The 72,089-nt window shown below is 39.9% G+C and overlaps 2 protein-coding genes and 1 long non-coding RNA gene across 5 annotated transcripts; 2 read left to right on the forward strand and 1 right to left on the reverse strand.

The window, feature by feature from the left end:
• Window positions 1-11,313: 11,313 nt before the first annotated feature.
• Window positions 11,314-13,827, forward strand: si:dkey-63b1.1 (B2 bradykinin receptor). The gene is made up of 2 exons (XM_051378590.1): window positions 11,314-11,392; window positions 12,263-13,827. Exon 2 carries the CDS (start codon window positions 12,269-12,271, stop codon window positions 13,382-13,384), a length of 1,116 nt encoding a protein of 371 aa, XP_051234550.1. The 5' UTR covers window positions 11,314-11,392; window positions 12,263-12,268; the 3' UTR covers window positions 13,385-13,827.
• Window positions 13,828-16,254: 2,427 nt separating this feature from the next.
• Window positions 16,255-41,571, reverse strand: hsf2 (heat shock transcription factor 2). Of its 3 annotated transcripts, none has more exons than XM_051378571.1 (12): window positions 41,422-41,571; window positions 40,562-40,670; window positions 37,819-37,899; window positions 35,542-35,666; window positions 26,971-27,046; window positions 26,434-26,495; window positions 25,117-25,195; window positions 24,867-24,985; window positions 23,368-23,652; window positions 20,532-20,634; window positions 20,202-20,244; window positions 16,255-18,095 (listed from the first exon to the last, which is right to left on the reverse strand). In XM_051378571.1, the coding sequence occupies exons 1-12, from the start codon at window positions 41,454-41,456 to the stop codon at window positions 17,764-17,766; spliced, it is 1,449 nt and encodes a 482-aa protein (XP_051234531.1). In that variant the 5' UTR covers window positions 41,457-41,571; the 3' UTR covers window positions 16,255-17,763. The 3 variants fall into 3 exon arrangements, 2 of the variants coding, with proteins under 2 accessions (XP_051234531.1, XP_051234529.1); XM_051378569.1 differs by having other exon boundaries at window positions 37,819-37,946; window positions 41,422-41,523; XR_007880824.1 differs by lacking the exon at window positions 16,255-18,095 and having other exon boundaries at window positions 23,372-23,652; window positions 37,819-37,946; window positions 41,422-41,523.
• Window positions 41,445-43,097, forward strand: LOC127351271 (uncharacterized). Its single transcript, XR_007880827.1, has 3 exons — window positions 41,445-41,580; window positions 42,212-42,640; window positions 42,800-43,097. It is a non-coding gene; the product is annotated as an uncharacterized LOC127351271 (long non-coding RNA).
• Window positions 43,098-72,089: the final 28,992 nt, after the last annotated feature.

A 72,089-nucleotide genomic window follows, 5' to 3' on the forward strand; every position in this document is an offset into this window, starting at 1 on the left:
CATCAGTGAGTAAGAGAGGTTATTCCAGAGGAAGAGGACACATAACAAATACACCCTGAAGCCTGCTGAATTACTTAAGTGAGCGGACAGAAAGGAGCCCTGTGTTCTGGCAGCAGAGAACAAGGGTGATGGGGTTTTCTCATTTAGGATTGGTAGGAAGCATCAGAAGCATAGAGGTCTGATCTCAACACCAAGCGCTTGTCTCTGTAAACAAAAAATGTATGAGTACAGTCTAGACCTGCTGTATTTGTATTTTTGGTAATGTATTGGCGCTATATAAATAAAATTGAATTGAATTGAATTAATCAGACATGGATAGGGAGCCAGTGAACATATCAAAAATATGTGTAATATGGTCAATTTGTCAAGTTTTAGTTAAAATTCTAGCTGCAGCGGTCTGCACCATCACACAGTGGTTGAGAGTTACTGTTACTGGTTTCTACGTAAAGCCTGGTCAATGACCAGCATCTCAGTTTTATCAGAATTTAGAAGCAGGAAATTGACATCCAGTTATTCAGTGACAAGCAGGCCTGTAATTTAATAATTTGAAAATTATCATATGCCTATATGGGTACATACAGCACATACAAAGTATAAATGTCATGTCAGTTTGTCAGTTGGTGGCAGAGATTGCTTACCCCTGGGCTAACACAATTCATTGCTTATTAGTTTATTATAAGGGAGCCAGTGACTGCTGGAGGTCCCAATTGTATTTGCTATGTTTCTTATTATTATTTTTAGCCCCCTTTGACTGCATTTTTGCCCCCCTGAACACATACGAAAACTTAATTTTATTTGGCAAAGTTGTCAGACCTGGTGAAAATGGGGATATTCTATGCGTTGCTTTTGGGTTGGCCACTAGGTGGCGCTACTATCATAGAAAGTGCATTTAGGCTAATAACTTCTGCATAGTTTGTCGCACATTCAGAAACCTTATATCCATGCGTTCGGTGAACGGAGCTGAATCTCCCTATATAGGCCACGCCCACTTTCGCCAATAATTTTTTTCTTCGCTAGAGCGCGAAATGTCCATAAACTACTTTTTTGTGTTCCTCCTAAGCGCTTTGTCTGATTCACACAAAATGTTTCTCGTAGCATCTGGGGACCGTCCTTATAAAACAGTATTTTAAAGAATTTGGATATTTCAAAAAATAAGCACATTTTAAGATTAGCACTTCCTGTTGATTTTTCGTCAAAAAAGGAAGTGGACCATTTCTCCACATTGTTATGTCCTTTCAAAAAAAGCAGCCCCGGTGCCACGTTTCACCGATATAGGGAATTCATCACATCTGCTTCAAAATTTGTCAGTACGGTCAAAAAATGGTGCTGATTAAAAGTTGTGCTATTTGTGCATGTACATTAAAGGGCGTGTCCGTGCCGTGGCATCAAAGTTGGCCATTTTGAATTTTACTGTCATTTTCTTTGATTTTTCGTGTTGTATTTGAACAAACTCCTCCTAGGGAATTCATCGGATCTGCTTCAAAATTGGTCAGTACAGTTACAGTATAGTGCTGATTAAAAGTTGAGCTATTTGTACACGAATGTTGAAGGGCGTGTCCATGGAATGCCGTCAAATTTGGCCAGGTTGAACTGAATGTCAAACTGTGGTGCCATTTCTGGCACTTTGCAGACTTTCAGCGGTTTTTTTTTCCGTTGTATTTGAACAAACTGCTACTAGGGAATTTATCGGATCAACTTCAAAATTGGTCAATACAGTTAAAAAATACTGCTGATCAAAAAATTTGCTATTTGTGGCTGTATACCGAACCATGTGCCCGTGACAATGTGTTGAATTCCGCCGATTGGCCATGAAACAGTTAATTATATATATATATAATATATAATAATTATTTATTCATATTTTAAAAGTACTTTATTCTTGTGCGATTTTTGTGTGATTTGTATATTTTTGTGGGATTTGTATATTTTATGCATCGATGCACCAAGACAAATTCCTCATGTGTAGAAACCTACCTGGCAATAAACCAAATTCTGATTCAGTGTAACTTTGCCAGCATGCTTTGGAGGAGGTATGGTTTAGACTCTGCAGCTTACTGCTTTGCTGCTAACAAATGGAATTAGAATGTTAGTTTATTATCATGTTCAATGATGATGAGGCTCTTGCCCTTGGGAGCTAGAATGACCCAGTCTATCTGTTCGACCCTGAAAGGCTGCCCCACTGCTTTATAAGCATGATGAGTAAAATGTTGTGCTCATTACAGAAATGGGCTCAAATCTAGAATTTTGTTTCACCATTACGTTCTTTTAGCAGCTATTTGATGATGTTACTTCACCTAGGATTAGGTATATTAAAAGCACATACCTGTCATTGATTATGTGAAGAGAAAACCTAAAGAAGCCAAATGTGAATAACATTTTTTATATCATCTAAAACCAGTGGTTCTCAACCCTTTCAAGTCGCGACTCCGCAGAATAATCAGGTGGTGTCCCCTAACCCCATGTGTAAAATTACACCCTAACCCAACAGCTACTAAACTCACACAATGATTAGTTGGGACATAAAATGTGATGGTAAGTTAGGTAAAATAAATTATTCAAAAGCAATGCAATCATGACTCCAAACGGGAACTATTGGGAAGAGCAGTATGGACCAGGAGTACCCCTTTTCCATCAAAGTAGCTCTGCATCTTGAACCGGCTGCTTTCAGGATTCAACCACAGTCCACAATAAACAATCTTCTTGTTGGGAATAAACCTGCCTTCTGCATGGAGCTGAATAGGATCGGCAAACTGTATTGTAATAATGGTAGTACTCAGAGAGCCTAATATTTTCTGAGGAAGTACATGGTGGAAGATGTTTGAGAAATACTTTTAAACATTGTTTGTGTGCACTGGAATTTCTATGCTCATGCCAATGTTTGAAACAGGGTTTATTTATGATTTTACCATCAGGTTACAGTGGGTTAAAGGAGAGGAAAGCCCAGAATTCTGTTTTGCTCTGGTTTCTTTGCTCATCACATCCAGGATTTTCCATGTGTATTGTATGACTCCTCTGAGACTAGTTGAGTAATGCTGTTGCAGGAAATGACTGTGGAGATAGTAATCATTAACTGTCATGCTAATGTTGCTGATGTACACAGACAGACTTGTTTATTTTCAGGTTCATTTCTTACCCCGCTCTGGAAAATAAAAGCAGAATTTTATTGTTGAGAGTCCAAGAGATACAGAATGTGTTCAATTTCCTCTCGGTCAACATTTACAAAGATGAACTTCAGGGCTTGTAGTCTTCTGTAGATATGTGCTATATGCTGAGAGCAGTAATAGAGAAATTCACTTCTTATTACTACTACTACTTTTACTTGTGTAGCCTATTGTGGAAGACTTGTCTCTGTACTTGTATTATTAGATCTTAGTGCTGCATTTGACACCATTGACCATAATATTCTTTTACAGAGACTTGAGCATCAAATTGGTATTAAAGGAACCGCACTAAGCTGGTTTAAGTCATATTTATCAGATCGTTCGCAGTTTGTACATGTTAACGATGAATCTTCAATAAATACTACAGTTAGTCATGGAGTTCCACAAGGTTCTGTACTTGGACCAATATTATTTACTTTATATATGCTCCCTTTAGGCAACATTATTAGGAATCACTCCATTAACTTTCACTGTTATGCAGATGATACGCAGTTATAGCTATCAATCAAGCCCAATGAAATTAATCAATTATCTAAATTACAAACATGCCTTAAGGACATAAAATCCTGGATGACCTGCAATTTTCTGATGTTAAACTCAGAAAAAAACGAAATTCTTGTTCTTGGCCCCAAAAACCTTAGAGACTCACTGTCTAAAGATATAGTTACTCTAGATGGCATTAACCTGGCCTCTAACACCACTGTCAGGAATCTTGGAGTTATCTTTGATCAGGATTTGTCATTTAACTCCCACATAAAGCAGACCTCTAGGACTGCCTTCTTTCATTTACGTAATATTAGAAAAATTAGACACATCCTATCACAGACAGATGCAGAAAAACTAATCCATGCATTTGTTACTTCAAGGCTGGATTACTGCAACTCTTTATTATCAGGTTGCCCCAATAAGTCCATTAAAACGCTCCAATTAATTCAGAACGCTGCAGCACGAGTACTGACAGGAACTAGAAAAAGAGATCACATGTCTCCTGTACTAGCTTCTCTGCATTGGCTCCCTGTAAAATGTAGAATAGAATTTAAAATCCTCCTCCTCACCTATAAAGCTCTTCATGGTCAGGCTCCTTCATATCTTAAAGAGCTCATAGTACCCTATTACCCCTCTAGAACACTACGTTCTCTGAATGCTGGGCTACTTGTGGTTCCTATAGTCTCTAAAAGTAGAACAGGAGCCAGAGCCTTCAGTTACCAAGCTCCTCTCTTGTGGAACCAGCTTCCATTTGTGGTTCGGGAGGCAGACACCCTCTCCACATTCAAGAGTAGGCTTAAGACATTCCTCTTTGATAAAGCTTATAGTTAGGGCTGGATCAGGTGAGTCCTTAACCATCCCTTAGTTATGCTGCTATAGGCCTAGACTATCGGGGGATTTCCCATGGTGCACTGAGTTCCTCCCTTCCTCTCTCTTTCTGCACTCATTCATGTCCCATTAATGCATGTTTCTAACTTCACTTTTTCCCCGGAGTTCTTGTGCTTTCTTGTCTCGCAGGTTCTTATCGACCCTGGTGGAGCCTCCTGCCATGGTCCTGCTAGATTGCCATTGCCAATACTGTTGTTGCTGTGCACCTGTCTGTCTGTCTGTCTGTCTGTCTGTCTGTGTGTCTCTCTCTGCGTCTGTCTGTGTCTCTCTCTCTCTCTCTCTCTCTCTCTCTCTCTCTCTCTCTCTCTCTCTCTCTCTCTTTCACCCCAACTGGTCGAGGCAGACGACCACCCAACTAGAGCCGAAGGATCTGTCCTAGGTTTCTGCCTTTTAACAGGCAGTTTTTCCTTGCCCTTGTCGCCAAGTGCTTGCTCATGGTGGTACTGTTGGGTCTCTGTAAATAATGTTTTAAAGAGTTCGGTCTAGACCTGCTCTATTTGAAAAGTGTCCTGAGATAACTTCTGTTATGAATTGGCGCTATACAAATAAAATTGAATTGAATTGAATTATCTCTCTATTATTTTTCATATAGAGTCAGTCTAGACTCTTTGTAAATTTATTTAAAGACCCAACAATTACCAGATGTAAGGACAATTATTAGAACGTCCAATGAATACATGATCCTTCTTCAGCTTTATTTACTAATAATTGTATTTACCAAAAAGCCAATAACTTTGTCACTCTGATCCTCTGAACATTTATTCATGCAGCTCCATCTGGAGACATCGTCTTTCATCCAGCCAAACACATCCAGCCAAGTGCGTACTAAGGCTCTGATTTGAATCAGATTTCAATCCATCTGTGATGCTTGTTGAAAGAATTTATGGCTTTTTTGAAATCAGAGAGCTATCTGATCTGTGCAAGAAAGATTAAATAATAATAATAAGTGTAACTGGGCTTTTATTTCCCTCACACACTGTAGCTCCATATGTGCATAGTGAAACCTGAAACTCATAGTTAAACAAGGTGCCATGATTTCTAATGGAATATATATATATGTGTACTGTTTGTATTTGGATATTTATTTGTATATATAAATATATATAGTAAGAGAACTGAATTATTATGATGAAATAATAGTCAGAGAAAATAAAAGTGCAAAAAATATATATATAATACAATTTAAGAATTTAAAACATATCAATTCAGTGATAGGGAGAAGTGAAGTACATAAATATGTGTCTGAGTGATTGGTCCCACCTGCAGTACGGGATGGACAGAATGGAGCAACTGGAAACAGACCAGCTCCCACACTGCTAACCAGCTGTCCTGCTGACTGTGTCCTCCCCCACTACTCCACAACATCAACCAGCCTGCTGGTTTGACTCTATACTGAATTAGCAGTGTTTTAAAGGAGTGGTTGACAGTGGGGGAATGCAGAATCTGTGCAGGTTGTGGAGCAATAGGCTATGGCATGCAGCACAGTCTTTTCTGATCTTTGTTTTATTTACTGATTAAATAATGTATATCTAATTAGCATTTGGTGGCATGACCTTACTGAAGAAAACATGGTACTGTAAGTATCAATCTGGGACTGTTAGCTTGGAACACGGAGAGCGTTGGTGTTTACACTTCTAGCACAGGAGCTTTGGACCACTGGATGGAGGAGGTTTTTAGGCCCAGGGAGAGAAGGACCCAGTAGGGAATGCCAGCAAGAAAAAAGGCACCGAAATAGGCACCCGAACTGGAGCTAGGGGCAAGGGGCCAACAGAATCAGTCTCAGTAGCCTCCCAGTGAACACAGCCGACCAGGACAGCTTCTGAGACCTGAGCTGTACAATCAGACTATTGCCTCTTGAGGTATAAAGTGATATTAATATTATTATTATTATTAGATACGACAGGCCAAAAGCTAGCTGGTTAGCATGCTAACTTCAGTAGACATATCTGAATATCTTTTGTTGCTGTGCACCTGTCTGTCTGTCTCTCTCTCTCTCTCTCTCTCTCTCTTTCTCTCACCCCAACTGGTCGAGGCAGACGACCACCCAACTAGAGCGGAAGGGTCTGTCCTAGTTTTCTGCCTTTTAACAGGCAGTTTTTCCTTGCCCCTGTCGCCAAGTGCTTGCTCATGGTGGTACTGTTTGGATCTCTGTAAATGTTATAAGGAGTTCGGTCTAGACCTGCTCTATTTGAAAAGTGTCCTGAGGTAACTTCTGTTATGAATTGGCGCTATACAAATAAAATTGAATTGAATTGAATTGAATTGAAACATGTCTTTTGACTTAACTAAAAATATATGTTTAAAACATATATTTATTAATGAATATTTAAATAGAAAAGAGGACAACTATATCAGCTGATCACAGCTAGTCGTAAACACACATCAGCTTATGGCTCAGCTGATTCTTCCTAAGCTTCCTATTGGAAACCATACACAGTCAGCTGGTCAATTATAAAAATCTATTTAGTATCTCGGCTGTAGGTTGGGTTTGCTTCACATGATGATCCATCCAGGTCCTTGTTCATTCCCAAAGGTGTGAGTTTCTAATCGAATATGTAATCCAATATGCTTCATGTTTCGGGGGGGTTTCAGGGGATTTTGTGATCCAATTTTTTAGTGAGGATAAAGAACACACGACCAGAAAGAAACAACTTCACGAGACACATATGACCCACTCTACAGCATAAAGGTATTACAGACAGTATCGCCTCATGCTTCCAACAGCATTAACTGAAATTAACTAATTTGTTTTGCACCATGGGGCATTGATTGGCAATAGATTGTTCCATGTAAAGAATATCTAGAAAAGTAAGTAACCGCTTTTGTTTCTGCAAAGAATGCGGGGCTTGCCAACATAACATGATCAATTGTTTTTGCTGTTGTTAGGCCAGGCAGCCTAACTGCAGCCATAGAAAAATACTTTTTATTTATGCAGCATGGATAGAGCATCTATGTTCTCTCTAGACCTTGCGAATGCTCTCCCTTATATTCCTTTCAGTACATCCAACCAAAAACACATCTGGTATCCTATTAACAGTACTGCTGTAAATTGCATATGAAGATTTTAGGTCTTCAACACAAATGCTCCTTTGATCTGCCCCTGTGACTGTGACCAGATTCTTATCAGTCATCCTCCTACCATAAAATCACTACTCCCTAAACAAACTATATACATTTACTACCCTATCTAAAACATTTATCGACATCAGAGAGAATGGTATGTTCTATTTTCTCTGACAAACTTAAATATACTCAAATATAAAAACTAATGGACATTCCCATACCACATTCAAAAAAGTGCCAGAAAATCCCTCAGGGCAAAGCATGCAATTTGGGGATTGTCTAGGTTTCATCAAATGTAACTTGTGAGGTGTGCAAAATTAAAATGTCTCTGGCCCAATTAATAGATATTTTTTCCTTATATTGTCAATTGGCATTAGTTTAAGAATTTCTTCTATCAGCATGCAGTGTAATTTGGGACCTCAGGTACCCACACTTAAATATATGTGAATATGATGTGAATAACACTGATTATGTGATTATAATGGCACCTGTCAGTAGGTGGGATATAACAGGCAGCAAGTGAACATTTTATCCTCAAAGTTGATGTGTTAGAAGCAGGAAAAATGGGCAGTGTGAGGATTTGAGCGACTTTTACCAGGGCCAAATTGTGATTGGGTCAGAGCATCTCCAAAACTGCAGCTCTTGTGGGGTGTTCCCGGTCTGCAGTGGTCAGTACCTGTCAAAAGCCGTCTAGGGACAGGGTCATGGGTGCAAAGGCCGGCCCATGTGGTCTGATCCAACAGACGAGCTACTGTAGCTTAAACTGCTGAAAATGCTGGTTGTTATAGAAAGGTGTCAGAACATAGAGTGGTCATAAAATGAGATAGCCCATCCTAACAGTAATAAGTCATAATTATGGAATAATGTAAAGTGCTGATAAAGTTTTGGATTGATCTTGGTCATCTGGAAATTTGAACTTCTTCGTCTCAGAAACATTATCCTAGGAGGTTCTTTGTACAGTCCACCTACTTGTGGGTGACTAGTTAGCATATGCCAATTTCTTTTGAGTGCGTGTTTAATTTGCTGTGCCCTCTTTGAGTATCCAAGGACACATACTGTGGAAAACTTAAAGGCTTTTCCCACCAAAAACGACATTATTGTTCATCAGTGTGGATGCTCACATCATTATCCTTATAGTTATTGTTATACATTTTGTTCTTGGTATGGACAGACTTTTATAGGAGTCTTTTTCCACTTTTGAATCTCCAAATATTTAATTCAGTCCTGTGTTTAGCATTCTTAATATTTTGTGGATGGTAACTGTCCTGAGAGGATTATTACAAGGTGTAGGTTATTTATCACAAGGTGAAGGTTGTTGTGTTTATTTGTTTATTTGTTTTTGTTTTTTGAACTAATTGACTTGTTTGATCAAACGCAAATCCAAGGAGGTTACCTTTTGAGAGTCGAACTCCAGCTTAAACTTAATTGATTAACTTCTGTCACTCAGGCATATGATGAAATCAAATACTGAACTGCTTTTTAGAATTGGATCTTTGGGGGATTTGATTTGCTGCACCCTGAAACCAAGCAAGTGGTGTGTGTTGCCTTCTGCTCATCTTCGTACAGACCTTAAAACAACAAGGAAAAGATCCGAAATAAACTGGGAAGAGAAACAAATGTCCATGTACACTGGCTTCATCTATACTATAAAGTTTTTCACACTGACACACTCAAACATCTGGCTTTTTTGTGTGAAGTCACACTCCCTTGTTTATTGGTCTGTTGGATCTCAGTTTCAGTAAATGTTATTATTATAAAGTACTATTCTGTGAGCATATTTTGCAAGAGTTTATTTTAGACTGTGGAAATGCTGACACATTCTGATCTGGAGAGGTTCTATCAGCCAAACTGAGTCCTTCTATGGTCTGTTACTCTTGTCCTGTGCCCACTACTGTCTGAAATTAGATAGTGAGCTAGCTTACTGTGTTTTTTTTAATTTTTCTTACATGTCTCCAATGTCTCTACAAGCAGTTATGAAACCTCTGTAAAGGTTCATGAAATATGAGAGCAGTTGGCATGATAATGAGACATTGCATATACATGCAGCAGGCAACCATATACACCGATCAGCCATAACATTATGACGACTGACATGTAAATAACACTGATTACCTGGTTATCATGGCTCCTGTCAGTAGGTGGGATATATTAGGCAGCAAGTGAACATTTTGTCCTCAAAGTTGATATGTTAGAAGCAGGAAAAATGGGCAGTGTGAGGATTTGAGCGACTTTGACAAGGGCTAAATTATGATGGCTAGACAACTGGGTCAGAGTATCTCCAAAACTGCAGCTCTTGTGGGATGTTCCTGGTCCACAGTACCTATCAAAAGTGCTCCAAGGAAGGAAAAGTGGTGAACCGGAGACAGGGTCATGGGTTGCCAAGGCTCAATGATGCACGTGGGGAGTGAAGGCTACCCCGTGTGGTCCCATCCAACAGACGAGCTACTGTAGCTCAAATGCTGAAAAAGTTAATTCTAAAAGGTGTCAGAACACACAGTGCATCAGAGTTTGTTGCATATTGGGCTGCAGGTCATCATAATGTTATGGCTGATCGGTGTATACCTATAACAGAATCAAAAATGTGAGTAATTGTTTATTTATATACGTAATGCCTTTCTAATGGCAGCTCCACCAAGGAACATTATATGGCCAAACGTATATGGACAATGTAACAAAATATGCACACAAGCAAACCATTCAGACCAGAACCAGACCCATGGGCATTGATCAACTGCTGTCTCCACTCTTCTGGTCTCAAGCTTCTCATCAAATTTTTAATTCTGGCTGCAAGGATGTTTTCCTATTGGGCCAAAAGAGCTTTAGGTCTGAGGTTGGGCAATTCACATCAAGGGACTGGTTTTGAAAAATGACCCTTGGCCATATAGCCTACACATGTACAGTACATCGGACACTGCTTCTTCAACATCGATTCCCTAATCAGAAGGTTGTGGGTTCAATCCCCGACTCCTGGTGCCACATTTCGAAGTATCCTTGAGCAAGATACTGAACCCCAAATTGCTCCTGATGCCGTGCATTGGTGTGTGAATGTGTATGAATGTTAGTTTCTTTTCCATGGACTTTGCCATCAGTGAGTGAATGTGTGTGAAAGGGTGAATGTGGCACGTAGTGTAAAAGCGCTTTGAGTGGTCGGAAGACTAGAAAGGCGCTATACAAGTACAGGTCCATTTACCATTACTTTATCTCCATTAGGAATTATTAGGCAACTTAATAGTTCCCAAGTTCCCACAGAAGAACTACTTATCAAGTTATCCCTGATTTGTTTATCACTGGTTTCTTAATAACTAATCATTAATAACTTTTGTGTCCCTTATTGTCAAGTGTTACTGCTGAAATTGAAAGCCATCTTTTCCTGCCCATTATTGTCCTTTCTGATTGTTTTTTTCTGAACAACTTGCTTCCCATTGATCACACTGAAGACAGAGACATACACTTCCAGAAGTACATTTGTGGCTGATGTTTCCAATACAGAAAGAACCGTAAATACAGTTATGTGTAACTCTCACCAGTCACTGAGTCAGGGGTTTAAGTGAAATCATAATGCTGCTGGACAGTGAATACCAATTTGATGAGCCAGAACACGGCAGGGGAGCTGTGGGGGAAAAACAGATGGAAGTTGTGAGTGACGACACAATGATGATCTCTGGGTCTGCACATATAAGAGTGATCTGTCTCCCAGCACTTACTCCAGTGGAAGCTAGATCACCATGACGATTATCTGCTGCGAATGAACATGGGGCACATCTGGATGCAAAACATAGAGACACGGAGATAAGGTGAGTGTCTAAAAAGCTTTCCACAAGGCACATAGAAAGGAATGTGTATTTCTTGGCAGTTTTGCCCTTTCATTTCTAGTGCCTGGATCGGGAGGTTGCACATATTTTTACTTACAGCTGCACTGGACAAATATAGATTTTATTCAATTGCAATAACTGCAGTTGAATAAAACTGAGAAGGAACACACTGTGTACACAGTGTATAGTTGACCATTTCTGGTGTTGGAGCCAAGGACAGAAACAATGCACTAGCTTTCGCGATAAATAAAGCTGTCTGATGGTATCTGTTTCTCATAAGTGACGAAACATTTCTAATTTCCACATGAATCTCTAAGGGAGGGAGAAGGATTTATCATGATATTTAATGCTGAGGCTCTTTGGTAACACTTGATGAAGACCTACAAGGCCAACATCATTATGAGCGAAGAAGAACTTGAATAGGAAAAACGTGTCAACCTAGTTGTAGTGACATAAAATATGTAATTTGGTTTTGTCCTCATCAATTCTACGCTACTAAATGCCGATTAATAGTGTAGATTACCCTGTTAATCTCTGTGATATACTTGGAAAAGAGGAGGGACTGATTCAATGCAATATCGTATTTTTGTTAGGGGAAACCACTTATCACAAGTCACCCAAAACCATTACTTTACCTAGTCATTTAAATTAAAAGTAGCCAAATTTTGGCACAACCACTCTGACAGCAGGGGTTATAAACTTTATCTTTGTTATATATATTTTAGGTTATGTCTCCTTTTGTTATTTATGTGAAATGTATACACAAAACTTCTCTTTAGAAGTGCTTCACATGAAGTTAACTTGGTTGCTTATGATGACACTGCTTTGACTTCAAATCACTGGTATTCACAGTTGCCAATGCATGTGAATACATCAGACTGGTTGGTCCTGACTGTGGACCCAGAGCTGGACCACTGCAGTAACTACACTGAAGCCTGGCTATGGCTGTCCTCCCTGCAGCCAGCCTACCTGGGTTTGATCAGCCTTGTGGGGTTGGTGGGAAATGGCCTGGTTCTCTCTGTGTTCTGCCTGCAGAGGAAGCCCTGCACGGTGGCTGATGTCTACCTCGGGAACTTGGCTGCTGCTGACCTAATCATGATGTCCTGCCTTCCCTTCTGGGCTGTCACAATTGCCCAAGGCTACCAGTGGGACTTCGGAGAGGTCCTCTGTAAGCTTGTTAATGTGACTATCTCTATGAACTACATCTGCAGTATTCTGTTCCTAATGCTGGTCAGTGTGGACCGCTACCGGGCTCTGGTGAAGCCCATGAGTCCCAGTCGTCTGAGGAGAGCCTCCTGGGCTAAACGTTTCTGCCTGGGGATCTGGAGCCTGGGCTTCCTGTTCACTCTGCCCACTCTGCTCTTCCGCACAGTGTCACACATAGAGGATCCCGGTGTGGATGCCTGCATTCTGGCCTACCCCCACCCTGTCTGGAGGTTGCACCACAACATCACCAGTAGCATATTGGGCTTCCTAATTCCTGTCCTGGTGGTGGCTTACTGTACTTGTCATATTGTGGCTGCACTGAACAATCGAGGAACCGGAGGACTCCCTGGGGCGAGGGCAGAGAGGAAGACAACCCACTTGGTCCTCGCTGTTCTGGCTGTCTTCCTCTTCTGCTGGACACCACACCAAGTTATGCGCTTTCTTGACACTATGGATTACTTCCAGGTCACACCTGGATGCCTATGGGGTCATGTCCTGGACATCGGCATACAGCTGTCCACATATCTGGCATACAGCAACAGCGCGGTTAATCCCTTCCTGTTAGTCATTGTGGGCAAGCATTTCAGGAAAAGGGCAAAAGAGGTGTTTGGAAAAACTTTGAATCCCTGGCCAAAATACATGACCTACCTGAGTGTGAGCTTCATCTCAGTGAACAGACTCAGTGAAACTGCTGAAACACAGAATAGCTCTGCTATTTGGCTGACAGCTTTTGTTGATTCAATCCCCGAACCTGGAACAGTGCAGTAGAGCTCTTTGCTTGATGCAGTTGGACAGAACTGCTAAAACAATATGGAAAGCCTAGTTACAGTTACAATAACAGTCTTGTAAGGAAAATGTGCATAGCTTGGTTCTCATTATAAGAGAAAATGATTCAACACAAGTATTTATCCTCAGCAGGAATATAAAAATAATGTGGAATATTCCACTCACTTCATAATTATAACCACCAGTTGCTAAATTATAAATGTATGCTTGGGTTTTATTTATCTCCAAGAAAACCTTGCGAACTTAAACTGCCAAGCACTGTATGTTTATTATGTTACACAATAAGATTGGAACACAAACAAAAACATACAATGGATGTAACTATACCCTGCCTTCATAACATTATTTTATTAAATAATGATGATGATCACTCTGTCTATCATGACAAGAATGTATTGTTCTGTGGAATAACTGTTGAAATGGTAGTAATAAGATGGCAATATCTGCATAATTTAAATATACACCATTGGTTTTAATAATTTAGTTAGAAATAAAAAAATAATATTTAGAAATAAATTAAAATAAATTTTAGGCTCTTTCTTTAGAATTATCAATAGGTTGAATACGAGGTATGAAGGATGAGAAAACAGAGGCTCTTGCTTTAGTAATGGACAAAGTGAACTTACAATTACAAATATGCATGTATATATACAGGTTTATTTGTATATATGCAAGAATATCTAGATATAGTTATTTATTTATTTTTCTGTATGTCCTGTACTGATAATTAAGGGAAGAAAAGGTCAAAAGGACAGATGGGATGGGAGGAAGGGGGTAAAGAGTGGTTTAAGTTATATTTAAAAAACCCATATATATATTATTAGGATCATAGGAGGTTCAAATGGATGTTTGAATTTCATTTGAAAGTTTTTGACTTGACATAACACATCAATGTGTTTATCTTGGGTTCTCCTGTATGTGTTATTTCCTCTTTTCTTTTCTGACACTTGCACTATTTATTATAATATTTAATTGTATGTGAATGTAAATTCAAGTACATATATAATGCATGTAGGATTACCATAGTGAATAGATATATAGAGGTCATCACAATATTTCAATTAATTGATTTTGATATGCAATGTACCCTCCATAATGAATGCAAATGATAAAAAAAGGTAAACCAATAAAACATTTGGTTAAAACACACTGTGTTATGGTGCACCTTTAACTAAAGCTTCTTGTGACCCAACAAGGTATGCATTGATCTGGAATGTTCCAGATGATTCCTGTTGAGTTGTAATTACCGGAGGCCATATTCCCCAGTGATGCCAACGGACTTATTAGCGCAAATAGTCTCCTTGGCTCTGTGTCTGCCCCCCACCTCCCCATTCCCTTGTTTTATTGCCTTTGTCATTATTTTGTTGAAGTGCTGAGCAGTATTATCATCTTTAACAGACTAATTTCCAGTGCAAAAAAATATTTATAATAAATTTAATGTATGCTAAATAACTCTTATCAAATACTGAAGCTGAGTCCCAGTGTGATCTATTAAGACTTTAATTGTATCTGAGCTTCTTGTGCATCATTATGAAGGCTAACTATTATTCTTTGCATTGAAGGAAATTTACTGCAATTTGATTAAACTGAGGAAGGTCATATTGGTCTTAAAAGGGACCTTAATTATACTGGCCCTTTATGCAGCGTCTCAGTTCAGTATCTCTGAAAGAAAGAAGGGCCTTCTATACAATGTTACGTCTTGGGCAACATTTCATAAAAAAAATGTAATATATTTGTAAACTTTGGAATATCCTTAAAGTCTAAAATTAAGTTATCTGGGTTTGAATTAGTTTGAACGACATGAGTACTGAGTCAGTTGGGTTAAAGAAGATATCGAGCATTAAGTAATCTAATCTTTATCGACCTCTACAGGTGTTCAGTTGGAACTACAGCATCAATATTTCTTCTTCTAGAAAGTATCTGTCCAAAGAAATTTTATTTTGCATGACCTATTTTATTCTCTTTATTAGGAGTTGTGTGCTTTTCAGTCCCAGTGTTTAGTTCCTCTGAGCAGAAGAGTGGTTGTTCTAAGTTATTGACAGCTGACAAAAGGAAAAACAAACTACAACACAACAATTTTTTAAGAAATCCTGATTAGACTGGTTTTTGCCAGGTGTACCTAACAAACTGGACTCTGAGTGTTTATTAGGCTTTGAATACACACACACAGTCCTTGTTAGGATCAGTTGGTTTGGCTCTGCACATGGGAAATATACAGAAATAGCTCCAGTCTCCTGAGTGTTGTAAGAAGAAATTAAACTTCAAATGGATACTGTAGCATTTACTAACACAAGAAAAGGAGAAAGCGTGCAGGGACTTCTATACCTAGGACAGGAGAGGAGTTTCCTTTTATCAATCATGAACACACTGAGGCTGCACAACACCACAAGCTCTACATCAGGGAACTGACTGAGATCAGCTCACACAGAACATTTAACTTCTTGATTCTGTTGTTTCTAGACAGTGAACAGTTATTGACTTGTATTGAACAGACAGCTTGGAGGAGATTTGCAATATAATCAGGGAGAGTGTGTTGATATCTTAAGCTACTTCTTTTTCATTCTTGACAACTGGGACAACCGGTCATCTTACTGTTTAAGTATGTTGATAAAGGTGACTGAAACTGAGAATGTATAAAAGAGACCACAACATCAATGCATGTCCAGATACTGACACTGCTTAATAACTGCTGTACAACCAACATGGTGTGTTACATTTACACGTTTATGTACAGTCGTGGTCAAAAGTTTTGAAAATTAAAGTATTGGTTTCCACAAAGTTTGCTGCTTCAGTGTTTTTTTAGATCTTTTTGTCAGATGTTACCATGGTATACTAAAGTATAATTACAAGCATTTCATAAGTGGCAAAGGCTTTTATTGACAAACACATTAAGTTTATGCAAAGAGTCAATATTTGCAGTGTTGACCCTTCTTTTTCAAGACCTCTGCAATTCGAGCTGGCATGCTGTCAACTAACTCTGGGCCACATCCTGACTGATAGAATCCCATTCTTGGATAATCAATGCTTGGAGTTTATCAGTTGTCATTTGTGGGTTTTTGTTAGTCCACCCACCTCTTGAGGAGTGACAACAAATTCTCAATGGTATTAAAGTGTGGAGAGTTTCCTGGCCACGGCCCCAAAACTTAGATTTTTGTTCCCCGAGCCACTTAGTTATCGCTTTTGCCTTATGGCAAAGTGCTCCATCATGCTGAAAAAGGCATTGTTCGTCACCAAACTGTTCTTGGCGATTGGCGACTTGCCGATAACTGCCATTCAAGATAATAGGGGCTATGCTGTAGGGTGTTGCTACCTTTGACAAGTCATTCTCAGTGAGTCTGTCCAGTGCATTGCCTGTTTCTCGCCTAAACAAACATATTTTAGTCTATTGTTTAGCTGTAATAAAGGTTTTGGGAAGGTGGTGAAAAAGTTCTCTTATGAAAAGAATGCGTATGCATGTTTCTGTTTTTGTGTGTACATAGTTTTAGTCGTATGCCTCTGGCCCAAGGTGTCCTGTGCTTTCACAAGCCACAGTTTGTGCATCACATATTTTTTTACATTTCAGACAATTACATTAAAAGAAAAGATTCAAGTCATAGAAAGCTTTTTGTCAAAAAGAGACAGCTCTTGATTTTAGACACATGGCAGTAAAGTCTGTTTTCTACACACACCTCAATGTATGCGTATATATGACTGGCTTGGGGAGTGTGGTCCAGGGATATGTTCATGGGACATTTTGAGCCTTAGTAATGCCAAAAAAGAGAATACATAGAACAAAAAAAAACAACTATTGTTATAGTTTTTTACACTGCTTGTTTTTCTTTTATTTCTATATGGGATAATAATGTTTTGGTACTACAGTTCCCATCATGCTTTGGGTTATGTAAACAGGAACTAAAATGCTGCCAGAAAGTCCAGATGTAACCATGGGATGTACAGACAACTGTCTGCTGGATTACTGTTGACGTAGAAGAGAAAGATTTGAAGACATGATCAGCCTCTATTTAGGATTTCTGAGAGCTTTATCGATGTTTACCAATAATGGAAAGATACAGACATACGGTGTGTATAGTATGTGTAGGATGTGTGTGAATTCTAAACTATCATTATTACTACATTTGACAAGGATGTGGCTTATTTCTGTAACTCCAATATTATCTTCAATGTAGTCTTACATATAAAAATGTGTACGTGGTAAAACACCAGCCTGGAACTTTCTTCTCAACAAACAAACACATCAGGCCAGAGAGGTGAGGGAATATTAACACACAAGGTCAGTACAGTCTGGAGGATGGAGGGACGTAGTCTGTGGTGAACCAACACCAGTGTGAGTGGCATCACTGTCACACCAGTTCTATTCCTGCTCATATTCCATCCAGCTGGGTGGAGTCGGCCTCCGGTCCAGCGGGACTCAGTTCACACAGGTAGAATAGTGTCTCTTCGCTGGCCTCCGCCTCTGTCAGAGGTTCCAGGCGAATCAGGGAGCTGCGAGCTGCCTGCTTTGATTCCAGGTCGGTGTCCAGCAGCTCTGAGGCTGGCTCAGCCTCCAAAGAGGCACCAGAGCTGGAAGTAGGCTGGAGGTGGGTGTTGGAGGAGCTGGGGCTGCTGTCGGTGACCAAATCCACCTCTGGAGTAGGGGTGCAGCCATCGAGGAAGGCCAGCAAGGGACATGTTGTGTACTGGATCAACTGCTTATCTGAACACGACACAGGGGAATCCAGAAAAAACTAAACAAATCAAAAACTAGCTGTATAATGTCCAATCCAACACAGAAAATAACCTCAATAATCTTTTCTCAGACTGACAGACAGAGACAGAGAGAATCAGAAGGCCAGAGACAAAGGTGCACAGCAACAACAGTAGCAACAACTACACTAATAGTAGTGACTGATGATGAACATGAAGAAGATGTTCTTGTGGAACTCCATGACTAACTTTAGTATGTATGTATGGAGGATTCATCATTAACATGCACAAACTGAGAATGATCTGATTAGTATGACTTAAACCAGCTTAGTGCGGTTCCTTTAATGCCAATTTGATGCTCAAGTCTCTCTAATAGAATATTATGACCAATGGTGTCAAATGCAGCACTAAGATCTAATAATAAAGTACAGAGACAATGTCCATTGTCGGAAGCAATCAAAAGGTCATTATTAACTTTAACCAGAGCTGTCTCTGTGCTGTGATGAACTCTAAATCCTGACTGAAAATCCTCAAATAAACTATTGTTATGTAGAAAGTCACACAACTGTTTGGCGACTACTTTCTCCAGAATCTTAGAGAGGAAGGGGAGGTTAGAGATTGGTCTATAGTTGGCTAAAACCCCTGGGTCAAGAGTGGGCTTTTTAAGAAGGGGTTTAATTACAGCTACTTTAAAGGACTGTGGTACATATCCTGATAATAAAGAAAGATGAATCACATCTAGTCAAGAAGTGCCAATTAAGGGTGCGACTTATTTAAGCAGCCTAGTTGGGATGGGGTCTAACAGACAGGCTTCGATGTAGAAATTATTCAAGTTAACTGATGAAGATCGATAGCAGAAAAACAGTCTAAATATATATCTGATTTTACATTGGTTAAAGTTCCTGAACTGGGAGAGTCAGTGATACCTGTTGAGGGCCTTTGGTGATTAATTTGTCTTTAATAGTAATCATTTTATCATAAAAGAAGCTCATAAAGTCGTTGCTACATAAGGTTATGGGGATATGTGGCTAAATAGAGCTGTGACTCTGTCAGCCTGGCTACAGTGCTGAAGAGGAACCTGGGGTTGTTCTTATTTTCTTCTATTGGTGCTGAATAATAGGCTCCTCTGGCATTACGAAGGGCCTTTCTATAGGTTTTAAGATTATCTTGCCAAATTGAGCGATATTCTAATAATTTGGAAGAGCGCCATTTCCTTTCAGATTTCCGCGCTTTTTGCTTTAATTGGCGGGTTTGGTGGTTGTACCACGGTGCTAGCCTCCTATGTTTTAATATTTTCCTCTTTATAGGGGCAATAGAATCTAATGTTGATCGTAGTGAGCCTGCTGCAGTATTAACAAAATGATCAATTTCGGAAGGACTAAAGTTATTAAAGGTTATATTTAGACATGGCATTGAAATAAACACTGAAGGAATCTCCTCCTTAAATTTAGCTACAGCACTGTCAGACATCTGCTGTAGGAAGTTTTGCCTAATGGCTTATAATCTAATAGTATGAATTCAAAAGTTATTAAATAATGGTCAGATAGGAAAGGATTTTGTGGGAAGACTATTAAATGTTCAATATCAATGCCATATGATAGAACGAGATCAAGACTGTGATTAAAACAATGAGTGGGTTTATTTACACTCCGACAGAAGTCATCACGATTTGGCCCTTGTCAAAGTTGCTCAAATCCTCACACTGCCCATATTTCCTGCTTCCAACACATCAACTTGAGGACAAAATGTTCACTTGCTGCCTGATATATCCCAACCACTGACAGGTGCCATGATAATGAGATAATCAGTGTTCACCTGTCTGTGCTCATAATGTTATGTCTAATTGGTGTATATCAGCAGAACACCCACGTTTACTTTCTCAGACTGTGGAAATATGTTTTAACATATAATAGATTACGATGAAAGACATTAATGCTAGAGAAAGTAAAAGTGTGTGTTGTGCTCGCATCATCAATACAAAAATTAACAAAGCATATCACTGCAGGTGGCAAACATTACCTCTGTACAGTAAAATGTACAGTAGTAATGGTAATACTCTAATTTGAGGCAGTACTGCAAGTATCCTTCACTCACCTGTGTTGTTTTCCTGTCTTACCTTTATTTAGATGTGCAGAGTTCTCTTTGGAGGATACACTCTCCTAAAACACGAGGCTCCATGTCAGTCAAGTGGGTATTTTCCCAAATTATTGTCTTTTTACTATAAAATCACCTTTTTACTATGATTACAGTATATACCTATACACAGTATGACTCTTAGGTTTCTGTTTATATTGCCCAACCCCTAACTATGTGAAACTGTCACATTGTCAGCAGTATGTTTTTCTGCTTATGCACAGTGCTGAAATAAAACTGATTAGACAGGAGGAGGTATTGATCAGGTGAATGTTTTTTGGTTCATTGTATTATTTGTGTTTGAGTATTTTACCTCTAGGGTATCAAAATCAATACCGAACTGTTTTCCATAAAGCATGGCCTGGAAGTCCTCGAGACTGCAGTCAATACTGTCCAGATAGTCCATCAACTCCCCCCTGACAAGACAGACACAGACACACACAAAAACACAGCAAGCGCCATCAACATAAACAAATCTTCTGGTTATTATAAACACTTATAATACAGTATTTTAGCATCACCCCATGGAAGGCCAGACTGATATACCAGAGGACATTACTATAGAATTACGTCTATATAGAGTTACATTGGTTGTATTGGTTGTTTCCAATGCTCCACAATAACGGTGCAGGGAAGTGCACAAATAATTTAAGATTAATCGTGATCACAATTTTGGTTTCCCACGATAAAATGTATGATACAGACATTTACAATGTGTGCTGGGCTCACAGAAAACTGATCCATATCACATTAAACCTTCATTTTTGGGGAGCTGTCCTGTTGCTGCACGCACACACTGCAGCTCTGCAGCCTGGATACTATGCTGTACTATGTTACTGCTAATGAAAACTGAACATTTCCTACTGCTGCAGCTTCACCTTAAAAGCATGCAACTGGCAAAACACAAGGTGACTTTTATTTTGAAGTCTGCTAGTCAAAGGAAGTGCGAAGAGTCAACAACAAGATAACGTTTTCTGAATTTTTTGTCAGCGGATCAGTTTGTAGTATGTCGGAAAAATAGAACAAGGAGCAGCCACAGTGAGCTGGACTAAATGCGTCGCTAAGGTTAGCGTAGCACAAATCTAAGATGTTTCCCCTAACTCTGGCTAACGCGAGACAAGGAACGAGAACCGGTTCGAATCCCACACACCACAATATGGAGTGTGGACTGGTAGCCGGAGAGGTGCCAGTTTCACCGCCGAGGTGCACTTGAGCAAGGCTAACTAGGGATGTGCATTTCAGGCAAAAGTACTATTCGATAATCGTGGGGTACTAATCGATTAATATTCGAATATTAATCTTATAATATCCCCCCTTTGCTCAGAAAGAGATCCGCTGCGATTTTTGAGAACTCTGTCTTTTTATTTTGACAGTGATGCAATTCACAGCACAACATTATAGAACTGTTATACTGAACACATAGTGCGGTGACTTCAAGCAATAATAATATTTTACTGAACAACTGAACATACCTGAGAGACAGCATCGCTGACGTGAAAATTTTTAACATGCCTGCCCGTCTTCATAATCCGAGCAATAGTTTACGACTGCAGCCTACTACATGTTTTTATTTAGAAAGATGAGCATGTCCACATGCTCGGGATGAAGACGGGAGCGAAGTCTATTTACAATAAGTCCTGCCGTGGAAAACACCCTCTCTGACGGCACAGATGTGGCGAGCAACACACAAGGATGCACTCGCTAATTTTGCCAGTTGGGCATATTTGTTTTCGTTAGTTTTCCACCAGTACGAAAAGCTATAAAAGCTATACGAAAGCTTTTCCTCGCAGAGTTTACATTGTACCTCTGTGTCACTTGTTTTTTAATAATAGCTCCACATGGAACTTTTTGACGGTTGCTTCAGTAATCTCTCCATCATATCTTCTTCTCTGTTTGTTTCCTTCTACAGCTTGGCATCTAGCCTGCCACACTGTGTATCATCAAATGCTACGCTGCCCCCGTGCGGAAGGCGCCAGTAATACAACATATATTTTTTCCAGATACGATGAACTATTCGATTTTTTATGATTTAATGACTATTCGAATATTCAAAAATCGATGCCCATCCCTACTGCAAACGTGGCAAGCCCATCTCTCTCCCTGTTGTACGTCCACAATTGCATGAAGTGTGTATTTCAGCCTGTGTGTGTGTATCAAAAAATTAAATAAAGAAGAGTGAAAAAATGTTCCCAATAGGGGATTATTAAAGTACATATCTTATCTCTATCTTATATCACAGTATTGTTGTCAATAAACAGTCCTACTCGAGGGAGTAGTTCTTTAGTTTGCTATTTTGTGTTCCAAAATGTGTTTGTAATGTGTCTGAACAGACACATTAGCTAGGCATGGGACAATATAAATAATTTGTCACAATTATCTTGGCCAAAATAATTATGAAACATTATATTATCACAATAATCTGAATAAAATGAACATATACTTTCCTTTACAATGTGTTAAGAAACAAATTTCTTGCATTGCACATAGGACTCCCGGTTTAACTTTTTTTGCGCGGACACAACGGGCAATCCGTACCTTCAACGAAGCTGACAAGATTATGATTTTAGAATGACTGGAAAGATGCAGGCTCCCCTTTGTCCCCTTCTTTAAAGCACATCAGGAAATCAATATAGAACTGTACGCTGGCAAGTCAAGCCATGTACTGATATTCCTGATGATTTGTTTTCAGCTCTGGAAAAAATGTTGCCGAAAAGATCACTGCAAATGAGATCCACTTTACATCTGGTAAACTTGTTGTGACGTGTCACACAGTTTATCCCACCAACAAAGTCAGGTTTCAAACTAAATACGCACTTAGGTTTAAGTAGGCAATCTGAGTAAGGGGATAAAATAAAAAAATTTACAGGACAACATTTTAATCAATTTCCACATTGCCATAACTGGAAATTTACATTCATTTCCAGCTTTTCTAGGAAACATCGGAACACGAAGAAAAGCCTGAAACTTCTTCAGGCCCACAGTGCAGTTCATGCTAATTTTCAACTCAATTCAGTAAAATGAGAGAGTTGGAAAATATAGCTAAAGATCATGTTGATACTGTAAGCCTTTATAAAACCAGCCTCTGAAAAGTAGCCTAACCCTAAACCTTATTTTAAGTAAAATGAATTATAATTAAGTTTGGCACTTACTTGCCTAGTAGGTTGATGTTCTGTGATATTGCTCCGTTTTCATTTAGTATGGAGTCCATCATCTTGACAGGGTCCTCCAAACTCAGGCCTGAGGGCTTATTGAGCTGTAGGGCGCTGCTGGTTGGTCCACTGCTGTCTAAAGTTCTGCTCCTCTGGCTGTCATCTGCTGCTGCTGACACACCGACCTCTGTCTGCTTGACGTCAGTTGTGCAGGTGGTGCTGACCTCCGTCTCAGCTGGGAGCACTGTGCAGCTGTCCAGCTCTACTTCCACAATTTCTACATCACTGGGGGACATTTTCAAACAGCATGTTAGTAAGAAAGATAATGTACTATACTAGCACTTGCTAATGTCAGCTTATTCAAAGTTTTGTTGTAAAGCAGATTCCGTCACACTGCTCTTGCATTTTAGACGCCAATCCAAACCTTCCCAACAGAAGTCCTTCTACTTCTTTTTCCAAGAACTCATACTCTATTGGTGGCCAAAATGTCAGTTTGATGTATGGATTCAATAAATGACTTGGATGTACAGACAAGAGAATAAAAACTCAACTGAATGAACTCTATTCTGCAAACTCAGGCAAAGGCTGCAACACTGCAGGACACTTTTAAAAGGAGAGAGAAATTTCCTGGAGACAGCAAACAAGACCACAAAAGATTACAAAGATGGTTTTTTATTTAGTTAAGTATACAAAAAGCAATAGGGAACAGCTTGGATTCTGGCAACTGTTTTCTAAATGTAATGCAGAGCTATTCACCTTGATTATCCAGGAAGTATTGGATCAGGACTCAGTATCAGCAGATGCTTAATATCAAACAGGGATTGGAGGCAACGCCCTCTTTTTTGGAGATTGCAGACAAATGCCCCCAGATCAAAGGCCAATCTCAGAGGGCTCGCCGAGAGCTAAACAATCTCTCACAGGTGCCTAAAAAATATCTAGTAGGCTAAATATCTGGTTGTGTTGGCTGCAGCCAGGGAAAGCAGACCCAGGTTCTCTCCAGCACCAGACCAGGAGCAGCAAACCTATTAGTTACTTTGATAACAGCCAAATAAATTACCATCACACACACAATAGAGAGTGAATTAACAGTGTCAGTGTTCAATTGGGCGTGTATCTGATCCACCAAACAGCACTTAATTTAATGAGGAATCTTAATTATTAAAACATCTCTCATTCCTACGGTCTTCTCCCACTGAAAGAGCGCGACTGAGCGAGTTGAGGAGACATGTTAATTTTGTACAGAATACCCTAATGAAAACACACCTATCAATACAATCCAAAAAGATAATTACCTGAATATAGAAATCATTATGTTCTCTTTAGCATAGAAAGAGCCTTTTATATCTACAAACACTGCAGGTCACCTTCCATGGAGTCTGCCGTGTTTCTACAGTAGGCCAGAACAGATTAACCAAACACTGGCCCTACAGCTGTTACCAGTTTAGCCTTGTGTATAAAATGAGTTTGAAAGCAGTAGAACAGTGTCAGAGTCAACCTACCCCTGTGACTCCTGTGTGATCTCAGGTGCCACTTCTGTGTCATTCTCAGTCAGATCACAGATGATAACATCATCTGATACCTCAGAGCCCTTCACACCATTCAGACTGTTGACAGTAGACTAAATAGGATACACATGGTCAAAACATGGTTAGAACTAATCTCATATAATCTATTTAAAAGTAAAAACTAACCTTTTAGGCTTAAAAAGTAACTGATCATCACAACAATATACCGACGAGTGTTACTGACCTGTTCCACACACACCTTCTCATCATAGATCTGATGAATGTATTTGGGCTTCTTTCCATTGCTGTTCATAAGAACTGGCCTGTCAAGACAGTGACACATCAACATTTAAAGTTCATACAGACTAGAGTTTACACTATCAGTGCTGAAACAGTAAGTTGATTTACTGATTGATTTTATTTAAAAATATGACAATGACAATTTAAATAATATACCGATTAGCCATAACATTGTGACCGCCTAGGCACCCTGGTGGTCATAATGTTATGCAGCCCAATATGCAACAAACTGTGATACACTGTGTGTTCTGACATCTTAGCTATCAGAACCAGCATTAACGTTTTTAGCTATATGAGCTACAGTGGCACACTCTGCTCTGACCCAGTTGTACTATCTATCACAATTAGGACCTTGTCAAAGTCACTTAAATCTCTGCGCTGCCCATTTCTCCTGCTTTAACACATCAACTTCAAGGACAAAATGTTCACTGACTGCCAAATATATCCCACCCAGTGGTCATAATGTTATTGCTGATTTATGTAGAAGTCAGTTTTTTCCTGAGGTAGTGAATCAGCTCCTGTATATAACATCAGATTGCAACTTGATTTTGTACATTAACAGGTGATATTATATATTCTATAAAAAAGATATACCATTTGAAGAGTCAAAACTGTTGTTGTTTTCTCAACAATAGATGTCAGTTATATTTGGTTATAACAGAGCTATTAATTATTAAATCATCTTTTCTTACCCTTAGGTGTGTATAAACGTCAGGATATGAACTTCTTTTTAAAATACAAAAATGTGAAATGATCTTATTGGTATCACCCATGAGAAGCAGGTAATTATAGGTTATTGCATGAAAAAAATTCCATATTGTGATCCCTAAAATAGATGAGACTAATGGAAGACTAGAAAGGCGCTATACAAGTACAAGTCCATTTACCATCCATTTACCATTACACTGACAGACAAAATTCTGAGTAGGGTACAGCTCTAGAGTGTCAATTTGCATACATAGCAGGGAAGTGAGATCACAAGTGGTCACCCAAGACACATGTGGAGACATTCTAAAGCCAGGTGAACTGAAATACTAGTGATAGTGATGCGAGTGATTGGATCACCCAACACGCATGTTAATAATAGGTCTTAACAGGGCCCTTGTGATCATATGGGCTAAAAATTTTGTGTACGTTGTGTAGTTACATTTTGTAGCTCTTTGAATTTCATGAGGCAACTAATTTGATAGGATACCTACTAATTATTATTTGACCACTTCATCCATGGCTCTCACAGGTGCACAATACAGTGTGAACTCACCTTTTGCGTTTTAAATTCAGGATGCGGTTGTTCTGTACCAATGTGACGATAAAATGTATCAGCTGAAAAAAGAATAGTCTCTCAGATTCAACAGCATGTTGGTTATCTCCAGCTTATACTGAAACATCTGATTCAAAACATACTAGTGGTGGAGATACTGAATGAAAAGCTCTTCTTTGTGTGTCCCCCTAAAAATAATATCACATATTCAAAGATGGCTCTCCTGGGAAGGATATGCCAATTAAAAAAAGTGGTTGAAAATGCTATTAATGAATTAAGACTGCAAGCATTTACATAGTATAAATATAATACACAAATATAAAAAGTAACTGAATATAAAGACTGAGACTTTGTAAATTCATTCCTTCTGTTGAATGGACTATACAATATTTTACCAATCACTATGAACTGCAATGAAATCGCTTTCAGAAAAAAAAAGCAGAAATGCAGCTTACTCGTCTGGAGGTCTTTACAGAAGACATGTATGTGAATACACTTCCAGATGGTGTAAACTAATGGGTCCAGTGTAGTGCTTACCTTCTTGATGAGCTGTTGTTGGTGGGCATGTTTCTGTCTCAGATCTGAGATCTCCCTCCACAGTGCTTCATTCTCCCTGAAACAACAAAACAAGTGACATTTAAAGCTGAGAGAATGGACTGCTGAACCAACTCAGTCTCCTATGAGTTTCTGCAGCTTTATTCTGAATTACAACATTTAGTGTGTGGGGAACGTGGGACGTTGTTTCTCACGAGATGTTTAAAAAAAAATTCAACTGGGAATCAAAAAGGACTTCTTGGTTTCTGGATGCCATGATTTACTTGAAAGCCAATGCCTTAAGCATCACATTTCAAAGGTCTGATTTGGTGCAAATACTAGAACTTCAGTTTTGTTGTTGCAGTCAATTTTGTAAAATTGGCATATTTGAAACTTCACCAGGTTTCACAAATAGGTACAGCATACAAATGATAAAGAGACATAGCCAGACTGATGGATTATGTGCCCTAAAGGGAAGCATGTACAAGGAGAATAAAACATGTCCCAGAATTGACCCTTGAGGAACTCCACAGCTCACAGTAGCACAATGAATGGAATGAATACAAAACAGCCGTCTCTGCGGTGCCTCCCACACTTTGTCAAACAAATTGTTTGCATATAACTTTTACAAGATTTTAAAAATAAAGGGCAACTTTGAGATGAGATGGGTCTGTAGGACAGGTTGAGTAAGGCATCTAATAATATGGCCAGTGTGACGAGCAGGTCAACCGGTATGGCCTCAGTTATGAGTAGGAGCATTTACATATTGAATACAGTTAAAGGCTTTAATTGCATTTAAAGCTGCAGTAGATCATTTTTATAAAAATGACGTTTTGTTATATTTGCTTAAACATGTAAATGAGACAGATAATCTATAAATCCTCCTAGTGCTTCTAATGGCCTTTGCAAGAATCCACCAGCCTGAGCAAAAACAACCAGTCAGAGCCAAGAAAGATGGAAAGGCACTTTGGGCTTGAATATAGCCGATTGTTGGCTCTTTTCATTCAGGCCGGTGAATTTTTGCAAATGCCATTAAGGCCAGGACACACCAACCCAACGGCCGACCGTCGGCAGAAAAGCAGTCAAACTGATCAGTCGGCTCCCGTCTCCCCGAGACGGTCAAAAAAGTGCCTCCGAACACACCAAACCGACGCCGACTGGAGCGTATGTTCTGCGTGTGCGCGAGGCGTAATACGTCCCTATAACAGCAGGCGGCGCTAATCTGTGTTGTCGCCCAAAAAAAATTAAAACCGTAAATTACGGATCACTCTAGACCTAGTAAACACAGAGCACGCTGTCGTCAGTCATTGTTTTCATCAGAGAGTGTTGATAGTAGTCAAGAAGGATTGTTATAGTCATTGCTTGCTGAATAGAAAATACGATGGCTAATAATAACAAGATACTGGCGTTGTTAGCTCTCGGGCTTCTTCTTGTGGAAAATAAGGAGAAACCGCACTAAGTGGGTGAAGTCCTGGATCTCACAGCGAGAGGCTCAGGGAGCTTTCCCGAATTTGTGTCGGGAGATGGACGAACCAGATGATTTCAAAAATGTTGCTTGGCTCTTTCCTGCCCAGTTCCACATGTTGGAGGACCTTGTCAGACCGAATATCCAGCGGTGCAACACCAATTAGCGTGATTGTGTATCTGTCGGTGAACGTCTGATGGTCACACTGCGCTTCCTCGCAACAGGTAGGCTAAGCTCTTTATTCTTTCAGTTTTTTGGTTCCTTTTTTGGAACATGTAGAGCTCTTATGTATAATTAACAAAGTCATGTTTTCGTTTATAATCGCCGGGGGAAAGCTTCAAGAGTCTTGGGTTTCTGTTTCGACTGGGTGTCTCCACAATTCGGCAAATCATTCCTGAAACCTGTAACGCCATCTACCAGGTCTTAAGAGAGAAATATCTGAAGGTATGTGTGATCTTGTGTCAACATCAGTCATTGAGCTGTACAATACGATCTGCATGCTGCTGGTATCCTACTTTTGTTGCAAACATGCATGTTGTTTTTTCTGACGCTACTGTTTTTCTAACCAGATAAACAGATCAGCATTTGGAATTCACTTTTGTTATTTTTCTTGTTTTCAGTGCCCAGACACAGCGCATGAGTGGCAGCAGGTATCCAGTGGATTCATGTCTCAGTGGAACTTCCCAAATTGCCTGGGTGCTCTGGATGGGAAACACATAAACAGTCGCCCCCCACCAGGGACTGGATCAACATACTACAACTACAAACACAACTTTTCCATTGTCTTGATAGCACTGGTCGACAGCTCGTACAGGTTTCTGTATGTGAATGTCGGTTGTAATGGAAGAATTTCTGATGGTGTGAGTGTTTCGTGGATGCACGTTAGCAGAAAACAGAACCACCAACATCCCTGCCCCTGCACCACTTCCCAGTTCTGACCAGCTGTCTCCATACTGCGTTGTGGCAGATGAGGTGTTTCCGTTGACAGACTACCTGTTGAAGCCAAACCGCAGACTCACTGTAGAACAGCGCATCTTCAACTACAGGCTGTCGCGAGCTCAGAGGGTTGTGGAAAATGCTTTTGGGATCATGGCCAACCGCTTCCGTGTCTTGCTAACCACCATCGACATCCGAGACACTGTCACAGTGGAGTACATTGTCCTGGCTTGTTGTGCTCTGCATAACTTTCTACGGAGTGAGGGCAGCGACGCATACATGGCAGACATTGTGGACCAGGAAGGACCAGAGATTATTGAAGGAAGATGGAGGCAAGACCCTGCCCTACAACAAGCCCCCCTGCCACAAACCACCAATGCAGCAGCAAGGGCCAAACAGATCAGGGATGAACTATGTCGTTATTTCATGTCTGATACTGGTGCAGTGCCTTTTCAATGAGACAAGATATAGGACAGATTGTCCGTGTGTAAAGGAGGATAACTTGTTGTGTATGAGAAGGATCAATAAAAATCATATCAATCATAATGGCCTACTGTATCATTATTACCACAAAGTCTACACACTAGTCATAGATGTTGGAAACATAATGCATAGTTTTTGGACAGGGGATAATGGAATGTGCAAAGTTTAATTATAATGTTCTTATAAATCTGCATTTATCAGTATCAGTAATCAGTATCAGTGGAATGGAACACTGACTGGCCTTCATTCAGATGCAATTTGAGCAGTTCATGGCCTGTTATAGAAGACAATAATAGTGTGAAGTACCTTGGCATAGCTGTATGCATGTGTAGACTATGTTGAAATGGGGTGAAGGTGACTCACATTACATTCTCCGCAGAACTCATTAAAAAAATAATGAAAAACGTGCCATGAATCAGTAAAATAATCAGTTTTTATAATCTTTAAATATGTGATATGCCTCCGAATCGTGTGATGCGTCCGAACAGCGGCATCTGGTGGTTGTCATCTTTCATCGTTCAACAAACATTCTACAACATTCTTTATCCGGGTAAAAAGAAAACATTTTTGGGTGAAGACGTTCATCTGGCATTTGGATATCCTGTCGCATCGAGGTAAGATAATTATTTTAAATTATCTAAATTCTATAAATACTTTAATAACCTGTAAACTGTTCGCTCAAAGTATCTGAAATTATTAGGATAGGCGTAATGTTTTCTTATCAAGGCTAGCTGCGTTTACACGTGGTTGTCTTACAGCTATACGTTTGATGATTGCACGGGATTTTCTTTCGCATTGTACACAGCCAAATGGACAGAAAAACGCAACCAAAAACAACATTCAAACTCCGGGGGTGTACATTTGGAAGCAACTTCAAGTTTCTGTTCAAAATGCCTTTCTTAAAAACCAGTATGAATTCTTTGGATTTTGGGATGTATTTACTGCATGAACAGACTTTGCTTCCATTGATATGCACCATTTTTCTCAATTTACCTTTAGGTATACACCGTCTTAAAGCACCATGTGTAACACCCACAATAAAGCATGGAGGTGGTAGTGCCATGGTATGGGGATGTTTTGCAGGTGATAGAGTAGGAGATTTGTTTAAAGTAAAGGAAATCATGAAGAAGGAACAGTACCACTCCATTCTCCAGCATCATTCAATGCAATTCAATTTTATTTGTATAGCCCCAATTCATAACAGAAGTTATCTCAGGACACTTTTCAAATAGAGCAGGTCTAGACCGAACTCTTTATAACATTATCATGCAGTTCCATCTGGACTAAGACTTGTGGGTCAAAAGTTTATTTTGCAGCAAGATAGTGACCCTAAGCACTCTTCCAAGCTCTGTCAGGGTTACATAGACAAAAAAGAAGAGGAAGGTTCTTTGAAAGATGGTTTGTAGGCCTATAGCGACGCGTCTACGTCAACGTCATATTTTTGCGTCAACGCTTCGCCACAGCTCGCCACACACACGTGGGAGACCAAAACATTGTAGAATGGAGGACGAAACAGCAACCTTCTCACAGAATTTCCAACAAAGCCCTGCAAAAAGCCCCAATAAAAGAAAAAGTCCTAAAAAAACAGCTCGCCCTAAATCATCAAAGGTATGGGATTACTTCAAATTTAGTCCCAAACGTAAAGGTGTCGTTATTTGCGCTCTTTGCCAAATGGAGTTGGCATACCACACCAGCACAACAGCAATGTGGGAGCATCTGAAACGGAGGCACCCCATTGTCACTCGTGAAGGAGACTATAACAATTAAGTACTAACGTTGGCTAAATTAATTTCATGTTTGTATAGTGGGTTGTGTAGCTTGAGCTCTGTGCACTTCCGTGGTGCTAGCTAACTATCTTAGCTCTCCGTGCAGTTTGTTCGTGCTAGGTTAGTAGCTAACGTTAACGTTAGCTAGCTACTGGCACCTAGACAGCTGTGTTTAGCTAACATTAGTTATCATCTAGAAAAATGTTGGCCTGAATGGTAGCTAGTTTACGGCTGCAGAACACAGCTATCTATAGTAGCTAACGTTAGCTAACGTGAACTTTAGCTACTAACCTAGCACGAACAAACTGCACAGAGAGCGAAGATGCGTTGGTTAGCCTAGCACCACCAAAGTGCACAGCAGCTAGATCTAGCTAATGGTAGCAAGCAGATTGCAGTAGCTTTTAACGTTATGTCTAACAGAAAAAATTAGATTAATCGTCCAATTAGTTGTTAGATTAGTTGACTAATTGATAAAATAATCACCCGATAAATTGTTTAATAAATTAGCGATTAACCCCAGCCCTAATGGTTTGGCCCCCTCAGTCTCCAGACCTTTCTCCAATTGAGCTTGTGTGGAACGAATTGGATCGATCAGTCAGAAAAGTGCATCCCACAAATCAGCAGTCTCTCACTGATGAACGAAAGAAAGCTTGGAAATGCAATTCCTGGCACATACCTTAAAACCCTTGTGGAACGAATGTCTCTTATATGCCATGCTGTTGTCAAGCCAGAGAAGGTTACTTTGAAGAAAGCAAAGTCTAAGCAAGAAAAACCCAAATACCGGATAATTATAGTAACATGTATTCCGAAAAGTGAGTCTTTATATAATAATCATGTTTAATTTGTTGCAAAGTATACCAATGAAACTATGATTTTTTTTGTACAAATTTTAGCTTACTTCCAAACTTTTGTATGTTCTCTGGGGACAGATTCATTCTACATAATGAATATAGTTAAATAACTTTGTTTCAGTAACTGGCAACCCCTACATGACACAGGACTGTTATCAGGGACTTTGTCAGCTGGTGTGAGCTCAACCAGCTTCAGCTAAACACTAGCAAGACGAAGGACATGATCGTTAACTTCAGGAGGAAAACATCCCACTTCACCCCGGTGAACATCCAGGGATTGGACATTAAGGTGGTAGATAATTATAAATTCCTGGGTCTTCACCCCAATAAAAAACTGGATTGGACTGGACTGACAACACCCATGCTCTCTACAAGAAGGGCCAGATTCGCCTCCACCTGCTGAGGAGACTGAGGTCCTTCGGAGTAAGCAGGGCTCTCCTTAAGACTTTTTATGATTCTGTAGTTGCTTCAGCCATCTTCTATGCTGTGGTCTGCTGGAGAGGGGGCAGTACAGACAGGGACAGGAAGAGACTGATCAGGAGAGCGAGCTCTGTCCTCAACAGTCCTCTGGACTCCATTGAGGAAGTGGGTGAAAGGAGGATGTTAGTGAAGCTGACATCCATCATGGACAACACCTCTCACCCCCTATATGACACTGTGGGGTCGATGAGTAGCTCCTTCAGCAGCAGACTGTTACACCCACGGTGTAAGAAGGAGAGGTTCCGAAGGTCTTTCATCCCTGCCGCTGTCAGACTCTAGAATACCTGATCAATGTTGTAGTTTGTTTTTCAAATTACCACCATACCATAGTTTAGTTTTTATCATAGTTTTTTATATCTGTATTTATTTATTTATTTATTTCAAGTAATTGCTGCTGTGACAAGGGAATTTCCCCATTGTGGGATTAATAACAGTTTGATAAAATAATACATCATTGTTAACTGCAGTCAAACTGCAAATATGTTTCTGATTAGTATACGGCAATGGAAATAATTAATAATACCAAACTATTATTGGGACATCATATATTTGAAGTAAAGAAAAAAAAAATCTACATAAAGGCTGAGAGAAGATCAAATGAACTACGAGAATACACTACAGTCGTGGCCAAAAGTTTTGAGAATGACACAAATATTACATTTTCACAGGGTCTGCTGCTTCAGGGTTTTTAGGTGTTTTTGTCAGATGTTTCTATGGTATACTCAAATATAATTACAAGCATTCATAAGTATCAAAAGCTTTTGACAATTACACTGAGTTCATGCAACAAGTCAATATGTGCAGTGTTGACCCTTCTTTTTCAAGACCTCTGCAATTCTCCCTGGCATGCTGTCAATCAACTTCTGGACCAAATCCTGACTGATGGCAGTCCATTCTTGCATAATCAATGCTTTGAGTTTGTCAGAATCTTTGGGTTTTTGTTTGTCCACCCGGCTCTTGAGGATTGACCACAAGTTCTCAATGGGATTAAGATCTGGGGAGTTTCCTGGCCATGGACCCAAAATCTTGTTTTGTTCCCCCGAGCCATTTAGTTATTACTTTTGCTTTATGGTAAGGTGCTCCATCATGCTGGAAAAGGCATTGTTCATCACCGAACTGCTCTTGGATGGTTGGGAGAAGTTGCTCTCGGAGGACGTTCTGGTACCATTCTTTATTCATGGCTGTGTTTTTAGGCAAGATTGTGAGAGAGCCCACTCCCTTGACTGAGAAACAACCCCACACATGAATGGTCTCAGGATGCTTTACTGTTGGCATGAGACAGGACTGATGGTAGCACTCACCTCATCATCTCCAAACAAGCTTTTTTCCAGATGCCCCAAACAATCGGAAAGGGGATTCATCAGAGAAAATTACTTTACCCCAGTCCTCAGCAGTCCAATCCCTGTACCTTTTGCAGAATATCAGTCTGTCCCTGATGTTTTTTCTGGAGAGAAGTGGCTTCTTTGTTGCCCTTCTTGACACCGGGGCTTCCTCCAAAAGTCTTCGCCTCACTGTGCGTGCAGATGCACTCACACCTGCCTGCTGCCATTCCTGAGCAAGCTCTGCACTGGTGGTGGCCCAATCCCGCAGCTGAAACAACTTTAGGAGACGGTCCTGGTGCTTGCTGGACTTTCTTGGGCGCCCTGGAGCCTGTTTGGCAACAATTGAACCTCTCTCCTTGAAGTTCTTGATAATCCGATAGATGGTTGACTGAGGTGCAATCTTACTAGCTGCTATAAACTCCCCTTTTAGGCCCTTTTTGTGGAATGCAATGATGACTGCACGTGTTTCCTTGCAGGTAACCATGGTTAACAGAAGAGGAACAATGATGTCAAGCACCATCCTCCTTTTAAAGTGTCCAGTCTGTTATTCTAACTCAATCATGACAGATTGATCTCCAGCCTTGTCCTCATCAACACCCACACCTGTGTTAACGGAGGAATCATTGAAATTATGTTAGCTGGTCCTTTTGTGGCAGGGCTGAAATGCAGTGGAAATGTTTTTTTGGGGATAAAGTTCATTTTCAAGGCAAAGAGGGATTTGCAATTAATTGCAGTTGAGCTGATCACTCCTCATAACATTCTGGAGTATATACAAATTGCCATTATAAAAACTGAAGCAGCAGACTTTGTGAAAATTAGTATTTGTGTCATTCTCAAAACGTCTGGCCACGAATGTACACGCCACACTTACGTGCCTACTAACTGCCTGCACATGGCACAAGAGGAGAGGGAGAGACCACTCTATCATTGATGGTAATGGTGATTAAGAAACTGTATAGTGCCTTTCTAGTCGTCTGACCACTTTTACATGCCACATTCGCCCATTCACACACATTTATACAGTGACGGCCATCACAAACAGAAACCAACTTATTCACTCACATTCATACACCGCAGCATGGGGAGCAATTTGTGATTCAGTAGCATAGAGCTCATGCCAGTGCCACCACACATTTTTCAAATTTAAACACTTCCATTCCATGACGCATAAATTAAATAACTTCAGTGGTAGTTATACATTTAGCCCAGAGGCTATTTTTATTGTCTCCGGGACAATAGGACATCCCTGTTTCAAGCACTGTTACACTAACCTCTTGAGTGTTGCTAGCCTGGCATCAATGTTCTCCTGCTTGCTGTGAACACTCTGAACACTTGCCAAGATCTTGCTCAGGTCTTCCTGACGAATCTTGTTGTCCTCCGGCCGAGTGTTAGAAACCTGAAAGGCAAAAACTACAATCAAATGTTGAGCACTTCTTTACTGGATATGATTAATCTTCCTTTATTATCAGGATATGTACCACAGTCCTTTAAAGTAGCTGAAATTAAACCCCTTCTTAAAAAGCCCACTCTTGAGTCACGGGTTTTAGCCAACCCTAGACCGATTTCTAACCTCCCCTTCCTCTCTAAGATTCTGGAGAAAGTAGTCGCCAAACAGTTGTGTGACTTTCTACAAAACAATAGTTTATTTGAGGATTTTCAGTCAGGATTTAGAGTTCATCACAGCACAGATACAGCTCTGGTTAAAGTTAATAATGACCTTTTGATTGCTTCTGACAATGGACTTGTCTCTGTACTTGTATTATTAGATCTTAATGCTGCATTTAACACCATTGACCATAATTTTCTTTTACAGAGACTTTAGCATCAAATTGGCATTAAAGGAACCGGATACCGGACTCCAACGTCACCATTCCTGGCTACCAGACGGTTCGAGCCGACAGGGACATCACTGCGACCAGCAAGAAGAAAGGAGACTGGCCGTGCTCATAAACAACGGGTGGTGCAACCCCGGGCACGTCTGTGTGAAAGAGCGTGTCTGCAGCCCGGACATCGAGCTTGTCGCCATCGGACTTCGTCCATATTATCTGCCAAGGGAACTTTCCAGTGTTATCATCATCACTGTTTATATTCCTCCATCTGGGAAAGCAGAAGCAGCGTGTGACGTCATCCACACTGTGACTGCAGGACAACAAACGAAACACCCGGAGGCCTTCATCATAATCACAGGGGACTTCAACCACGTTTCTCTCTCGTCCACACTCCCAACCTTCTACCAGTTTGACAATAAGACCATGGACCTGCTGTATGCAAATGTTCCTGTTTTTTATATCTGTCGCCTATTTATTTCACTCAAATGTTGCTGTGACAAGTGAATTTCCCCATTGTGGGATTAATAAAGTTATCTATCTATTTATCACAGACAGATGCAGAAAAACTAATCCATGCATTTGTTACTTCAAGGCTGGATTACTGCAACTCTTTATTATCAGGTTGCCCCAATAAGTCCATTAAAACGCTCCAATTAATTCAAAACGCTGCAGCACGAGTACTGACAGGAACTCGGAAAAGAGATCACATCTCTCCTGTACTAGCTTCTCTGCACTGGCTCCCTGTAAAATTTAGAAAAGAATTTAAAATCCTCCTCCTCACCTATAAAGCTCTTCATGGTCAGGCCCCTTCATATCTTAAAGAGCTCATAGTACCCTATTACCCCACTAGAACACTGCGTTCTCTGAATGCTGGGCTACTTGTGGTTCCTATAGTCTCTGAAAGTAGAACAGGAGCCAGAGCCTTCAGTTACCAAGCTCCTCTCCTGTGGAACCAGCTTCCAGTTGTGGTTCGGGAGGCAGACACCCTCTCCACATTTAAGAGTAGGCTTAAGACGTTCCTCTTTGATAAGGCTTATAGTTAGGGCTGGATCAGGTGAGTCCTGAACCATCCCTTAGTTATGCTGCTATAGGCCTAGACTTTCTCGCAGGTTCTCATGGATCCTGGTGGTGCCTCCTGCCATGGTCCTGCTTGACTGCCATTGCTAATATCACTGATATTATTGTAATTATTATTATTATTACCACAGTTAGTATTATTACTATTGTCACTGCTCATTGTCCCCCATAGTTGCTGTTGTCGTTGTCATCATCTTCTTCATGTTCATCATCATCAAGATTCAAGAATCCCGAATCTCGATGATGATGAACATCTTCTTCATGTTCATCATCATCAGTCACTACTATTAGTGCAGTTGTTGCTACTGTTGTTGCTGTGCAACTGTCTGTCTGTCTGTCTCTCTCTCTCTCTCTCTCTCCTACCCCAACTGGTCAACACAGATGACCTCCCACCTAGAGCCGAAGGGTCTGTCCTAGGTTTCTGCCTCTTAACAGGCAGTTTTTCCTTGCCCCCGTCGCCAACTGCCTGCTCATGGTGGTACTGTTGGGTCTTTGAAATGTTATAAGGAGTTCAGTCTAGACCTGCTCCATTTGAAAAGTCTCCTGAGATAACTTCTGTTCTAAAATTGAATTGAATTGAAATTTTTTAAAATATGAGTTGACAACTGAGCAGAGAGACAAGTAACAGAGAGATGACTCCACCTTCCTCTTGATGTTCTCCAGCAGGTCATCCTGTCCGTGTTTGAAGTAGGGGTGCTGAAACTCCACTGGACCATCCCTTTCCTGTTTGACAATTCTTGGGTCAATGTGCATCACTTTACGAAATCCATCTGAACACGTGCACACGCACACGCAAACACACACACACACACACACACACACACACACACACACACACACACACACACACACGTAAACATTAGAAAAACTGCAACAAACACTTGATACCTCTTTCAATAAAAGTTCATGGCACACAAAATATGATAACGTTTTTAACAAATGTACAGTCTTGTATAATTTTAAAAATGTGTTATTGAAAAGGTATTGAAGTATGCAGTGGGATTAGAGTTGAGGCAGACAGCGGCCTGCCTAGGGCCTGGGTCTGCTCAATGTTTCTGCCTCTTAAAAAGGAAGTTTTTCCTTGCCACTGTTGCCAAGTCCTTGCTCATGGTTGGGTCTCTAAATAAAATTATAAAAGGAGTAAGGTCTAGACCTGCTCTGTTTGAAAAGTGTCCTAAGATAACTTCTGTTTGATTTTGCGCTATACAAATAAAATTGAACTGAAGAATTTTATAAAATAGAATTTAATCAAAGCTGGGCAATATGATCATATATACCAATACACTGTACATCAGTAACTCGTCAGTGATTTTGACCGAATGTTTATACCATGGTTACCATCATTTGTGTTGCTGCTTGTATTAAGCTATTTTGGGAAGTGATTGATGTCAGTATTGGATATTATCTTTGCATCAGTGTGATTAGGAACTTTTTTTTTTTTGTTGATTAACGATGAACAACAACAGTAAAGAGAATAGAAGAAGATTTTACCCATATTGCCCACTCCTAAGTAGAATTACATGTTTGATTCCATGTGATTCAGAAACAGTTGAACATTTGCAATGTCAAGAAATATCATAAATATTCAGTGCTCTTGTATGTTTCCACACATTGAATTGAATACTTTTTTGGTCTTTAACAGACCGTCATGAGTCAAATCTAAGCCGTATTTTATGCCTATACAGCCAAGCACGAAGATTATTAAGGAAAATTGGTATTGGTTGCATGTTGGTTCTATTTTTCAGTTTTTACAGCATGATCAATCCAAATATTTCAGAAAAACACATTTAAAAAGAGACACAGAAAAATGCAACTTTAAACAATTAATGTTAATTTTTATCCAATCCAGTTTTAAGACCTGTCAAAAACATCTTTAAGACATATTAAGGCCTAAACTATTGGACTATTGGATTTTAAACTTTTTCAGATGTTTCCAAGCAAAGCTGATATTGGAAAGTGTTTCCACTATTCAGTCATTGTTAACTAAAGAAATGACTAAATAAATAAAATTTGCAAGTCCTCCTTTGAAAAAAAAAAAAAAAAATCATTAATCCACATATTAACAGTAAACCAGCACTAAACTGAGTGTGTCTCCTGCAGCGGAATACAGAGTAACTCTGGCCAACATCTGATGAAATGTTTGCACTGCGCCTTGTGGTCTGTTACTCTGGTAACCATTAGCAGCAGCCTCTGCATCTATGAATAAGCACTGGTTAAAGAGCTGTACCTATTAGTCAATAAATCACAACAAAGGCAACTATTTTTATAATCAATTAACTGTTGTAGCCCCTTTCAAATAAAAATTCCAAAACTGTATTAGCATCAGCTTGTAAAATGTCAGGATGATGTTCGTCTTTGGCCTATATGTAAGTAAACTGAATATATTTTGGTTTTTGGACAAATAAAACAAGCTATATGGAAATTATAACATAGCATTCCTGAAATATTATAGACAATACTAATGATGAATTAATCAAAAAAATAATCAACTGATAGCAAAAATTAATTGTTGGTTGAAACTCTTCCTGGTTCTGTTTTTGTCTAGATGGAGAGGTGGGTCAGTACTAGGACAATCACCTACTCGTAATCCTTGCTTGGACAATAATTGTAACAGTATATGTTTACTGGGTTGTGTCACAACTTCACTTCTCTTCTTTTATATTTTTTAAATGTATACAGTAGGCCTTTATCTCAGCATTTCTTTTATTTCAGAAAACTAAATGAAATTGTAATTTTTAACGTTTAGATTATTATCTAAGATATAAACAGGATATGGGAACAGTGAGGACTTGAACACAAGCTATGTTCACAGAGCCCTCACTCTCTGGTAAACAGCCTCAGCCTGCATTAGAAAACCTAAACAACCAAAGAGCTCATGGAATAATGAGAAGAAAACACTGAATCTCTCCAAAAGAGCATATTATGTATGCATGATTAACAAATTCAAAAGATACATAATACAAAGAAATGTATAAAAGTTCCTAAAATTTTAAGGAAAACTAATTTGTGATGCTTAAAGGAAATATTATGCTCAAAATTCATCCAAATATACACAAACGGCTGTTATTATGTACACTATTTCTTCAAATGTCTTGTTTTGTCTGTAACCCAAAGATATTCAGTTAACGGTCATAGAGGATGAAAGAAATCAGAAAATATTCACATTTGGAAAGCTAAAATCAGAAAATCTTTTTCTTAAAAAATTACTTAAGTGATTGTCAAAATATATGGCGATCAATTTGATAGTGGACAACTGATTAGCTGACTACGGTGCCAGTTTCACCCCCATACTGTGGGGACTTGAACTGGTGACCATCCGACCAAACCAGACATGTAGCGAGAGTAGCCGGGGATCGAACCGCCAAAGTAACGAATGTTGTCTTACACATATTGAGCTGCCTGATGAAACTGGCCATGTTGTTGTGCTTGAAGAACTTGGGGAGGATCTCCTTGGCAAAGCGCTGCTCGTCCAACACGAGGAAGCTGTTGCCCTCCTGGAAACAATGAACAACACCATGACTGCCAGTATAGATCAGCAAACTATAGTTTGTGAAGTGTTTTAATGAGCCTGGTGTGTAAAAACTACAGGTTAAGAACTTCTTTTTAAAATACAAAAATGTGAAATTATCGGTTATCTTATCAGCATTGGCCATGAGAAGCAGGTAATTATCAGCTATTATACCGGCTGAGGAAAATATCCATATGGTACATCCCTAATGCTTATTGTGGTGTGTCCTTTATGATATGACCATTAAATTAAACAAAAAAACAAACCTTCTTTGAATTAGTAATTCATGCGGTGCATCATTTTCATGCAAAAATGCCATTTTAAGGTTTTGACTGGAATGTTTAATTTTAACATAGAAGTGACACACACACAAACACACAGAAAGAGAGAGAGAGAGAGAGAGAGAGAGAGAGAGAGAGAGAGAGGAGCTTTAATAGTGACCCAGCGCCCAAAAGTCAAAGATAAACTGATGATGCTAGCATGAAGCAGGACCCGGAATTAGCTTTGCAAACTACCAGGTACAGGAGAATGAATGGCTAACTAACAGTTGACATTTAGCTTCAGCTAGCTTAAGTACTCGCTCTCTGTACTGAAACCAGTACTTATGCTGAGCCCCGGCTGCTCATTAACGTTTGTGTGCTGTGGCGTGATGCTACGCTTGCTGCGTTAACTTAAGCTAACCGTTGACTGCTTTGCATTAGCTTCTACATGCTAACAGTAGACAGTTTTAGCATTACCTGACTCCAGCAAATAAACTCATTGGTGTCTGCATCCTCGACCAGAGTCCACAGCTTAGTCAGGAAAGCCGGGACGTTCGAGTTGTGTTTCATCTCACACATTCAACGACGGATACACTTTGACTGAAAAGGCGCAGCGTTAGCTCTGTTTTGTAGCAGGTAAGAAAAGCTTGTCAACCGCTTTGAGGAAAATTCCAATGGCTTACAACTTCCGGTTCTAGTGAACGGAAGCGGATTGGTAGAAAAGGGTTTTACGTAAGACTCCTCACGTGGAGTGTCATGCACATGCAAGAGAGAGTTGGCAATCTCTACTAGAGTACAACAGTACTCTGAAAAATAACCAATATGAAGAAAAAAAACAACATAATACGTCCACAGAGGAAGTAGACAACAAGAAATTCAGTTACAGTGAAGCAATACGGATGATATTTTTTTATGCTACATGTAGAGAGTGACATCATAGAAATCATACTGAATATGTTTAGATTTTGTGCATATTAGAATTACAATCTCCTGTCCTTTAAAGATTCAGTTAACCCAAATGACAAAAAACATATTTGTCCACCTGTCCCTTGTGTATAGTATGGAAGCCCATTTCTGCCTATGTGACAAAAAAAGAGATTCTGTAAGTAATTATAATGAGAAACTTTCTCTAAATATTGACTTAGTATCTGTGATTGTTTGAAGAGCAAAAGCAGGTTCTTGAGCATTTTAGAACATCATCATAAGGTATTTTCAGTAACTGACCATGATTTTGGCAAAACTGACTCTATATTTCATCACATCCCAGCAGGTAACACCTCACCTAGCCGTGAGAGACACCAGCTGATTCCCCCTAACATTTATCAAGAGGTCCGTGCCCAAAAAAAAACAAAAAACCAAAACCAAAAACTGTGGTGGCCTGACTACCTACAAGAACTTGTGTTTATGTATAACAACACAGTTCCACAGGACAAGCCCCCTCATACCTCCTGTTTGAGTGGCACCCTCGCCTTCCCATGGATGTGACACTTGGCACACAAAAGTGAAACAGCAGAACTTCAAACCGACTGGGTCAAACTACACCACAAGAGACTTAAACTGGCCTACCAGCAGGCAGCTGAATGACTGGAGAACACCTGTCAACAACAGAAAAAAAGCCATGACAGACATCCAGTGAGTACGTCACGGCTTCCTGGAGAAAGGGTCCTTATGTGGCAACGAGGGGCAAAGAGTTGAGGTAAGCTGTCAGATGTTTGGGAGAGCCATATGTCATTTTAAAGCAACATAACCCAGATTTGCTGGTCTTTGTAGTTAAACCAGAAATAGTACAGGGATCAGAGAAGGTTCTGCATCAGAATTGAATGTGCCCTTGTCCACTATAACTCTACCCCTATAGGTCAGCAAACCTCTGGGTCTGACAGATGGGTTGCAGATCCAATTTAAGGTGGAAACCACATCAGGGAACCACTTCCACAACCTATCCAGCCCACCGAGGGAGATGCATCACAAGCCCCTTCAGAAGTAGAGCGGTTTGGACAGGAAGACAGGAGCTAAACACACATGGTCAGAAACGAGGGATAAGAAGGATGAGCACACCCTACACCAATCTCAAATGACCACTCAAGGCCAACAACCAGCTAGGCATCAAAATTGTGTATTGTAATTAGTTACCATGAGGACATGGCTATGAAAAAGGGGGGAGATATGTAAAGAGTACAGCAGGATAATGTACCATTTTGGTACCTGTTCAGTTTGTACTAATCACTTACACTCTCTCTCCTTCTGCCTCCTGGGTGTGCTGGTGAGCTGTGGGACGCGGACACCACATTGTGGTGAATTGGTATAATTAGCGGACCAGTCAGTGTCTCAACAAAAACACTCCAGAGCCTGTGAGGCAGGGGCTACATGTCTCTGTGTTGTAATCTTGACTGAAATTCCAATTTGAATGTGGGACATTTCTTATCTGATAAGGGGTTGTTTTTTAGCAGAGTTTCTCCTGCATTGTGAAAACATTTCTGCTGCTGAGTCTCCTAAGCCGTGATGCTCTGGGACGTGTGCACGCAATTGCATGTGTGTTTGATAGCTTAGTTTACTTTTGCTGTTGGGTACTGTAGTTTGAAATAGTTATTTTATCCCCATATTGACAGTTATTTCTGAAGGAATATTTCATAATTCATGCTACTGTTTATTATTGTATGGTGAACTCCTAAAATACTGAGTTTATGGTCGCTTTTTATTGCATGTTTTATTTGGAGTTGAATTGTAGTTAATTTTAATTGCATGTTTACCTAACTGTTAAACTGTTAAATTGAACGCTGCAGCACAAGTACTGAGAGGAACGAGGAAAAGAGATCACATCTCTCCTGTACTAGCTTCTCTGCACTGGTTCCCTGTAAAATTCAGAATAAAATTTAAAATCCTCCTCCCCACCTACAAAGCTTTTGATGGTCAAGCCTCTTCATAGCTTAAAGAGCTCATAGCACCCTATTACCCCACTAGAACACTGCATTCTTTGAATGCAGGGCTACTTGTGGTTCCTATAGTCTCTAAAAGTCGAACAGGAGCCAGAGCCTTCAGTTACCAAGCTCCTCTCCTGTGTAACCAGCTTCCAATTTTGGTTCTGGAGGCAGACACCCTCTCCACATTCAAGAGTAGGCTTAAGATGTTCCTCTTTGATAAAGCTTATAGTTAGGGCTGGCTCAGGTGAGTCCTGAACCATCCCTTAGTTATGCTGCTATAGGCCTAGACTATCGGGGGATCTCCCATGATGCACTGAGCTCCTCTCTTCCTCTCTCTCACTTTCTGCACCCATTCATGTCCCATTAATGCATGTTACTAACTTTACTTCTTCCCTGGAGTTCTTGTGCTTTCTCGTCTTGCAGGTTCTCATGGATCCTGGTGGTGCCTCCTGCCATGGTCCTGCTAGATTGCCATTGCTAATATCACTGATATTATTGTTATTATCATTATTAATATTATTATTACTACAGTTACTATTATTACTATTGTCACTGTTCATTGTCCCCCATCGTTGCTGTTGTTGTTGTGAAGACGATGTCTTCTTCATGTTCATCATCATCAGTCACTACTATTGGTGTAGTTGTTGCTACTATTGTTGCTGTGCCACTCTCTGTCTCTGTCTCTCTCTCTCTGTCTCTCTCTCTCTCTCTCTCTCTCTCTCTCTCTCTCTCTCTCTCTCTCTCTCTCACCCCAACTGGTCGAGGCAGACGGCCACCCACCTACTGTAGAGCCGAAGGATCTGTCCTAGGTTTCTGCCTCTTAACAAGGAGTTTTTCCTTGCCCCCGTCGCCAAGTGCTTGCTCATGGTGATACTGTTGGATCTCTGTAAATGTTATAAGGAGTTCGGTCTAGACCTGCTCCATTTGAAAAGTGTCCTGAGATGACTTCTGTTATGAATTGGCCCTATACAAATAAAATTGAATTGAAAATTGAAAGTGTGAAGTTGTATGTGTGTAAAACACTGTATGTTTTAAAAATAAAGCTTACTTGAATTACATTTATCAAGGTGAGTTGTATCAAATGCATGAATAATGGTTTTATACAGTGAAGGGGCAGAGATGTTCTTCAGGTGGGTGGAAGCAGACTTTGTGACAGATTTTATGTACAGGTCCAATGACAGGTTGGAATCAAAGATGATGCCCAGATTGCATCCAGGACCAACTCACCAACACAGTCTTGGATGAAAGGAAACCTTGAGCTTGGTTTGTTGGTGCTAAGTTTGTGCATGTTAGAGGTCATCTACTTTTTTGTCATGACTGTATTTGATAAGCGATGGGGAGGGGGCTGTTTGGAAAGTTTCTGCTAACTCTGCTGTCTACTGTCAGTACAACAGTAAACATACCAGCCCTCCTGTCTGTTGTCTGCACTGCTGAATTTCAAGGTGATATAAGTTGTGTGTATCAGGGTTATTTTCCCTAATGATTATTATGTTTAAGAGGTTTTTAATAGTCTGAAATCACTTGGCCACTAGATGGAGTCCTTGATTTATTACAAAACCTGACTGGTTTCAACTGAAGCAGTGTGCTGCCAGTTTCTTCTTTCTATTTAGTGCAACCAAGCTTGTCTGCCTTTAGTTCTGCAATTTACATTTGCTCTTGGTACTACTAAACCTGTCACAAACTTCATGATGATAACAAATTTACAAATTAAACATTATAGGGGGCAAGACTATGTTGCTCATATGTGACTCAAATCTTATTTGAGTGTGAACAGCACAAATCAGATAGTGGTCTGATATTTTTGATATGTCTTATCAGAACACATGTGACTTTTATGTCACTCTAGATAAACATTTGTCATACGTATCACTTCGGGACTGTGACCTGTTACAAAAAATCATAACAGTAAATCAGAATTGAGTACGAATGCTTGCCGATTGAACATAGTAGTAAGCAGTAAGCCAGCAGCGTTGGTAGTGAAAGCAAATTAATCTGTCCATGCACTATTAAATTCTCTGTTTTCCTCTTAGACTTTTATTTCTTTGGACTTCAATAGCTAGCCTTGTTAGGGAGACCCACCACCACTATTGAGGTTCTGCAAAATATAGAGGAAAAGGCACTAGGTCAGGATGTAATGCATGATGCACATCTTAGTTGATTAAATGTTGGAACACTTCCTTTTATTTGGTGTATAATGGCCACACATTTTCACAATTGTAGAATCAAAGAGTCACTTTAGGCCTACAACAATGATAAATCAAAATGTTGAAAAATAACAGTTACTCAGTTTTGTCAAAGCCACAGGGAGCCACAGTATATGTGGATCCAGGAACTACTGGTTGCCTACCCTTGGCTAGTGCTTGATAAATCCCACAGAATAATTAAGCTCACCTGGTAGAGCAGGCGCCCCAAGTACTCCTGTTTCTCTGCACTCTCCTGTCTCTCTTTAACTGCTCTTTTCTAATAAACGTGATAGAAAAATAATAATTATAATAATTCATTCAATCTTCATTTAAAAAAAGACAACCTCATTCTCACTTAAATAAAACATAAGCAGATAGAGACTGGGTACTCAGCAGAGGCATACCGTAGTGAATCTGAAGGAAGCAATAAGTGGCCAGGCCTAACTTTCAGGCTAGTAGCAGTACTGTTGAGTGAGGTTGACAAGTGTTGGGCTAATTGGATTGGAGGGTAATATTACATCAAAAGACGTCACCCACTTTTTTTAAATGGCTGTAATTAGGACATTCTTTAACTCGGACACAGGGGAGATTATGGAGGAGCAGGAATCAGAGCACATTACAACCACCCAGGTGACATATGGTGATTCAAGTTTAACAGAATTTAAACAAAAAAATGTTCATGAAAAGTTTGTTTGAAAATAGAATTCATGTATATGCAGAAACTGCAGTTAACAATTCTTCAAATTAAAAATAGCCTATATTTATTCATTCTTTTTAAAATGTGCATCTTTTTTGTTTTTTTGCAGGTTTAGTCATCCTTCTGATTGGTTATATAAATAATCGACTATTAATTGCATGCATATTACACTGTTAATTGCACAATTCATATTATGGCATTTGCATTCAACCGTGGTAATAACATTTTGTGGCAAATTTAAGACTAACCAGAAGACTGTTCAATAGTAGAAAGTAATCATGTGGTTGGGGTTGTGAATGGGTGTTTTCCTTTAATCCTCTTGCAGTCTAGATACATTTTTTTCACATAAACATTTGAAATAGTTATTATTTAAAGTCACTATGTTTAGAATTCAGACATTTCTGTCTTTGGTGCAAAGATGATGTCAATAGCACTGTGTGTGTGTTTATTAGAATCCCCATTATCACCAGCACAAGCTATTCTTCCTGTGGGCCATCGCACACACAATCATACACACTTATACAGACTGTAACCACATAAACAACGCACAGAAAAGCTAATCTCATTAAATTAACAAATACAATTGGAAGAAAAACAAAAACACTTTTTTCAACAGAGTCACACACAAAAAGAAATTATAAATGAATTACACTACAAGACTTCATAATAAACTTGAGTTTTCTTCATGAATACAAATAAGAAATGCTTCTTAATAACCATAAACCATTGTCTGACATAAATCACAGTCATAATGCTTCTGTACTTCACATATACAATTCTAATAACAAAGGGTATTCAAATACCTTTCACATTCTTTGCTACCGTATGTCTCATCTCATCTTTCCTTTCCTTGCCCTTGTCGCAAAGTGTTTGCTCATGGTGGTACTGTTGGGTCTCTGTAATTAATGTTTTAAAGAGTTCGGTCTAGACCTGCTCTATTTGAAAAGTTTCCTGAGATAACTTCTGTTATGAATTGACACTATACAAATAAAATTGAATTAAATTGAATCTCATCTCATCTTTATCCGCTTATCCGGGATCGGGTCGCGGGGGTAGCAAGTCCAGCAGAGGACCCCAAACTTCCCTTCCCTGGCCACATCAGCCAACTCTGACTGGGGGATTCCGAGGCGTTCCCAGGCCAGTGTTGAGATATAATCTATCCACCTGGTCCTCAGTCTGCCCCGTGGCCTCCTCCCAGCTGGACGTGCCAGGAACACCTCCCTTGGGAGGCACCCTGGATGCATCCTCACCAGATGCCGAAACCATCTCAGTTGGCTCCTTTCTACGCAAAGGAGAAGCAGCTCTACTCCGAGTCCCTGGCGGATGACTTCTCACCCTATCCCTAAGGGAGACGCCGGCCACCCTCCTAAGGAAACCCATTTCGGCCACTTGTACCCGCGATCTCGTTCTTTCAGTCATGACTCATCTCTCATGACCATAGGTGAGGGTAGGAACAAAGATCGACTGGTAAATCGAGAGCTTTGCCTTTCGGCTCAACTCACTTTTCATGACAACAGTGCGATAAAGGGACCGCAATACCTCCCCTGCTGCCCCGATTCTCCGGCCAATCTCCTGCTCCATTCTACCCTCACTCATGAACAAAACCCAGAGGTACTCGGACTCCTTCACTTGGGGTAAGGACTCATTCCCTAGACAATCACTGGTTTCCTGCTGAGAACCATGGCCTCCGATTTAGAGGTGCTGATCCTCATCCCAGCTGCGAACCGATCCAGTGAGTGCTGAAGGTCACAGGCCGATGATGCCATCAGGACCTCATCATCCGCAAAAAGCAACGATTCAATCCTCAGCCCACCAAACTGCAACCCCTCCCCCCCACAACTACGCTTCGATATCCTGTCCATGAAAGTCACAAACAGGATTGGTGACAAAGCGCAGCCCTGGCGGAGGCCAATACCCACTGGAAACAAGTCTGACTTATGACCTAGAATCCGGACACAACTCTCACTTTGGAAATACAGGGATTGGATGGCCCTGAGAAGTGACCCCCTCACCCCATACTCCCGCAGCACTTTCCACAGGATATCCTGGGGAACCCGGTCATATGCCTTCTACAAATCCACAAAGCACATGTAGACCGGATGGGCATATTCCCAGGCCCCTTCCAGGACATCTGTGAGAGTGAAGAGTTTGTCTGTTGTTCCACGACCAGGACAGAACCTGCACTGTTCCTCTTCGATCAAAGGTTTGACAATCAACCGGACCCTCCCTTCCAGCACCTTAGAGTAAACTTTCCCAGGGAAGCTGAGTAGTGTGATGCCTCTGTAGTTTGCACACACCCTCTGGTCCGTCTTTTCCACCAGCTCGACTCCTTCGTAAATGGTAAATGGACCTGTGCTAGTATAGCGCCTTTCTAGTCTTCCGACCACTCAAAGCGCTTTCACACTACATGGCACATTCGCCCTTTCACACACATTCACTCAGTGATGGCAAAGTCCATCGAACTGAAACTAACTCATTCATACACATTCACACACCGATGCACGGCATCAGGAGCAATTCAGGGTTCAGTATCTTACTCAAGGATACTTCGTAATGTGGCACCAGGAGCCGGGGATCGAACCAACAACCTTAGGGGACGACCCGCTCTGCCTCTGCACCACAGCCACCTACACCCTACAACTGCCTCGGGAGTCCCCTAGGATAATATATCCCGGAAGGCCTCCTTCTTCAGTTGGACGGCTTCCCTGACCACCCGTGTCCACCACCGTCTTTGAGGGTTACCGCCCCTTGAGGTGCCCAAGACCTTAAGACCACAGCTCACAGCCACAGCTTCAGCAATAGAAGCTTTGAACACCAACCACTCTGGTTCGATGTCCCCCCTATCCAGGAGTAAGGATCCAGAGTCTCGACTGTACGGAGAAGTAAGCCCCACCAGATCTAATTGATAGCGCTCCACCTCTCGCACCAGTTCCGGCTTCTTCCCCCCCAGCGAAGTAACATTCCACGTCCCCAAAGCCAGCTTTTTCTTCCCGGGTCTGGTCTGTCTAGGCCCCCTGCCTCTTCTGCCACCCATTTGCCATTGCACCCAAACCCAGTGGTTTCTCCCATGAGTGGTGGGCCTGTGGGATGAAGATGTGGCCACGCTACTGTATATACTGTATGTTATACAGTATTGTTGTCCTGTGAAAACTTTAGACCTCCAATTTAGATGATTTTCTATTGACAGAACTGTATCACGCCATGTTCTTATCTTTCAAAACCCAGAATTTAGTTGTGGCACTGCAGTTAAAGCAAACTAAGCAGCTGCTTAAAAGTATACCTATGAATATTATATTCCATTATTGTCCACAGACTGGACCCCTTACCCATACTTGTGTAATCTGTACAGGGCTGCTGCACAGCTCACTTTGGGCAAGAGTTCGGGTGCAGACAGGTCTCCTTTTAATCTCCAGTTTACTCTACTGTCTCTAACCCTGACTCTTTTTTTTTAAAACCCTAACCATCTCACTCTCATGCGTACCTGGGTGGCTGTGGCTCAGAGGTAGAGTGGGTTGCCAACTAATCGGAAGGTTGGCAGTTTGATCAGCCCAAACTTTCATGGATTGACCACCAGTATAAGACTTTAACATACATTTCTACCACCTAACCATTGCACCAAATGCATAACTGCAATGCCTTGTGGGTGACATACACCTCTGGAGGGACCATCATTGGTGTCGATTTCACCAAGTTGAATGCCTACTGAATTTTTTTGTTTCCTGGGCTCCTGCATCGTCATTCCCAACCTGTTCACCAGATGGCCTCAGAACCCACTGTCAGTATCCTGAGCCTGTGCCTCCATTAACACCTGTCCTTCGTTCCCTCCTTAAGCTCCAGTATGGTTGCCAGTTTATATACTAGTCACAGCGGAAGAGGTCCAGACCAACTACAGCCATTAACTGTAATACAACACTGACTTTGGAAATTCATTCTTGACCTCTGAAAATCTTCTTCAGCAGATGGTGTTTGCGCAGTTGCCATGGAGATGGCTCAGCTATAATCATGTGACTCAAGTATGTGACCACCACAAGCCTCTCAGTGAGGTGATGGCTGAACTGTCAGAACATGTTTCTTTTGTTGGGATTTCATGGCAGCTTTTCTAAAACATTGTGAAGCATGTTATGATGTATTTAACCATTTTTTTGCAATTCAATTCATTCCTATATTTAAATAACAATGGAAGGCAACTTATATCAGTGAGAATAAAATCGCTTTTCGTTTGGGTAAATGTGAGATGTTCATGCTACACATCTGCATGGTCTGCATCTTCACAACTGGAAACAAGGAAGTGAGTTTGGTGTGACTCACAGTTTTGCTCAGGAAATTACAATGATTTGTCATATTTGCTGACAAGTTGCAGTGATTGGACAAAATTGCAAGGTTGCACATGAATTCACAGCGATTGGTTGAATTTGCATTAACTGTTGTGATCACAACATCGCATCTTCTTGGAGGGATTTTTTTATTGATCAGGCTGTTTATCAGAGAGTGAAAGCTCTGTGAATATAGCTTGTTATCATGTTTTCTAAGTTTAACTTTAAAAATAACTAAATAAATAAATACATTTCCTCTAGTTCCCTTCACAGAAATGAATGAAATGCTGAAATACTATAGGTCTACTCTGTAAACATGGACTGGGATCTAAGTAAGAATGATTTCTTAGAAAAGACTGTAACTGGTAACACTCACCAGAGTTGATCTATGTTTTAAATATGTTAGATACAACCAAAGCCTTCCTGAATAACACCCAAACCTGGCCTGTGTATGTATGTGTATGTGTATGTGTATGTGTATGCGTATGTATGTATGTATGTATGTGTGTGTGTGTGTGTGTGTGTGTGTGTGTGTGTGTGTGTGTGTGTGTGTGTGTGTGTGTGTGGTTTCAGAGCAGGTTAGAGGCTGAATACTGAGCTGTGGGTGTTTGGAAAGAACAGACATTTTCCATTGGATGGAGAACTTGGACACTGGTTTTATAGTTGTTGTTCTCTCTCATTACTTGATTAATATTGAAGTCTAGCAGGAGAAACAAGACCCTGAAGAAAAAAAAACAGCATTACAGCTGACCTCAGCAGATTTATTTTTTTAGCCTAATGAATAAATATGTTTTGGAGAAGGCCAAGCAGGTATTAAGCATCCTAGACTGCCAAAGCATGAATTTTACTGCACTTTCAAACAATGTTTGATTAAGTGTAACTCAATAGGTATGCCTCTTTATATTAACTGGTGCTGTATTTTTATGCAGCTCACCGATCTGATGATCTCACCAAAAAAGTCATTTCTCTTCTCCCTTTCAGGAAGTTATTTTCAAAACATTATAAAACCTTTTTCTCTTCATCTTTGTTTCTCTCTACTCACAGGAAGTTGTTTTTTCTAAATATTTCTTTGGAGGTTTGGAAATGATTTAAAACTACCTGCAAGCCAGAAAGAATGAACACACACCTGGTCCTGGCTAGACGCTCAATAGATACCAGAAGCCACAGAGAGCAATGTGAGACTTGCTAGAAGATATAACTGACCATTACAACCAGGAGAGACTTAATTCTAAGTGAATAAATATATATTCATTGATGTCCATAATAAAGATTAGAAATGTGAAAAGTCTTTAGAGGTTAGACCCTATCATGATGTCATTGATTCACACTGAAATGACAGCTGACAGCATTTAACATTTACCGTTGGACATCAACAACATGACTGGCTGATGGAGATCCTGCTAATGTCTGGTTGGTTAGTAAATGCCATAGTCAGCTGATGAAGAAGAAACAGTGTGAGACAGAGAGGCATAAAGATACTCTTCTAGTCTTGTACTTTTTTATATCTTGTTCTGACTGAAGTCAAGTTTCCCATCTGGGATAATAAAATAACTGAACTGAACTGAACTTACACTGTGCTTAATATCAGGGGTGGACCTAGAGAAATATTCATGGGGTGGCTAGAAATGTAGACTTTAAGGGGTGGCAGATATTAATCAATATTTGTTTGGAAAAGCCCCCATGTAGCAGAACCATATGAAATCACCCAAACTGACCATTCTCTCATCTGCCAATTGAAAGTAAGCTCAATCAGGTGGGGAACTAAAAAGACAGGATATCATTAGTAAAGGCTGAAGTCACAGCTATGGTATCAACACTGCATGAAATGAGGTCAGTCCTGGAAGCAGATGGTGGGAGAAGAGCTAATAATTAGATACAATAAAAATAACCATCAAAGAATGGTTCTTGCAATCTGTCCAACCCACTCGCTAGAATGAACTTTAGTACTGGACCATTCTGTAAACCTCAGATTATATTCAGTGACGACATTTGAACACCACTGCCAATGTTTTTTTTATAATTTATTCTTACAATATCTGTGCAAGGTACAATTCAGCATTTTGGGACACCAAAATCAAACCTTATTCTGATTGTTAGACAGCGATGAAAATAAATAAAAACTAACTCTCAGAAGATTTTCAAATAACTTCTTCTGTTGATAAATTCTTTAATTGACTGACTCATACCCAATAACAAAGATCTACTCAGATGGGAGGCTCTATATTCTTATATCAATGTAGTTCTCTATCTAGCATCAATAGATGCTCAAATGGGCCTACAAGTATGTCCACAAGTGTGAGACCAAATATACACATTTTAGGGAGTCCCCTAAAGTGTTAACTTTGACTGTACTTATATAGCGCCTTTCTAGTCTTTTCAACCACTCAAAGTGGTGTACACTACATGCCACACTCACCCATCCGCATACATTCATACACTGATGGCAGTCGCTGCCTTGCAAGGTGCCAAGTGCTCATCAAACGGAAACTAAGCATTCATACACATTCGATGTGCAGCATCTGGATTCATTTTGGGTTGCTCAAGGATACTTCGACATGCAGTGAGAGGAGCCGGGGATCGAATCACCAACCTTCTGAATCATCTCATATTAGCAAATTCTATCCACTGCTAATGAGAGCCGAGATGTGGTTTAAAACTCAGAAAAAAGCTATACATTTCTGTTATATTAAAATAATAAGACACTCAACATTGTCAAAAACAAATAGTAGCGATATCATTGTATAAGATCCAACAGATCCAACTGACTAGAAAGTAATTGATATAATTTGCACAAACAGCTTGATTGTCTCTACATTTTCTCACAATCCTCTGTGCAAGTTAACAAAGTACCAATTAAGGCAGAGAGCAACCTACTCCCCCTCCGACACACACACAAAAACACACAACCACACAGACACACACAGCAGTGAACAGACCCTCCCTTAACAACTCTGTAAATGTTAGTTCAGAGACAATCTGAATATTTATAGCCTCAATAACTCAATCTGCTTCATTAGAAGTCACAATCTACTGAAGAGGCCTTTCACAGGGCCACAGAAGAAGAGTCCATTGTTGAATTCTTCTTGATCTGAGGCACTGCAGCAGCTTCCACTATTCCATCATGCTCCAGCCATGTTAGTCTGGCTGTAAAAGTCAATCGCAGTGAAATGCAGTGATTAACTCACAAAGGTTATCGTCTCCTGGGTTTAGAGTGTGTTTGTGTGTGTGTGTATGTGTGTGTATTATGAGAGGTTGTGTAGTTTGGAGGATGTATCCAGAATGTCTAAGTAACTTCACAATAGGGGGTTGCCCCGTGAAAAGGCCAGAGCAGAGCCAAGACAAAGAGGGAACCTGGCCTCCTGAAGTGGACCCACGGGTGGGGGTTGGAGTGGAGGGAAGCTGCTGATAGCAATGTTTAATAAAACAACTAAAGGTAAACCTATTCTAGTGAAGTGAGGGCAAAATGCGCTGAAATGCTGACTCAAAAATAAGAAATTTAAATAATGAATCTAAAAGACTGCACTGGATTTATGAATGTGTAACTTTCTTTTTTCCTCACTTTGATGGTACATTTAATCAATCTGTGTAGTGAATCCACAAACAGAGGCATGTTCCATCTGTTTGAGGGGCAGGGAGCGACAAAAAAAGAGGGTCAAGGCATTTGCACATCAAGTCACATTTTTTGTGTCATCCGATTAAAATCTTTGCACATAGAAATCTTGGACAAATTTCGTACCAAAAATGGTTAGGCCGCCAGTGTGCAGAAAGTTGTGAGGTAACAGGTTAGTCAGGATTAGGATTAGCACCATAGAAGGCACTTCAATTTCTATTGAAAGGGCATACTAACAAGAACAAAAAACAAGTGTAATTGTATTGCACCTTTCTCGTCTTCCTACCATTCAAAGCGCTTTTACACTACATACCACATTCATCCATTTACACAATAATGGCAAGACCATCACAAACAGAAACAAACAAATTTATCCATATTCATACACCAGTGCACAGCATCAGGAGCAATTTGGGGTTCAGTATCTTACTCAAGGACAACATACAACTGGAGGAGCGGAATGGATCAAACAACCAACATTCTGATTAGTGGACAACCTGCTCTACCTCCTGCCACAAAAGTAAATCCTCTCAGTTATTACTTATGACCCACTAAGTGTGTCACTAAGTGTCTGTATCTGCAGAGACCCAAGTCGAATCCCCAAGTTCCTACAGCAGCCCAGAAGGGACAAACCAAACACTGACCTTAGATAGGGCCTTTCGTGCTTTTTGCCAGTTTTGCAGCCACCGTAATTAGTTTCTCAGTCACACAAGCCCATTCTCATTCCTAGGTCATGAAAAACAGACGCAAGCAGTGTTCAGTTGGTTGCAGTCTGCAACTTGACTGCTAGATGCCATTAAATTCTACACACTCGTCCTTAATATGTCAAACATTTAAACTCTGCTGCATTAACTCACCTAAACCAAAAAGGTAACTGTCAAAGCACCCAATTTGGGTAGTTCTGTATCTGCATCATTCACTACAACCAGCAAAAAACAAAAAACAGGTTGCAGACGTCATTTGCAACAAGCTGACAAGGTAACCCTAATAAGCAGTTTATTATAGCACTGAATGGTGTCCATAAAAACATGAATCATTGCCCCCCAGCAAAGCAGGTGGCTGTGTGAACCAGTTACCTTAACAGGTTAGAGAGAGAGAAATTTGACCTATATATGCTATTTCAAGTGTGTTGTAATTCTTCAAGCTAGTAATATAATTAAAATAACCTGTTGCATGCTGACTGATTGATGCATGTATGATTCTTTAATCCTGATGGGTCACATCCAAAATTACTGATCAGCCATAACATTTTGAGCACTGACAAATAAAGTGAATAACACTGATAATCTCATTATCATGGCTCCTGTCAGTGGGTGAGATATATTAGGCAGCAAGTGAACTTTTTGTCCTCAAGTTTATTTGTAAAAAATAGTAAATATGGTCAGCATGAGGATTTGAGCGACTTTGACGGCTTTGGCCAAATTGTAATTGCTAAACGACTGGGTCAGAGGATCTCCAAAACTGCAGCTCTTGTGGGGTGTTCCGAGTCTGCAGTGGTCAGTACCTATCAAAAGTGGTCCAAGGAAGGATGAGCCAAGGCTCACTGATGCACGTAGGGAGTGAAGGCTGGCCTGTGTGTTCCGATCCAACAGATGAGCTACTATAGCTCAAATTGCTGAAAAAGTTAATGCTGGTTCTGATAGAAAGGTGTCAGAACACACAATGTTTTGTATGGGGCTGCATATGGCTTATTGGTGTATGTTTACAGACTAGACGAATAACCAGTAATGCTGGACGCAAACATAACAAAGCACATTTAAAACTGTGCCCCTCGAAGCTGGTTCAGGTCAGTCGGGGCCTCAGAGTGAGCAAACATGAGATATGATTATTATGAACAGATCCCAGTTCCTGCTGACGACAGAAACACGTAGTTGAAGGTTGAGTTATGCTCTATCTCTGTTGCATACACTGTGTGAGGTTGTGTGTTTTGGTAAATGGAGCTGTACTTGTATACCGCCTTACTAGTCTCCCGACTCATCTGTGGAAACATAGCAGTTCAACATGGAGGCTTCAACAGAAAGCAACCCGCATCTATTGATAAAAATTACTCATTCTAATAAAAACATAACAATTCCTGAGGCAGAGGGAGTGTAACACCATGACTCCACAATATCTTTACATAGCAATAGTTGTTTGTTGCTATTTTAATGTTCTAAATCTCATATATATAACTCATATACCGTAAAACTTCTGGTAATAGCCCAGGCTTTTATTTGCTTAAATCACTGAACTCCCCCTGCCTTTACTTGGGACAGGCATCTATTTGGGACAGGCATTTAATTCCTTTAGCACAAAACTAAGCTAAACTCTAACTGCTGCTTCTCTTGAGATCAACTAACATGATGATTATGAACGCTCCAGAGGTTTTTTTTCTTCTCTATTGTTTACCACGTATGTCAGAATGAAATAATGTTTGCTGTTGATCTTTTAACTGATCTAATGATGTGCATGATAAGCATGTACATATTGACAGAAGTTTAAACATTTATATTTGTGTAGAAGATTGAAAGGACTTCAAACTTGCTCATGCGGGGAACCACTACTACAGAACTACTACAGTCTACTTTGTTATTTGTTCCGCCATAATATCAGCATTATTAAACCAGCTTTTAGTCATGCTATTGGCATGGCTCTATTTATGACAATGATTTTTTTGGTCCATAAATATCTACTATATTTGTGCAAAATGTTGTACAGATATTCATTGTTCCCAGACAATACATGCTATTGAGTAGATTCAGCATGAACATTTTGCAAATACATTAATTCAAATCTTTTTCATAATTAAAACCTAGCATCCTGGCATTTGCATTTCCAATTTTGACACTCCCTGAATCACCAGCAATAGGAGAAACTTTTCATTTGTATACAACATATAACAAGTCTTGACCTAAGGTTATCTTGCTCACTGTGTCAAACTAAATTACACTAAACTGAAACATATAACAAAATGTGTCTAACACAGTTATTCTCTCTAAAATATACAGTATCTGCCCATGCAGGAGATTCCATGAGCTCTTTTTTGGTGTAACCCTTGAAGTGCGTTCAGACTGGATGTGAGCAAATTATTTTGCTTCTTTTGCTTTTGCACAAATTTGACTGGCATCCATCTTGTGTCTTTGCATTGACTTCATATGTAATTGACCAGCCACTTTGTATTTAGTCTGAACGCACCTTCACAATAAAATATCCACTTTGTATGCACTTCTTCCTCAATTATGCCAAACAAACTATAAACATAATTTCCTGAGTACCAGAGAGAAAAATATAATCATAATAATCAGTGATAACGTCAAACTAACATTTATTCATGTGAAAACTGTGAGGCAATACTTAAACATCTTAGTACAGCAGTCCATTTATTGCTGTTGCACAAATGTTCCATTCTCTGCAGCAATGATTAGAAGACTGAGGCAAATAAATTGGGATTTACAGGTTTGGCAGTAAGATCCCAAACTTGAAATACACGTGTAATGTGGCTAAATCTGCAACAATAAATGAAGCAAGAATTTCATGGGGACTAGTTAAAGGAATCACAGTTTTGTTTGACACCATTAATGATTCTATTTTTAAGTGAAATTAAGTGAATTGCCCCCAATTTAGCTCCCTGTTAATTGGCAGCATATGTGTTGAGGTGTTAATCCAATTACAGCAGCAAATACCACTAAGAATGTCACATTGGGATCTAGTTTGGGGCTCAGCACTAATAGTATAAAGTGATTGCATATTATTGCTTATCTGGATTGGCAAGTAGCTGGTTTCAGCTGCGTGTCAGTAATCTTGACATTATCCCTCTGCTTCCTCTCTTCTTGTTAGTACTACATGAACTTCATTTATGGGATATTCTGTTTGTCTGTTATCTGGTGTCAGATGTTGTCCATGCCAATGGAGGGCAGTAGCACAGTGTTTGCTAGCTTCTCATCATTTTGCTTGTTCTGAGTGTGATGTTGCCTTGGCATACCCTGGTCTGGACCTGGAGTATTTGGGGTGTGCATGGCAAATTTGCACATTAACCAAAAAGGTGGAAAGCCAGCACATGACATGAATGGTGAAGAGTGAAGAAAGCTTTAACATTGTTTTCACACCTGATGCAAACTATATGTGCCCAGCTAGAGTACACAGTGTTCAGACTAATCAAACAAACCCTGATGTGAAAGCTGCCAGTCACTGAATATGAGTTAATTATGTATTTGTCTGACAAAATCAAATGTAATTTAAACTGTTAAACAGGACATTTATGACTGGCACCTGGGACCTGCAGCAATTGTTTGCTTACATTGTCAGGTCACATCAACACAGTCCTGAATTAGCTTTTTGACTGTGATTTGTAATGATATCTAATGATGTTTTTCTTCTGAACTTCACCTTGAATTTTTCTTTATTTAAATATTTTTGGGTTTGATATGGAGATAAACTTTTTTTTAAAGATCTGTAACTGTCAAATTATGTACATCATATACACTGGCATCAACATATTCAAGCAAGGCGGTCCACAATTGTTAGTGTTTGTTTTTGAAACTATCAGAAAAAGTCAGGAAGTCCAATAAATCATGTTCCATTAGCATCTTATACCATCCAAAGATCATGGGAGCCTTATTAGAATGTTAAGATAAACAATATCATTATAGCACTATGAGCTGCAAAAAGATGCCTGATAAAAATAAGCCTTATGGTAAATGGACTGTATTTATATAGTGCCTTTCTAGTCTTTCGACCATTCAATGCGCTATACACTACATGCCCACTCACCCCATTCGCACACAATCATACAGTGATGGCAGTGACTACCAGAGCGTAAACAAAGCATTCACACATACACTGATGCGCAGCAACCGGAGCAATTTGGGGTTCAATATCTTGCTCAAGGACACTTCGACATGCAGCCAGAGGAGCCAGGGACTGAACCGCCAACGTTCCGATTAGTGGACGACCCACTCTACCTCTGAGCCACAGCACGTAACTTGAATGGAAAATTAATTTTTTGTGCTTTAAGTCCACTGTGTTCCCCCCTAAACTTACTTAAGTTCACATGGCGATGGTCTCTGTCCGACGCAATCTTAACAACTTTGTACCTGCTTTCACTTTTCATTCTCCGCACGAATGGGAAGTGATGCTACCTATACACTCTGCTCCAAAGAAGCGAGAAGGGATGTCCAATTATCAATTCTCAACTTGTTGAACCTTTTTTACACAGTGAACCAACAAGCCCTCTTGTCAACCCTATATAAGCTTGGCTTTTCTGGTTTAAGTACTAACTCAATTCAATTCAATTCAATTTAATTTTATTTGTATAGCGCCAATTCATAACAGACGTTATCTCAGGACACTTTTCAAATAGAGTAGGTCTAGACCGAACTCTTTAAAACATTATTTACAGAGACCCAACAGTACCACCATGAGCAAGCACTTGGTGACAAGGGCAAGGAAAAACTGCCTGTTAAAAGGCAGAAACCTAGGACAGATCCTTCGTCTCTAGGTGGGTGGTCGTCTGCCTCGACCAGTGGGGGTGAGAGAGAGAGAGAGACAGACAGAGAGAGAGAGAGAGAGAGAGAGAGAGACAAACAGGTGCACAGCAACAACAGTATTGGCAATGGCAATCTAGCAGGACCATGGCAGGAGGCTCCACCAGGATCGATAAGAACCTGCGAGACGAGAAAGCACAAGAACTCCGGGGAAGAAGTGAAGTTAGTAACATGCATTAATGGAACATGAATGAGTGCAGAAAGAGAGAGGAAGAGAGGAGCTCAGTGCACCATGGGAAATCCCCCGATAGTCTAGGCCTATAGCAGCATAACTAAGGGATGGTTCAGGACTCAACTGATCCAGCCCTAACTATAAGCTTTATCAAAGAGGAATGTCTTAAGCCTACTCTTGAATGTGGAGAGGGTGTCTGCCTCTCGAACCACAACTGGAAGCTGGTTCCACAAGAGAGGAGCTTGGTAACTGAAGGCTCTGGCTCCTGTTCTTCTTTTAGAGACTATAGGAACCACAAGTAGCCCAGCATTCAGAGAACGTAGTGTTCTAGTGGGGTAATAGGGTACTATGAGCTCTTTAAGATATGAAGGGGCCTAACCATGAAGAGCTTTATAGGTGAGGAGGAGGATTTTAAATTCTATTCTAAATTTTACAGGGAGCCAGTGCAGAGAAGCTAGTACAGGAGAGATGTGATCTCTTTTTGTAGTTCCTGTCAGTACTCGTGCTGCAGCGTTCTGAATTAATTGGAGCGTTTTAATGGACTTATTGGGGCAACCTGATAATAAAGAGTTGCAGTAATCCAGCCTTAAAGTAACGAATGCATGGATTAGTTTTTCTGCATCTGTCTGTGATAGTATGTGTCTAATTTTTTTAATATTACGTAAATGAAAGAAGGCAGTCCTAGAGGTCTGCTTCATGTGGGAGTTAAATGACAAATCCTGATCAAAGATAACTCCAAGATTCCTGACAGTGGTGCTAGAGGCCAAGGTAATGCCATCTAGAGTAACTATATCTTTAGACAGTGAGTCTCTAAGGTTTTTGGGGCCAAGAACAAGAATTTCGTTTTTTTCTGAGTTTAACATCAGAAAATTGCAGCTCATCCAGGATTTTATGTCCTTAAGACATGTTTGTAATTTAGATAATTGATTAATTTCATCGGGCTTGATCGATAGATATAACTGCGTATCATCTGCATAACAGTGAAAGTTAATGGAGTGATTCCTAATAATGTTGCCTAAAGGGAGCATATATAAAGTAAATAGTATTGGTCCAAGTACAGAACCTTGTGGAACTCCATGAGTAACTGTAGTATTTACTGAAGAGTCATCGCTAACATGTACAAACTGCGAACAATCTGATAAATATGACTTAAACCAGCTTAGTGCGGTTCCTTTAATGCCAATTTGATGCTCAAGTCTCTGTAAAAGAATATCATGGTCAATGGTGTCAAATGCAGCACTAATATCTAATAATACAAGTACAGAGACAAGTCCATTGTCAGAAGCAATCAGAAGGTCATTATTAACTTTAACGAGAGCTGTCTCTGTGCTATGATGAACTCTAAATCCTGACTGAAAATCCTCAAATAAACTATTGTTATGTAGAATATCACACAACTCTTTGGCAACTACTTTCTCCAGAATCTTAGAGAGGTAGGGGAGGTTAGAGATTGGTCTATAGTTGGCTAAAACCCCTGGGTCAAGAGTGGGCTTTTAAAGAAGGGGTTTAATTACAGCTACTTTAAAGGACTGTGGTACATATCCTGATAATAAAGAAAGATTAATCATATCCAGTAAAGAAGTGCCAATTAAGGGAAAAACTTCTTTAAGCAGCCTAGTTGGGATCGGGTCTAATAGACAGGTTGATGGCTTCAATGAAGAAATGATTGAAGTTAACTGATGAAGATCGATAGCAGAAAAACAGTCTAAATATATATCTAAGTTTACATTAGCAAAAGTCCCTGAACTTGGAGACCACAATGGCCTGGAGATGGAAAGAGTGGACAGCCTTAAGTTGCTAGGAACAACAATCTCCTCCACTCTGAAATGGGATGACAACTTGACCTGTATCATCAGAAAAACCCAGCAAAGACACTTTTTCCTGCACCAGCTCAAAAAGTTTGGAATGTCCAGAGAGGGAATGCTGCATTTCTACAGTGCTGCGATAGAAAACCTTTTCACCTTTTAGATGTCTCTATGGTACGGCAACTCCACAGCTCAGCTTTTTTCAAAATTGTATATGATTGATATCATACATCCACAGATGTATATAATGTAGTATTTGAGGATTACTGTGCTGTGTGTTATGTGTTCATGCTGCACTGTCGTTGTCCTGTCATGAACACACAGAGATGATGAGAGAAACACGAGACAAATTTCTAACAACTAAATTGTAATAAGGAGTATTGAGGTACCATGGCAAGGAGAAGAGACCAAGCGTCACTTTCTTCCACTGTGGTACTGCAAGGATCTGTGCTTGATCCCCTTCTTAATATACACTACGTTCCTCCAATTATCTACTTACATGATTTTTCTTACTACTGCTATGCTCATGATAACATTCAATGTTTTCTCAAAATGGATGATGGAACACAATCTTTAACTCAGTAAACAAAAAAAAATCACTTGAAGACTTAAATCTTCTCGTTATACTAATATGCTCTGCTCTTAACCTATTGATACTTCCCTATCTCTTTAAAAATAATAATAAGTAATTTGCTAGGCGCTTACATGTCTCTTCATGCACCTGCAACCCTTGTGGCGCTTGTGTCAGGTGGAACGTTGAACTGAGTGTTGAGGCACTTGTTCTCCTGTTCTATCTGTTGGTGGGATATGACCTCATTTGTACATTGCTTCGGAAAAAGCATCGACCAAATGAATACATGCAAATTGAAGTCTGATCAAACATATTAAGAACTGCCTCTGACCATGTGTATTCACAAATGATGAAAGCCTAGCTGTGTTAGAAAATGTAAACACACACCTTTTAACTAAATGATAAGATATCAAAACTAATAAACAATATTTAAAACTGTTAATTTACTAATGCATTGAATTTGAATGTATTAATTAACCATGAAATGTATGCCTTTTGATCCACATACATTTTTGTTATTAGAAAAAGCATTCCAGTCCCAGCTTCCAATATGTGAGAATGTCCATATTGAAACCTGACAATTTTGATTTTCATTGTTTTTATTTACTTATTATAATACTAATGATCAGTTGTTGTTTTTTTACAGTCTAGGTCTTGTCCATGGCTTGGATTGATTGATTGATTGATACACACCTCCAGGCAAATGTATTTCCATATATAGTGAAATGGGGGTGATGTGGCATGCTAACATAGTAGGCATGCCCCTATCCATTTAGAATAATTCCAATAAACTAACATATGCATGGTGGTAAGAGAAAATTGGCCAGAGTGCAAGTTTCATGAATTTGACTGTGATTGTGCATGAAAAGTATTGTAAGACCATTTCTACACACATATTAGTGAATGAGGCCCAATGTGTGAGATGTAATCCTAGGCCTGCTTTCAGTGTGTGTTGCTGTTCCTGTCTGAGTTCTGGCAGCCCCTGTGGACAAAAGCAGTAATGTTTCCATCACCTTTTTCATTGGTTTTATGAGTAAACCAACCCGGTGGCAGGCATTAAGAAGAACTATATAGATATAGCCAGTCTTCTTGCTGATGTTCTTGTTTGTTTATGTAGGTCATATATTAGTGTTAAACTGAGACTGTTTCATAACCAGTTAAAAACTACTTGTAGTAGGTTTAACTAAGTTGTAAGCAGATCCTAAACAGTAACCAGAGTCAGGAATGTTAATGTCCCTATGTATATGCTCCCTCATGGCGTCTCCTCTGCCACATGTGAAACAATCTGTGGTCATACAGAAGAACTTTCAGGAAGAGAAAAAAAGCCAGACTGTGTAAAAAAGGAAGTAGGAGCATCTGAGAACGAGGTGTAATTACATGTTTGCTTGGCAGCAGCAGAGCTACATGCTTGTTAAGTGGTGGGAGGGTTTTGAATGTGTGTGTGTGTATAGTATGTGCCCTGTGAGTGTCTCACAGGGTTGTGTATGTGTGTGGGCAGGGAAGCAGTTGGTTTGTTTTATATTAAACCAGCGGATATGCACAATGACCCTGTAACATGCATGCATTTATCAAACTGTAAACCTTGGCAAGGAACGGTTGTATATCCTCAGCAGTGTGGGAAACAGTGCAGTGCAGTGTGCTTGAATAGGTTCTGTATATTTACATGGGCTTTAGAGGCTAAACAGCTCAATACTCCATCCCACATCTCACAGCTGGACTGAGCACATTGTCACCAGCTGCAGTGCACTGAACCACAACACCAAACAGGGTCACTTTCTCTTTTTCTGCTTTTGCTCAGATAATTTTAGGTTTAGTGGATATTATACAGAAGAGTACTTAACTTAAAGGATTTTAAAGTAACCATATTTCTTAGGAGCAAGGACCCATTCCCTGATGATTCCTTTCCTTTAAAGAGAGGATTTGTTCCTTCTGTGACACAGTAGAGTAATGAGTACCTCCCACAGAAAACCACTGTGTTGAATAATTGACTGTAAACACTTAGGGAATGTTAATTAAGCCTCTCACACAACCAAACAGATTCAGTGGGTAATTTTGTGCTCTGGGGACAGGGAAACCTTATGCGGCTCAGTATGTGTAAAGCTGCAACTTCCACTTAAATTTGTTGAAAACAAACCAGGTTTTTATGTTTCCTTCAGTGTGGACTGCTTAACAGGCCGAATAATGGCAGCAGCATTTTAGCAAACAGTGATATATTTAGTTGAGAATAAACCTAGGACAGCAGCCAATGTCAGTAACACAAAAAAAGATGACTTTTTTCTGTCCAGCTCCAAAATGGAGAGGATGGGGGGAGGGAGGAAGTAGAGGGGGGTGGAGGTGGGGGAGGGCCCACCCCATGTAGCCGAGGTGTGAATGGGGGTACCTGAGGAGGTGGAGGGGGTCCTGTAATACTCCATCAAGGCTTCCTCTACCTCAACTGACCACTGCTGCACAGTCCTGGTAGTGATGGACTGTCTCCTCCTAACAGCATTTCATTGTAATGAAGAAAAAAACAAAAAGAACAAATAGCCCCCCATATGGCCAAAAAATAAGTTGATAAAAAAAGACTTCTAATTCAATTCAATTTTTTTCAATGTTGTAATTTATAGAGTTAATATTTGTATTTCCCAGAAAAGCTGATTTCATGTACATGATATCTCAGAAGGAGACACTTATTCCATGTCGTCTCGCTCTATGTTTACATAGAGAGTGATATTCCAATTAGAATTGGTTTAAAAGCCCAAACAGAATAAAAAAGCTCCATCTAAACACCTCAATCAGAATAAACAGGCCTAAACAGAGTGAAATTTCCATAGGGAGAACCATCTCTGAATAACATTCTCAAGTCGGACTAGGGTTTCCATGCTCTTCCCAAAATGCCCACATTGGGTAAACCCGGCATCATTTGCATGAGGAGTAGGCTGCATGACAAACCTTATTTGGTGGATCATATTTTTTTCTTTAATGACTATTTACAACTCTCAGTTTGGTCATATTTTGACTGCTCATCTGTTTTCTTTTTCAAATAAAATTGTCAAATCTTGGGGTTTGTTTCTAACCACTGGTCATGTTTCTTGAACCTTTTTGTGATATTGCAGTGTACACAGATTTGAGCTATTAACTTGATTAGCAGGATGTCCTTTTTGATAGGAATGATGGCCAACAAGGTAAAACTTCCTTTTAAGAGGCAGAAACCTTGGAAAGACCCCGGCTCTAGGTGGGTGACCGTCTGCCTGCAAAAAAAAAAACACATTCTATTGAATGGGAGTCATCTCTTAAAATTGAGGAATAACTGAATTTGACATCCAAATACAGATATTCACAGTATTTTAATGAGCCATTCAAATACAGTTAATACCAAGTCTTTACCTTTCCATTTAAGCAACAATATAAAAGCTCTTAATGGAAATAAATTAGATATTAAATGGTCACCATTGCTGTCAACAGTCTGTTGCACTCTGCTTGGGGTACGCTTTTTTAGCAGAGATTCCAGGGTATCTTGGAAAAACTTACACTCTACTTCTAACTAATCCTGTCCCTCACTGTGTGTATGTGTGCACGTGTGTGTAGTCTCTCAAAAACAAGGTTTGACAAAAACAGTGTCCAGCTGAGGGCCTTCTCTTATCAACTTTAACGTAGGGAGTCAATAAAGTTCACTAACACATCACACACACACACTATTCATCGACCCTGTACAAAATGTAATTGTGTAGTCTTAAAGGCCAGTGTGTAACATTTAGGGGGATCTTTTGGCAGAAATGAAATATAATATGGATAGGTATGTTTTCATTAGTGTATAAGCACCTGAAAATAAGAATCGTTATGTTTTCATTACCATAGAGTGCCGTTTTTATCACAGCCACTGTAGTTTCTCCTGCACACTTCACATTCTCATTCCCAGGTCAGCAGATACAGACTCGAGTAGTGTTCAGTTAGTTGTAATCGGCATCTTCACCACTAGATGTCACTAAATCCTACACACTGGTTCTTTAAGCAGTGTTGTTGGGGTTAACACATTACATTAATATATTAATTTTAATGGTAACAAAATAATATAAAGTAATAATATAAAATTTCAATAATATTATTACAGTTTATTACTGTGTCAAGTAATGCGTTACCAAGGGTGCCAGGTCAGGGATATGCCTGTGAGACACAGCTGAATTGTGAGCACGGAGTCACTGCAGACCTGCAGACCCAGGGTTCACAGGACTGACTGAAATATCTTTTTACCATAAATGTTGTAATATAAGGGGATTTGCAGGGATACCGCTATGAAACAACGTTATCATCGTTAACCTTCCATTTAATTTTTTTTTGTGAAAGTGACACCCAATACTCTACACAGGCACAGTAATATGTTAAAGTAACTTACTACTTTCACATTCACCCTTTCACACACATTCACTCAGCGATGTCAAAGCCCATCGAACAGAAACTAACTAATTCATACACATTCACAAGGAGCAATTTGGGGTTCAGTATCTTGCTCAAGGATACTTCGACATGTGGCAGAAGGAGCCGGGGATTGAACCAACAACCTTCCGATTAGGAGATGACCCACTCTGCCTCTGCACCACAATCAAATCTTTCCAGTTGTTGCTCTCTAAATCTCAGATTAGCGTGGAGCTTTAAATATGGTTTTTGGCTTTAAAAACACTAACTTTGACTTTTAAACTGAAGTTTTCTTCTGGTCCAGCAATTTGTCAGTTTGAACGTCTAGTCAAGTTAGCTCTTGCTGAATTCCCCATCTATCTATAGTAATAGGACAAATGTGTCACATTAGATTAGATGAAATTACATTAGTTTAGATTAAATCTACTTGCTGAGCCATTCCTGACCTCCCTGAAGCCCTATTGAAAAATTCTGTTAAGGTGCCCTCCCAGCTGACCTATGAGTGATGTAAACCATTACACAGACACACCTGACATTCAATTAAATTAAATTAAATTAAATTAAATTTTATTTGTATAGCGCCAATTCATAACAGAAGTTATCTCAGGACACATTTCAAATAGAGCAGGTCTAGACCATACTCCTTATATCATTATTTACAGCGACCCAACAGTTCCCACCATGAGCAAGCACTTGGATGACGGCGGCAAGGAAAAACTTCCTTTTAAGAGGCAGAAACCTTGGACAGACCCCAGCTTTAGGTGGGTGGTCGTCTGCCTCGACCAGTTGGGGTGAGTGAGAGAGAGAGAGAGAGAGAGAGAGAGAGAGAGAGAGAGAGAGAGAGAGAGAGAGAAACAGAAGGACAGAGACAGAGACAAAGGTGCACAGCAACAACAGTAGCAACAACTACACTAATAGTAGTGACTGATGATGATGATGTTGAACATGAAGACGATGATGACGACGACAACAACAACAACGATTAGGGGACAATGAGTGAATGATTATAGTAATAATAGTATCTGTATTCATAATAATAGTAAGAATAATAATAATAACAATAATATCAGTGATATTAGGAATGGGAGTCAAGCAGGACCATGGCAGGATGCTCCACCAGGATCCATGAGAACCTGCGAGACGACAGTGAGAGACATCCCAGTGCTTCCACCACAATCCCCCTTCCTTAAAAAAAAAAGGTTTCTCGCTCTGTCGGCCTAGGTCTTATTAGACCTCTACAGAATGGAATGAGGTGTAAATAAGCAATATTTATTGAATAGACTATTTTCTCAGGTTAACACGACAGTTCCCGACAATTTATAGTTCATCTTCAAGCCTTTGCTTAATGCAGATATGCTTTTGTAGAGTGATTGAGCTGCAGCTCTAATCCTGATGTCTGGGAAACTGCACTTCTGTGAGTTTGCGTGACATTTAAGTGTAGTTCCGAGATTGGTATTGCTCAGGTGCCGTGGCGCAGCCAGAATGCATCACAGCTGTGCCCGGTGGAATTTGGGAGTCAGACTTCTGTCTGTAGTGGACTGTGAAATTGTCAATGGAGTGCATTTATATAACAATCAAGGTGCTTTACAACACATTGCTACATTTGTAACAGTAAAGTCTATATACTGTATTACTGCAATGTCAAATAGCGCCACTAGGTGGTGCCTCCATTTTGTAGCATGAAGCGGATGCAGAAATGATTCTTGAACATGCACTGTATGTAATGGCCAGCAGGAGTCAGCGCCATTGGCTGCAATAATACCATACCATGCAGTCTTATGCGGAATGAGCCTACTTTTCACTTGATTTAGTAAACAATCTCCTGATGAGTTTATGGTCTCAATCTCTAGTTTCAATCTTCTTTCATTCAGCATGATGTTTATTTAGCCAATTATGGTCCCATTTAGAGTAAAATAGACAATAAAGCAGTGTATGCTTGAGGCTGTGGCTACTTTCAAACCAGGCAGTGCTTATCAAATATGAATCAAGATTCCATTACTGCACTGCCAATCATGGTTTGACAAACATATTTTAGTGTACTGTTTAACTGTAATACGATAATGTGTCTGATCAGGCAAGCTTCCATTGTTTCCTGCTATGGGTGAGTCGTAACTGCTCTGACAAACTGTCATGGCAACGACCATAATGCCAAACTCAAGGCTTCAAAACAGTACTCCACATACCAATGGGTGACGTTCACAAAACTAAATAGGCCAGCATGTATAAACACAAGCATTTATTAAAGAAATAATAAAAGCAAAAAAGAGAAAAATACACAATAGGTGTGTGTCCTTTGTCCTCTGACCAGATGTTTCAGGAACGCATGAAACACGTGTTGGTGGTTAAGACTGTGACTGTGTGAATCATAACATTAAACTAACATCACTATAGCACTGTCTCAAAGACTACAGTTACTACAGTAACCTGAGTTAATCAAACTTAACATCACAACAACATAACCTGAATAAAAACACACCAGTACCGTAATTAAACGGTCCTTGCTTAGCAGTTAACCCTACTAAGTTATCTGTCTATGCCCACTACGTTACCAAAAGTCAGAGGAAGAAGAAGAGTTGTCAGTGAGCTGCGTGGATCAGCTGGCGATCCTGTGGGCCAGACTGAAAAGAGTTGTGGTTCTTAAGTCCAAACATCTTTGCTGTGCAATGTCCGCTGTTGCAGGTCGCAAGAGGAAAGGCGTTTCGCTCGTTGCTCTAATTGTTTTGTTGCTGGAAGTCTAAGCAAACATTACTTGTAGCTAGATAATCAAACATACCTACTGACTTACTGACCTGTGTGAGCTGGTCTGCTTGTGTGACAGCTCAGTCTCTGACCAATCTCGGAACTGAACAGGAAACGGTCGACTTTGTCAGCATAGGTTTGTGATGTTCATGGGGATTTATAACAGTAGATGACGTGAAATGCCAATTTTGGTAATTTCATATAGAATGTTAATATTAACACCAACATTGATGTTACAGTGAAGAGTAAATCTTTAAAGAGTCAGCTGATGATAATCTGCTGATGTGAGTGCCACTTTAACATTCTGCCAGAATGAATGCAGGGCTCCATCCCTTTCCAATATTTGCCCCTAGTTGGTGTCCTTTAGCTATATATCAATTAATTAAAGTACAGTAACAAAACAGAATGGGCACAATCGACTCAAGCAAATGCATCTACACCTCAATTCACACTGCTGAGAACAATTATGGACCTGTTCATGTTTACTTGTATCTTCATATTGACTAAAATTTGCTTTGTATTTAATTTGAACTTAATTTTAAGTATATTACAAAATTACTTTGGTCATTGGTAATCAGAGGCATAAACAAGCTAAGTAGATTCTCAAGGTTCCTAGTCTACTAAGACAAAACAAATAATTCAGGAATGACTTTTGTGAATTTTTTTCATTTAAAATGCAATGTTTTTATTTGACTCACAACGCATAGGTAGCAAGACTCCGGATTCCAGAACATCTTAGAACCCAGCAGTGCTCCTCTCGGAAATACATAACAGTGCTTTAATTTCCTGGGGACCTAAAGCTGCAGAGTTACCAGACAACTTCAGTAATAACCAACAAATCCCCTGTAGATTGGACTCAAAGCATTTTACCCCCTGAGAAGAAACCAAGGCACACACACTTACACACAGCAACAATGGCAAATCTAAAAAAATAAAATAAATAAGACTTGAATATATGAAGCAGATGTGAGATAAAGTTATGAATCTACATATATATTAAAAGATTACTGCAGAAATCAAGCCATGATAGCAACTTGATGCTGTAAGGGAAAAGAATATTTATATTTACACAGTACAACAGTATAACTGCATACCAACTAGCTATGTGTCAGTTACATTTGGATTTGCATCTGCCATTCCTAGACTACTAGATTGCAGCTCTAGCATCCAAATTAGTGTCAAATAAAACATTTTTAGTGTAATGGGCAACATAACCAGGCTTAGCAGTATAACTATACTCTTGGATGAAAATCAAATCTTGCACACGGTTAGGAGAGATTCTGTTTACTCTGCCCCTTTAAGGTAGAAATAAATTGCTGCCCTAAATGAAGGCGTTATAGTGTCTCAAGGTAGAAACTGGGTATATGTTGAAGTAATGCTGCAGTAATGAAGGCAGATCTTAGTGGAGACAGAGCTGACCCTGACAGTGAAGCTTTCAATTTACTAGTCAATATACATTCCAACTTTTATTTATGGTCATAGAATAGTGACTGAAAGATTCATAGATATGAGCAGCAGAGAATCTGGGCTCAGCCTTAGGTACATTGAATATCCACAAGGAGCTCTGAGGAAATCCACTGCTCCTTGAAAGGAGTCAGTTGGATGCTTCCTGGTTGCCTCCCTGTGAAGTAAGTCCAACTGCAAAGGGCCTGGTCCAGGCCCAGAAGATGCTGAATGGATTATGCATGCTCCATGGCTATGATACTTTCACCTGGACAAGAAAAAGTTGGAAAGTGGGTGGATGCATGACATGAGTAGCTGACACACTGCAATATATTTTCCACATGAGGTTGAATTAATTTCATCACATGCAACTATGTGGGTTTCCCTAAAAGGTCAGTGATAGCAGAATACTGCGGTGGTCTTTTATGGACTTGGAAATGGTATGGAATTGAATCGACACCATTTTAAATACTTAAATACATGAAACAGCAGCAGTATAGTCCCTTACTCCAGTGATTTAGATTTGCAAGAGACGGGTTTGACAAGGATCACAACTGATGCAGCACTTTTAGTCCCTAGTGTATAAAAAAATGGAACCTACACTTGCAGTGAATATTGTGTTTTTCATGAGACCCTTCCTGCCTGGTAAATGACCATGTCTTTCAAACATCACACCTCCCGTTTGTAACACATGCTTTTTAATACAAATGTGTAGTTTCTAAGCTCAAGTTGAGATATTAGGGTGATGTCACTTGAGTTATTTTCTCAAAATCTACAATG

Source organism: Dicentrarchus labrax, unplaced genomic scaffold (assembly GCF_905237075.1).
Source record: "Dicentrarchus labrax unplaced genomic scaffold, dlabrax2021, whole genome shotgun sequence".
In the NCBI taxonomy this organism is placed as follows: Eukaryota; Metazoa; Chordata; class Actinopteri; family Moronidae; genus Dicentrarchus; species Dicentrarchus labrax.

Bases quoted from the DNA above. Each gene is read 5' to 3' on its own strand.
- hsf2 (XM_051378569.1), bottom strand. From the start codon at position 41,523: ATGTGTGAGATGAAACACAACTCGAACGTCCCGGCTTTCCTGACTAAG. The intron at 35,667-37,818 runs GTGGAGTCATCT...TTTGCCTTTCAG, and splicing joins TGGAGAACATCAAGAGGAAG to GTTTCTAACACTCGGCCGGA. The intron at 18,096-20,201 runs GTAAGACAGGAA...TGTCGTGTTCAG, and splicing joins CTCTGCACATCTAAATAAAG to ATAAGCAGTTGATCCAGTAC.
- si:dkey-63b1.1 (XM_051378590.1), top strand. From the start codon at position 12,269: ATGCATGTGAATACATCAGACTGGTTGGTCCTGACTGTGGACCCAGAG.